Here is a 72,089-nt window from a genome sequence, read left to right as displayed (position 1 = left end):
CTACAGGCAGGTTGGTTAAGGCCAGGCTAGGGGCCACAGGCAGGTTGGTTAGGGCCAGGCTAGGGGCCATGGGCAGGCTGGTTAGGGCCATGCTAGGTGCCACGTGCAGGCTGGTTAGGGACAGGCTAGGGGCAACGGGCAGGCTGGTTAGGGCCAGGCTAGGGGCTACAGGCAGGTTGGTTAAGGCCAGGCTAGGGGCCACAGGCAGGTTGGTTAGGGCCAGGCTAGGGGCCATGGGCAGGCTGGTTAGGGCCAGGCTAGGGGGCACGACAGGCGGGTTAGGGCCAGGCTAGGGCCCATGGGCAGGCTGGTTAGGGCCATGCTAGGTGCCACGTGCAGGCTGGTTAGGGACAGGCTAGGGGCCATGGGCAGGCTGGTTAGGGCCAGGCTAGGGGGCATGGCAGGCTGGTTAGGGCCAGGCTAGGTGCCACAGGCAGGCTGGTTGGGGCCAGGCTAGGGGGCACGGCAGGCTGGTTAGGGCCACACTGGTTAGGGTCACACTGGTTAGGGTCACGGGCAGGCTGGTTAGGGCCACGCTAGTGTCCACGGGCAGGCTGGTTAGGGCCAGGCTAGGGGCCACGGGCAGGTTGGTTAGGGCCAGGCTAGGGCCACTGGGAGGCTGGTTAGGGCCACGCTAGGGGCCACAGGCAGGCTGGATGGGACCAGGCTAGGGGGCATGGGCAGACTGGTTAGCGCCAGGCTAGAGGACCTGTGGCTAGCTGACCCTCTTTGGGCATTACCCAGGAGAGTGGTGGTGTAGTTGGTGAGGCTATTATTGGGCCTGGTGGCAGGTGAAAGGCTGGAAGCTGTGTTTTGAGCACAGCATGGCAGGGGGCCCGGCTTTTTAGGCAGGATGGAGTTCTTGGTACTGAAAGGCATGTGGCTGGTGGCACTATAGGAGGGGAGGTATAGGTGAGCTGCAAGTGCCCAGGCTGATGTGGTTACGGGGAGAGGTAGGCACCGGCGTGCCCATGGAAGATCGACAGAAGAGCCTGTTGGGAGGTGTGGGTGAGTAGCTGGGATGCAGGGAGAGGGCGGCTTGTCTGCGTGGCTGCTGCATGGTGGTTGAGTGCAGGTAAGGACACCTGTGTACGGTTCACTGCTGCTGGCTACAGCATGTGGGATGAGTGTCGGGACCGGACGACGCTGGGCCCAGCAGGAGGGAGGAAATGGGTGGCTGTGATGGTGGAATGAGAGGGCGGATGATTGGGCACGAAGGGGGTCATGAGGTGAATTGAGCACATACCTTCCACTCCGGCCCGGCCAGACCCATACAGGCTTCAATGGCCTTATGTGTTGGCCTTGTTTGTTGGCTGGCTCCACCTGCTGGCGGATGTTGGGCCACTCAGGGAGTTATGTTATGTTAAAGGTACTTATACAGCGCACCGTCACCAACGGAATTGGTCCCCAGGTGCTCTGGCGGATCTGTAAGCAGGAAGGAGGGCGGGTAGGGTTAGTTTGGAGGAGGGGAGTAGGAGAGTGGGAGAGGTGGTGTGCTGTTGACAGCTTCAGCTCGGTATACTCTGAATGCCGAGCTTTGGTGCAAGTATTGGATCGGGCAAGACCTTGTGTGCTGTAGGTGCTATTCATGTGTTGTTGATGCAGTGTGGTAAAGTGCGTGCGGATTGCTGGGAGAGAAATGATTGTGCGAGTTTTGTGTGGGTTGAGCATGCAGACAATTGAGGGTTGGTTAGTGGGGTCTGTATCCTGGGTCAGGTACTTCTGGTTCCGTTTGAGCTGTATCCCTATGGGTGGGATTGTTGCTGGTTCCTTTTAGGTGTCCTTTAGGTGGGGCGCATGTTAGGGAGAATTCTCATAAATGGCTGATTTCCCTTACCTAATGAGTCTCTCAGCAGTTTTGCTGGATTTCTAGGGTTTATTTTTTCACCTAGAAAGAGTGTGAGCCTTTTTCCCACCCTTACATGTGTTTTGCTGTGTGTTCTTTTTACCATTTGTGTGATCTTGGACTCTGGAGCCTCACCTACTCCATGAGAATCATTTTTATGTGTGTTACACAGCACCTTCAGTGCAGTGACACAGGGTTGTCTTTCAGACTTCCCACTGACTCCATTTTTCTGGGACTGATTACTGTCTCCCAGAAACATATAAAGTTGCCATTAACTTTATGTAGTCTCTTTAAACCACAGACCCAGTACACCCCATCTTACATGGAGTATTGGAAAGGGTTCATTCTTATCCCTTTTTGTCTGTTTCTCTTGGAGCACTGTTACGCTCCCTTTTCATCAAGACTTGGCTGGTGGCAGTGGTAACTATCCTATTTTTCATACCGCGGTTATCTTTTATAACCATGGTATTGTTTTAGGCTATTATATTAGCCTCGAACATAAACCTGCTTGACCAAATATATTTTATTTTGGCTCCAGCTGGGTTTAGTTGCCATTTCTTTTTGTTAAAGTCTTTCTCGTGTTTTACTCTGTGCGCCAAGCCAGGTTTGGTCCCTTTGTTCGCCGTGTTTTCGTGGGCTTCTGCACAGAAGCCATCCTTAAGGCGCCTGAAAGTCTGGGTAGGCAGGATGTGAGGGAGGGGTCTTAGGACCCCTGCCATGGGTTCCCTTGGTAACCCAAGTCGCACTCCTGTTTGATTGGCTGGGCGACTGTCCTTGCCAGGACAGCCACCCTGCTGTGTGATTGACAGCCAGGCTGTATGAATGGGGGAAAACTGCATAAAAAGCATGTCTCTGGGACTGGAAAGGCACAGTCACCACTGGTACGAAAGAACCAACGAGGAACTGGCAGAAGACGACCCCTACAACGACTGAACCGCCTGGTGAAGCCCTGCTGCAGGTCCGAATCGCCAGAATCCGACGACAGAGAAGATCCTCCAGGAAACTTCTCCCCTTGAGCTGGTGGGACCAACCAGTTCACCCAAACTGCAAGCCAGGACCCCATCTCTGGTTGAATTCGCTGTACAGAGCTTCAGTGGGCCGGATAGCCAGGAAGGTCGGACCCTGCTAAGGTTTTAAGGAGCGCACCTTTTATTCGTTGCTTTGTTCTGCTGCTGGTTTCTTCCCTGGGTAGTGTAGGACCCTCCAGTCTTCCTACTTCTTGTCAGTCCGACAGTCGCTTCAGGAACCGTGAGCCTGCAGGAACTACCAGGAACGTCCACCTCAGCTACAGCTTCTTCTCCGTTTTAAGGTACCGTGCAAATCCGGTTGTCCGTTTTGTTCAAACGCGGTGAAAGTGCTTGAAATCTTTCTGCAATCCGAGGGCTTGTCTTTCTCTTCTCTTTGAATTAACTATTCAACCAACCAACCTCGCCCGGAATCCATGGCACGAACTTTACCGCAAACTACCCTGAACCATGAGATCTTGAGCAAAAGACTTTTGACCCTTTGACTTTGGCCCTAAGTCTTTTCTACCTGATTCTATCACTGTAGTTCCTCTTGTTCGATTGCCCTGAGTATTTACCTGTTGGTGTGGTTCAATTTCTAGTAACTTAGTCTTTCCCTCCCTTTTAAATTGCTGGAGTGCCATTTTGCTCCCACTTCATTTTGTGAGCTTAAGTTGTCTGGAACTTATTGGGAGTGGTCTGGTGTATTAAGAGTGTGATTTTTAAACTGCTTATAAAGGTGTAATGTTATACAACAGAGGAGTGAAATAAATGTATATTCTTTGACTTGAAAACCTTGAGTCAGTATTTGCCTGAATCGTAGTAATTGCTGTCCTTTGTGTAACTATCTGATGCTGCTCACTTACTCTTGAGATAAGTCTGGCTACTCAGCCATCGCTACCACTTTACTGTGTAGTGCAGGTTTGTACCAAAGGTGAATTTGTACTGTCACTTGTAGTCCTAATTGTGTGTGGTGTTCCCAAAGGGGACTGCATATAATTCTGCCCAACAGCGCACCAGGGAGCTGCGCTTCAGGGACGGCGGGCTCCTTTGTAGTATGGCAGTGCCCTGAGGGGCTTCCCAATTCCTTGCTGGTGGTCAGGGTGTGGAGGTCCTGTGGTATTCCAGTCTCCTTTGATGGGCAGTCTTAGGTGGCCTCTTCACAGTGTAGAAAAAGTGGTGGTCACTTGCTCCCAAATGGGAGCACTCGGGAGGACTGAATTTGTCGGTACATAAGCGATCAGCCAGGCTCAAGTGTCTGTGTTGCCTTATTTTAGTATTGGTAGGAACTTGAATTTTTGAGTAAATGATTTTGTGAAAGTGCTAACCTTTAATATCCATTGTGATTTTCTTATTTAATTATTTTACATACCTTTATCGAAGCCTTTGCAAAAGCACAGTTGACACAAACCGTTGTCCTTTCAGAATGCTACAGCTTTTGCAAAGAATCGAACCTGAGAAGCCCCTTTGAGCAGCCTTACACTAGTGAGCAGATTCCGAGAGGCCCCCCCACCCCCTGTTCTGGTGAACAGTAGAAGACCCTGTCTAGCCAAACTACCACAGTAGTGTGATTGGGCCGTAAGGCTTAGACTTGGGAGAGCGGGGTGGGGTGGTGGGGAGGAGGTATGGGGGGGTGGTGAGGGATTCCATTAAGCACACTGAAACCGCTGACGTACCTCAACACCTCTGCCATTAGTATACAGTGAGAAACGACTAAACATTTGTTTTACCTGGACACAGGTTGATTCTCCAGCACTAGAACTCGAACCAAAACCACCAACAGCACCAACCCACGTGCCTGGGCTGCTTACTGGGGCCTAGCCAGCCCACATAAGTCCTAACCCGGCAAATGTGCACACAAACATCTTTAATTTATACTTGGAACCTCTCACACACGGACTGTGTCACCGAGGGCTTTCCAACCACAAAGTGCATTGAGGCCATACAAATCGGGAACGGGCGCTATATAAATGACCAATACAATACCCGGAGCACTCTTAATTGAAGCTGGACCGAATGTTTAAAGTACCTTAATCCTCTATCAAGTCACCTAGAACAAACGCTTGCATTGGAAATTACTGGTAAGCAAAACTACCAGTATACAACCACCAGGGGGTGCTCTTGGTACAGAGCCACGGGCACTTCTCTTATTTAAAGAGATTCGAGCGAGAGCCTTAGAAACCCCTGACTGCAGTAGAGCACGTGAGGAAGCAGAGGCTAGTGGCAAGAAGAGCCCAACACAGTCCCACTGCCTTCTAAAACAAGGCCCCATCGCTTCCCTGCTACAGGAGATGGGGAGATGGAGAGTGAGGGGGGTAATGCCCCAAGTCACAGGTCCCAAAGGCAGCCAGCCCTTTGCAGAAAGCAGAAGGGGCGTTGCCAAAGGCCACCTGTAGGTGTAAGGCAGCAAAGCAGGCGGTTTAGTGGTCCTCAGCCAATCACAGCATGTCACAGGAAGCCTGGGTCTGCATCACTCCCCACCAGGCGAGGGGGAGGTTGGGGGTTTGCCCCCATGGAAGGCCAAAGGAACCGCTTCCAGGGCTTCTGCCTTTGCTGGGCACCCTCACCTGGCCACCTGGTGCCTTGGCCCCAAATCCAGCCAGTCCTAACATTAGCTTAGCCCCTGATCTTTTCCAGACCTAGAAATACCCCTGGTTCGGAGCCGCACCATTCTGGCAAGGGCTGTCCAATCACAGGCAGCATCTGGCCACTACATCCTCCCAGCAGCGCACGCACCTGCGCCAGGATGTGGAGCGGGACTGGACATTCCCAGCCCCCACATCTGGCCCCACACATGCACCGCTGCTTTGCCTGGGAAGGACTTGCCTTGCATAGATGATCTGGTCCTGAGTGGTCAGGAAGGAGGCCAGAAGAAAAGACAGGATGGCCAAGGGACCGGGTACAACATTGTGTGGCGCTGGCCATGAGGGGATGGGACTCTGAAAGGCTCCATGCAGTAAAATGCAAAAGTGCACACCAGAAAATTAAAGCTATTTGCTGCCACGAGCTGGTCTTGGACACCTCATGCAAGTAGCAGAAATATCACTGAACCAAAAGAAAAAGGGGCACAAGTCCCCGCCCTGCTCTTCACTATAGGGTGGTGTGGGCAGCTGAAGACACGCAGGGAATTTCACAATGGGGACCAGTTGCCCTTCTCTGATGGCCATAAAACCGATCTGTGCTCCCCAATACTACCTTGGAAGGACCTGGCTGGTGGCATTTGTCAGTACAATAGGTAAATAAATCAAATAGACCATGTCACCATTGGCCTAAGATCAATGGTATCGTTTTCCGTCCCCAGCAGAAAGAACAGTCTAAGTGTATCTCTATTCCTACCCCCAAAGCCATTAAAGTGGTTCCGTGCGCAATCGCCCGAGTTGAACTGTTGCATTTCCTTTCGACCTCCAAGGAAAGCCCCATGATAATTAGGAAGGGCCAACCAGTGCGTGATCATACCTGTCCCCAATTCAAACGGGCCACACTACTGTTGCCTGCCCCACACAGAGTCCTTCATTGGTTCCCCATTGGTCGACAAACTACCTTTAAAGCTGTGTGTGCATTACTCACTTTGCAATCCACAAAACTGGCCCTGAATTCCTCCAAGATAAACTCTCACGGTACCGACCCTCCTGGACACTCGGATCCGGCGCAGCACTTCTCATAGCTACCCCCAAATATAACTGCACCAGACTGGTTGGCTCCTCCTCCTCCTCCATCCAACCTCTCACCATCTGGAATGTTCTGCCTCTCCACATCCGCAGCATTGACAATCACCTTGCAGTCAGAAAGGCCCTCAAAACCTAGCTAGCTTGTCTGGGATTCTTTGAACTTTCCGAAGTTGGAACGCTGCTACGTCTAGATAAAGGCAGTTTGCATAGTCCAAGCGGAAGAGAGTGACGGCGAGGTTGGCAGAGAGTCGGTGTGGGTACGTAAGGTAAAGGCAGATTCCCCTGAGGATGCGTAGGTGGACGAAGCAGGTTCTGGACGCGGAGTGGATGTGTTGGGAAAAGGGATAGATTTGTGTCCAGAGTGCATGGAAGGTTTTCTCCCTTAGTGGAGGTTCCTGGGGTGTGGGGCATGGGGGGCGAGAGAAGAGGGCTAGGGCGTGTGGCCAGGGAATACGTTGGGGAAGGAGCGCGTTTTTTCTACAGACTAGGATATATATTCTCCCAGGGTTCAGGATGAGATGGCTTGTCATCCAGTGGTCAATATCCGAGAGGCATGACGACGGATCCTGACGGGTGGAGCCTGGTGATTTTGAGGATGATCTGGGTATCTACGTAATTGTAGCAGGTGAGCTTTTGGGAGCGGATGAATGCAGGTATTGGGCAAGGGCAGGGGGAGGGGGGAAGGAGTGACTGGAGAAACATTCTTAGCAAGCAGTGCCAGCTCAAAGGGCTGCCTATATATGCCTCAGCATGTTACAGAAGGGAATATTGTGTAACAAGCAAAGGTAGTGTCCACTACCATACGCCTCATGCTAGTGAGGCATGCGCCTTCTATATCTGACAAGAAATGCCCACCTATCGCGGCATGGTGCATCACCCCACCCTCCATCCCTTCACACCCTTGGGACTAGCATTGGCGCTCCGCTCGGCCACACAATAAAGTGGCAATGCATATCTCGCAGGCTACATGTTAACCAGATTGAATTCTGCACGTTCTTAACAAGGTGATTGCAAGTAGTCCAGATTGAACCATGGCTGTACTGAGACCCAGGCTTTTTTGCTTTTCTTTCCCTACAGGGGACGGAGCAGCCTGTTCTGTTTTGCCTGATTCCGGGGCTAGCTGGAAGACCTAATTATTTCAGAATCCATAATTACAGTCCTGAAGAAGATGGCGCAAACGACAGAACCCCATCATCATCATCACATCGAAACTGGTCAACCTCTCTGGCCATGGGGGGGGGGGGTCCCATGACCATTTAGAGATCCCTGATAATTAAGAGGGATACTCACTTAATGTGAGCCTTTTAAGGTGCCCCAATACGATGCGCACATGTTTAAGACATCGCTCTTAAGTCAAACACAACCTTTTGCCAATTTGACGCAGCCGGATGAATAAAGTAAATGCCATGGCTAAACAATGCCCATGTCAGCTGATCTCCTGTTCTCACAGGATCTAATAACCAGTCCTGTGTTTTACAGTAGCCAATAGGCTGTGTTTTGTGATTGAACATATTTTATTTAAATCCGCAATAGCCATTCAATTGGTGAGATGAGGGACAGTTTCCTCTTTACCTATCCCTGTTAGATAGGCATTGCATCACCCACCCCCTAGGGCTAGGCACCCCCGTTAGGGTCCGGGTGTTCTTCCTTCAGGGATAGATAGCACTTTGTTTGTCCCAACTTTTGTTGTCTTAATAATTAGTCCACTCAACTTTTCATTTAAGATTCTTCTCCTAAAGAACCGTCCTTGCTGTGTTCCCATACTGTTTCTTTTACGGTCAGGGAATGAGTTGTCTTTCCCATACTGTCTGTGAATGTATCCTGCTGGTTTTCCGCAGCCGTCACACTGACTGTCACAAGGAACGCTTGCCTACAGGCCTCTACTTATAAAAAAGAAGAATGAAATGGATGTTTTTGAAGTTATTAATATCACGGTAAATGCATTTGTAATATTTTCTCCAGCATGCCGTCTGGCATGGATTCACATGCTCGAGAATATTCCCTGTGTCTTCTCTCTAACCAACCACTGTCCTTTGTGTCATAGTGCCACCATCCAATGACAGTCGTCTCTGTAAACTCCACACCTGTTGGCCATCTTCAGATTTTTAACGTACGTTTCATTGTTGGAGGTCTTCTCATTTTCCTCTTCGAGAGGAAACATACAAAAACTGTGACTCTAAAATGTCGACTGTGCTTTTACTGCGCTATTGGCATTTTAGAGCATGCCGAATCCCATTACTGCACCCAAGTGGAGCAGGGGTGTCCCCCACTCTCCTCGGTCACAGTAATAGGAGTAAGAGGTTGCAGAGGTGTCCCCCACTTACCATTACGGTAAGCAGGGGACAGGAAAAATAGATGTATATATTTTTTTTAAAAGGACCCTGCCATGTCAGCACCGCCCCATGTAAGTGGGAGGAACTGACGCCACACGGGTATAAGGGAGTTGGCGGTGTACACAGAAGTGCGCTGCCGTAAAGGTGAGGGTTGGAGTATTGCAGGTGGGGGGGGGAAAGTGATCTATCTGATCACTTCGCCGCAAATGGCATTGGCATTTTCGTCTGCGCAGTTACGGGCGGCGCAGTGATATAGATTCTTTGAGAATTTATATTTTTTCAGTTATTGAATAACTTTCATAGGTTTTTTTTCCAGATTCTTTTAATCGTTGACTGTCGCAGTTAACTACCGGCAGTAGGGATCTGTTGTTGGCAAAGATTTACTTCCATTGCTTGATCTTCTCTACAAGTTTTCAGAAGGCCCAGGCTTGGGCCTACTTTACACCTAGACAATGTCCGAAGAGCAGCACCTCAAGTGCCTGTATTGTCTGCATCTAGACCATGACTAGGATGGATGTGAAATCTGCTGGGAATTCCGGGCAAAGACTAAGTGGGACTACTATTGTAGGTTGGTGCTGTGGCTCAAGGAGGGGAAGGCATCGGATTCAGCCTGCAGGCACAGTCATGCCTTGTCTAGGACTGGTCGGTCCAATGAGCGTGCTCCCTCTGAGTAAAAGAGGTCGAGGTCCTTTGAGAATGCCCCTTCCCACGGGATCCAACAGAAGGCTAAACACCACACCTCTGATCCCACCAAGGTCGCTGTGGGACCCAGTTCGGGAAGACCTGTCTCCATCTCCGTCCCTTGTGAGCCCACCGGTTGGTGGGGTGTCTTCCACAATGAAGTCCCTGACACTGTCAAAGCACAGATCCTCTCCAAGGACAAGGATACGAAGGAGAGGCCTGCAGGAGGTCCATCGAAAGCCCTGTCGACAACCCCATCTTTCACCAGGACCACGACTTTGTCTATGATTACTGGTCTTCCAAGACGTCCAACTTGTCACCTGCTGCCCCATCAATGACCCCAATCATTACTTCCAGAGTCGTTTCTACGGTGACGTCGATGGCAAATCCAAGAGCGGCTCTGCCTCCGTGGCCTCCTCTGCTGCGGCTGTTCCGACCACATCTGCGCGGGCACGCTGCCCATGGTGCAGGTTCTCATCAATCCTGAAGGATTCTAGTAGGTTGAGGGATCTGCTGCCGTCCTGCCTAGGCCCGTGAGGATGTCCTGTCCGGTGCTGGTGGGGTCTCCCACGAAATCCCTGCTCATTTATACTATCTCTGATGACGAGCACTTGCCTGAGAACTACTACTAGGGTCACAAAGAGGTCCTTGGGCCCATATCCCATAAGGGATCTCCATGTGAGGAGCCTGATCAACCATTTGCCCCTCTGAGGCATTTCAGCCCAGATCTGTTACCAGCTGCTCCGTTCGCACCCTAGCCGGCACCCAGGTACATGTCACTAGAAATTCTCACCAACCTTCACACCTTTGTGTCTGAGATCCAACAGAGGCTGCCTGCTGCCCTGGTGCCGGGCCTGGCACAGCCCGTAGCTCTCCCAGACTTAAGCGCCTGCCTATCCCTGCTAGGCCGAAATGTCAGCAGAGCCCTTCAGGGCCACAGCACTTGCCGATACCGCCCGTAAGGCCTTAACCCTGGTGGAGGGGGAGCTTCCAGGTACGGACACCGGTACAGGCACAGGTACCACACCATTCGTACGGATGAGTATGAAATTATGTCCCTGCTGAAGGGGGACCTCTGGGCACAAACGAGCCTGCCATGGCTTTGCCGCTGGACGAGATTGACTCATTCCATGCCATGATCTCGAGAGCATCCAAACTCTTCAGCCTGTTGCCAGAGGAGAAGGAGGAGGGTTTTATGTTTCAGCAGCGTGAGTCCTTGAGGAGGACCATCATGTCAGTTCCTTTATTGGACGATGTCTGGGAGGAAGGTCTGGCCCTGATTAAAGCACCTAGAATTGCACCTTCCAAAAGAGACCATTTGGAGAAGTACAGGGTCCCAGACACGGCCCCTAGGTGCGTACGGTTGCAGCCTTCTCCAGACTCTGTGGTGTCGGCCGCTGCCAGGAAGCACTCCTCCAACCCATTATCTTCTTCCATGGTTCCCCCGGACCAGGAGGGCAAAATATTGGGTGCAATGGGCAAACAGATCATTTATACAGCAGCTTCCAATGTCAAAGCCACCAGTGCTCTAGTCATCCTGTCTCGCTACGACCGGGAGCTTTGGTATAACTGCCGGCCAATTTTGGACTTCCTGCCAGATGACCAGGCCGAAGCCCTGGCACTGTTCCAGGCGAGTAAGGTAGCCTTTGACCATGCCATCATGGTGGTGCTGGACATAGTGGACTCTGCCAGATGGGCAATGGGGTGACCCTCCAATAACCGGGTTGGCTGAAGGCCAGGAACTTCAGGGTGGACGTGCAGTCCAAGGTAGTGGAAATGCCCTTTGATGGGGAAAATATATTTGGCAAGGCGGTGGACGAGACGCTCCAAGCAATTAAAACGGAGACGGCATGCTCTCTGGGGACACTGCAGCAGAGGAGATCGTCATCCTTTCGGTCTTCAAGAGGGAAGGCCAACAGGTCCTTCAAGGGGTATACTACCCCCTATTGTCTGCCCTACCACTCCACAACCCAGGAAGCCTACAGAGGCTGCTCACAGGCCTATGGCAATGGAGGCAAGCATTGTCGCCCACTGGCCAGGACACAGATGGCCAAGCAGGCCTGAACTGGCCGTGTACCCAGCCTCACTTTCGCACCCCAGGGGGAGGCTGGCTAGTGAAGTTTATCGACCATTGGGAGACCATCATCACAGACAAATGGGTGCGGGACGTTCTTCATCAGGGGCACACCTCGGAATTCCAACACAGGTGCCCTCACATCCCTCCTGTAGCGCGTAAAGAACTGCATATGGCCCAACTGCTGCTAGAGGTTCAGGCAATGCTTAGGAAAGGGACGATCGAGCCAGTTCCTCAGCGACTCAGCGGCTCTATAGTGTACTTCAGATACTTTCTGGTAAGGAAAACGACAGGTGGGTGGCAGCCGATCCAAGGCTTGAGATGCCTCAACTAGTACTTTATGTCCCAGAATTTCAGGATGGTCAAATTGCAGCACGTGCTCAACCAGCTATAGGAAGAGGATTTCATGGTGACTTTGGTCCTGGCGGACGCCTTCTTTCACATCCCAATTCACCCAAAACCTCTGAAGTTCCTACGGTTTGTGGTTCAGAGACTTCACGATCAGGTCAAGGCCCCACCCTTCGGCCTGAAATCGGCAGCAAGGATTCTTACGAAATGCATGGCTTCGGTGGAAGGGCATCCACATCTACCCTTATCTTGATGACAGACTCATTCGCTCCTGCGTGCTGGCGAGCCAGCACACAGCGGAGACCATACGCCTGATGACAGAGCTTGGTTTCTCCATCAATTATCTGAAGCACTGCGTGGAGCCATCGCAGAACACTCTGTTCCTGGGTGCGCGTCTCAACAAGGTTGCATGCTTAGCTATCCCCTCGGAGGAGAGCATGGTTACCATCAATGTGGACAGTACTGCGCCTGTCATTGGCGCAATCCGCAACAGTACGAACCATCAAGTCTCTTTTGGGCATGATGTCTTTATGCTACCACCTCTTTACTTTTTGCAGGCTCCAAATGAGGCCTCTTCAATAGTTTTGGAAACCCAGTGGCTGCAGGTCACGGGAGGAACGTGGATGGACAAGATCGCCCTCACACATGAGGTCCGGCAAGATCTACGATGGTGGAGGGTGCGCCCACATCTCGCACAAGGAGCTCCCTTTCAAACCCCATTGTACCAGGTCATGGTCAACAAGGATGCCTCCCTGGAAGGGTGGGGGGCCCACACCGGACAGTCGCACGCCAGAGGCCTCTGGCTCCCAGAGGTAAAAGACCTCCACATCAACATCCTGGAGCTCTGGGCAGTCTTCTGGGCCTGTTAGGAAAGATTTCATAATTGTGTGTAATTTTCCCTCTGTGTGTCCACCCCCAAACTTTTTGCTGCTGTTTAGACACCATTGACTGACTTTGCCAGAGAAGCACAGCCTTCAGCTGCACCCCTCTGGGCTTTCGCTCACTTTTTATGGGGAAACTGAATGCCCTTAAGACAGTCAGTACTGGGAGACTTTGTTTCTCTTAGTCCTTTTCCCATGTTGCAGCTTTTGTGCAACATGTAACAAGTGTTCAATGCATCTTACCAAAAAGTACACTTGGGACTATAGTCATTTCCAAAGGCCCTAGATACTCTTGCTGGACTTTTTTATGAACTGTGCAGATGTGTCATGGACAGGATTGGTGGCAGCTATCGTTTTGCATTATTTTTAACCCTTTCCTGCCATGTAAACTGCGTTAACCGCGTTTGGCACAAATAGGTGGCCTTGTTCCAAAATGGCCATGCCACGAGGTTCTTTGTCCTGTCCTTTGGCCACCTTGCCCCTTCATCTTCCCCAGGTCAAGTCGACACGGGTCAGTCATTATTTGGTCATGCACTTTCCCGCGAAACCCAATGCTTTCGCAGGCTTCTGCATGTCTTGTGTGTGTGCCTCCATGATGTTGGCTGGAATGTCTGGTTCCAATACACATCCTGGGTGCCAGAGAGTCTGGAGTGTCCTGAATGCCTGAGACCACCGTGGTCTGTGATTGGTCCACGTATGGAGTGTGTGTTTGTGAGCAGATCTCCCATTGGGTCCTCTTTGTTTTGGCGCAAAAGGAACTTTGAATAAGAGGAGGCTGGAAACACCACTACCATGTCGATCTCCTGAGTTCTCACTGAAGGATAGGATCCAAGTATCCTGCAACTACGAAGCTGAGTCGAGGAACCGCTGGTGACCCGCTGGAAGGTTTGGCACCCTGAGCCCGCTGTCTTCCCGTGGGACCCCTCTGCCTCTGGTCGTCCTAGAAGGTCTGCGAAGACGCTTCGACCCATTGGAATAGTGTGTCTAACTATTCTCGGCACCTTCAACAAAACCTGCAAGTAAGCCTCTTCGGAAGTGTCCCTGGGCCAACCAGTGTGCTGCAAACAAACACCTATGGGGAGGTAAGAGGATTATGAGACCTCTCCTTGGCACATCCTCTATATTTTTTAGGCGAAGCCTAGAGCAACAAACGAAACGGTGCCAAGGGGCTTGATATGTTCCCTTTTCAATTAGTGTCCCAATGCATGCAGCATTAATCACCAGTTACTGATCAGATTCCAAACAAGTTTACAAAAAATATATATCATTTATAAGTTTTCATCATTATTAAAAACTTTGAGTTTGTTCACGGTCAATATTAAAAGCTTCAATAACCAGACAACTGGTATTAAGTGCAAATAGCATGTACCATTTCACAATTGGAGGTAGTTAGTTTAAAAACCCTGTGTAAAATCACTTGCTCCACATCTCATAATGTTCACCAATACCTCCTTCAATCCCAACACTATTTCCGCAGCTGTAAAACAACCTCTAGGAGTGTTCCTCCACTCACCCTTGTTCAATTGTTAAAACTTTCTGAAAAGACATATAGTTGAGCTGAGAACTTGAGTTCAGCTGTGTATGGACTCAACTCCCGAAGTTAATTGGGTTCATGATTATTGAAAATCATTTTTTTGAAAAATCCAGTTGAGTTAAAATTGAAAAATAGCTGTAATTGAGAAGACTACTCAGTTAACACCTAGGATAGTCTGTACCTAAGTGTAAGCAGATCTTTTTGGGCTTTGGAATACCAATTGGATACAATTTATTGTCTATTCTGTTGAACAACTGTTTAAAAATATTAGGATACTCTTTCTTTAGTACTTTAGGGTATTATTATTTTCATGTATGTAAATTGTTTATAGTATCCTCTATTTTAGTGTCTAAATTGTATATATTGTGTTTTTTGAATTTTTTCTTCTATCTGTATTGTATGCAGCGTTTAACTGCTGTTTCAAATTCATAAACTCTGTGTATTAGTAATAAATAAAGTACGTTTGGAATTACTCAATAGAATTGAGTGTTTTTGGGCCCTTAGGTTCCAAGGGACCGATGCGAGGGCAAAGGGAGATATATAAATAATAAACGCATATATCTAGGAGCTCTCTATTTAATAGGGGGTCCAATTTAGGACACTCCAGCATTTGAGGATCATACAGACTCTGCGTGATGTCCTTCATATTGAGGAGACAACCAATAATCAATATGAATGTTGATTGAGCTATGAGGCCCATGCCTGTCAGGACATAACCCCGTTTTTAAAAAAAAATTCTTACAATCTATTCTGTTGCACTTATCATTGGAGTGCCATTGCTTCTGCTTCACTACCACATTTACTAATGCCACCGGCCCTTTCCTTTCTCTGCAATACTTACAAAACCTGCTCATTCATTTCCCGTATCATTATCAGTGTTAAATTGGATAACTACACTGCCATCCTCGCAGGCATCTTAAAAAAGAAATCACAGGTTCTAAAAGTATAAAAGTATACATTACTCACGCCATGCAAGCTGCTCACTGGCTACCAGTGAAGGAACGGTTAATTTAAGAATCACAAATGTATGTGTCACACTGATGCTGTTAATAGTCAGTTCAGCCTGACCCAAAAGAAGTCACCATGTCACTCAACTACAAGTCCCACTAACCAAAAGAGCTAATGCCAAAGGGCTAAGCTTCCCCGTCTTGTTCCCAAACAATGGAATGCTTCCTCTAGAGAACTTAGAGCAGAACCATCCCTCCTCATTTTTTCGCCAAAAACCCTCAAACCACTTTGTTTAACTACCAATATCAGTTCCCCCAGCGGTGTCTATACGCATCCCCCTGCTGCTTAATTAACCTCTATGCCATGTCTTTACTCAATTTCTACTCTATCCAATGTACGTAAATATGCAACTCATCCTGTCAGTCTATAAAAATAGATACCTCTCACGAGCAATGGCAATGTATCATATTGGCCGACGACCAACCGTCTCATGCACTAAACGTCAGAAACACAGACTTATAAGTTTGACCAATCTGCGGCCATTTTGATGTAGCTAGAATCGCCATTTTGTTCACTAACGTTTGCTCATTGCTTTTTGTTCAAAACTGCTTAGCCAAAAGCTTATTCTGCTTATTCTGCTTCACTGATTACTTTGTTGTTCAAAGCGAAAGAGCAAGGCCGCGATGCTGGGAGTTATTCGTTGAAACCTAACGTGGGCAGCCACAGAGAGGAATGCCCAATCCCCTCCCGCATATAGCCTTGGAGGAGAGCAACACAGCATTTAATCATCTCACTGATGCCAGCCAGTCTCGTTAATATGTTAGAAATGCTAGAAAGAAACAGCTAAAGGCTTGAATTATGCTTTTCTTACGGCCCCCCTTTCCTAATCCCAGCAGAGCGAGTTGACTCCCAGGACACGAATAGCAAATAGGAGATAGCAAGGCCTGGAATGCGACTCTTCCTCGTATGCAGCTTGCCTGAAAGAACAGAAGCACTGTGTTCTGTTCAACAAAGAAATATGTCTCTAGACTCGCAATGTTGCATATTGTTGCTAAAATATATGTTTGAAGGGGTCATATTCGTCGAAATTGTCAATCATCAGATACAGTTCAAAGAAACTGTACAATGGGCGTAATGAACATGTCATGACTGATTGCAGGATGTCCATTTTGTATATATGTAACTGATGTATGTTATTTGCTCTCTTGCGTCCCTCGAGGTCTGGAGACACACATCGCAGGGCGTGAAACTGAGTTGGCCAACTGAGACTCTTTGCTTTGCAATAAACCCTAGCCTTTGGGAATACAACCTCGTGTCTGAGGTGTCAGTTCGTGTGTGGTGATTTGCCTTGTTTCCACTACGCGAGGGTCCCCTAGGGGCCCCTTCAAGATGGCGCCCGAATAGGGAACCTCCCCCACTTGTTCCATCGTATACGTTGTAAGATAAGTAAGGCGGAGAGAACGGCAAGGACGGGATGATCGAGCCGGGATCAAGAGGTGTTTGGGGCACCCATGTGTAAGTGATGAGACTCCTATGCAGATCTGCACACATCTGATCCCTGATCGACGTACCCGGCCAGAGAACAAGGAGGCGAGGGTCCCGCAACGAGGCTGAGCCAAGAGACGCAGACAAAACGTCATTGGTTGCGTCAGTATATGGACGAATTTTGTCTTGGAAGACAAATTGACTTATCAGGTGAGTCGTACCCCGATTCGAAATAGCCCTGATATTGGTTGAGAGTTGACTTTGCAAAATCAAACGCCCAGTGTAAGGTTGATTAGCCGAGGGTAAGGTTAAAACATTCCTGGGGTATTGTCCACCCTAGCAGGGTTTTTCCGCTGCAGTAGACAATGTTTGGAAGATGGCCAAGTTGCGCCACCTGGGGGAACGCCGGCGTACGAGATGTATGTAAAGCATAGTATGGGTGCGATAATGTTCTGTGAGATTTGGCATAAGCAAACCAGAAACCAAGAAGATGTTCAGGCGCCGATTAATGGGAGTTTTGAGATTGAGAGAATAGATAACTTGGAGAAGGTGTTGATAAGAAAGAAAGCACGTCCCGCAGCATTCGATATCCTTAGGGACTGGAGAAGGGAAGCTATGCTTCGTTGGAAAAGTAGAGAGAAACATGCACGCAAGCATAAATCAAAAACTGAGAAAGCGGAAGAAAAGGAGCAGGAGGAGTGGACTGAAAGTCTGAGAAGGACAGGTAGACGCGAACAGTTGAACATAGAAAGAATATACCCACAATGAGAATTGCATGTAGCAGATGATTTAATAGAAAAAATGTTGACCGACACAAAGCGGGGTCCAAGACCAGAAAGTAAAACAAATGCGTCAGGAACCATTGTTCAGCCCCCTCCTGTTGCCCAAACCCCCGCGCCCCTCCCAATTGTTCAAATCCTAGCACAGCCGCAGACTGCACACATAGCACCTCCCATTAGCCAGCCAGTACCACAACAGTCACTTCCCGTTCCTGTTATCCCATCCACACCGCCCACCCTAGAAACAGACACAGTCCCGTTCGTCCCACCCACAGTTGAACTTTAAACTACGGAGGCGGGAGATGGGACTGTACAAAGTGGATGCACAAGAGTGACCCGCAGTGCGATCAGCCAGGAGAGGAAGCAGGAATTACAAGTTCAGGCAGAGATGTATATAGATGGGAACAATGGGATGGCAGCATTGGACTTGATGAATGACTTCCGAAGAAGCAATGAAAGACAGGTAGTGGTGGAATGCATGGGTGAATATTTAGTGAGAAGATGGAAACAGTTAATTGGGAAATTACAGCCACAACGATTGTTAGATTTAAATGCATTAGCACGTTGTAGAGAAAGAGATGAAGAAGTAAGGGAACATGTATATGGACTTTTTGAGCTTAAAAATGAACTTGATAATGAATATGCTGAAATGTTTACCCCACCTGGGTATAGAAGCAAGGACGCTGGGAAAGGGGGGATGCAAAAGGCAATTGTTGAGTTATTGTTAAAACAGGTGGGGGAGGATTTGAGAACATGCTTATTGAAGACGAGTGCTACGTCAGCAAGTAGCGGGACACAACAGAGGGAGGGGAATGCACAAGGAAGGAATAATTCAAATATGCATGGAGGATCATTGGGGCAGAATCAGTGTGCATACTGCAAAGAGGAAGGGCACCGGAGAGCGCAATGCCCACATTTGCAAAATAGAACTGGGGGTGGTCAGAGAAGACAGCACCGGGGGCACCCAGGAGCAAATGGACCGAATAGAAATAATATGCAGCAGCACCAAAGTAACCAAGGAGGTCAGAATCGAGCTCAGCATCAGAACACTACCAACCAGAGTCAGGGCCAGAGTAACCAACAACATGGGAATACCCAGAATGGGGGAGCTAGAGGAAGGGATGGGAACATTTTCGATACGCAACAAAATGCGTATTACAGCAATAGCAGTGATTACACATCGGACGATGTGTTATTCCCACAATAGGACAGCCCAAGACAGGGGTCAGAACCAGTGTCTATTCCCGTGAATCAGAAAGGACCCTATATAGAGATGAGAGTCGGGGATACAGAGCACCGTTTTCTTATAGATACGGGAGCGCAAAAGTGTTCAATAGATCATCACTTGGTTCCAGATATACCACTCTCAGGGCAAAAGAATATTTCTGTAGGGTTCGCAGGTACACCAGTAATTAACCCAGTGTCCCAATCAGTCCCAGTAACGATAGGTCCATTCACTGAGCATTGTCCATTTCTCTTAACAGAAAATTGTGGAGAAAACCTTTTGGGATTGAATTTATTGAAAAAAACTAGGTGCAGTTATTCATTGCACTCCCGATGGTGTGTTTTTAACAATTTGGCCACAAGATGCACAGGTGTCTGAATTTCTGTCTAAACCCTTGCCAGGAGAGTTGAGTAAGGTGCCAATCTGTATATGGGCAATAAATGACAATGATGTGGGATGCTTAAAGACAGAGCCAGTAAAAGTGATTTTGAAAGAAGGGGTCACGCTGCCGCATATTCCACAGTGTAAAATTTCAGCTGACGGAGAGCAAGGATTGAAAAGGATTGTTTCAGATTTGGTGAAATTAGGGGAAATTGAGGAAATTGCAGGTAGTACATGCAACAGCCCCATTCTTCCGGTATACAAGAAAGGAGCTAACGAGATACCCTATCGTTTCATAATTGATCTTCTCGCGTTAAACAAGGTAGTCGACCCTCAATTTCCCTTAGTGCCAGACATCACCACCATTTTGACAATGATACCTGCATCAGAAGAATACTTTAGCGTGATTGACTTAAAGAATGCTTTCTTTAGCATTCCAGTGAGCAAGGACAGTAGATATTTGTTCGTGTTCAATTTAGGAGGACGGTCATTCACATTCACGTGCATTCCACAAGGATACACGGAAAGTCCGAGTATTTACAGCAGGGCATTGAAGGAACAACTAGATATGCTAGAGCTAACAACAGGTTGTGTATTGCTACAATATATAGACGATCTGTTGATCGCTGCAGACACAGAGAAGATTTGTAAAGAAAGTACCATTTTACTATTAACACACTTAGCAGTGCATGACCACAAAGCCAGCTTGAAAAAATGTCAGTATTGTCGAAAGGAAGTGGCGTATTTGGGTTACTTACTTTCGAAAGAAGGGAGAAGACTAACGCCAGAGCGAATAGAGAGCATTTCTGGTATGCCTATTCCAAAAACTCAGAAAGGAGTCAGAGCCATAATAGGCATGACTTCTTATTGCCGGCAGTGGATTGGGAACTTTGCGTTAATTGTGAAACCAATGGTGGCATTGATGAAAAAGGATGCTGTTATGCCTTTGCAGTGGAATGAAGAATGTCAGAGAGCATTTGCGTTGTTGAAAGTTGCATTATGTTCTGCTCCAGTTTTGGGCACACCAAATTATGAGAAGATTTTTAGACTATTTGTGAGTGAGAGTGAAGGATGTGCATTGGCTGTTTTGACACAGGAACAAGGTGGAAGAAATAGGCTGTGCGGCTATTTTTCTTCTGCGCTGGACCCTGTAGCACGCACAGCCACGATGTTTGTGAGCTGTTGCAGCGGCTGCTGCGTCAGTGAAACAAACAGAAGGGATGGTATTGGGGCACACTTTAATTTTGATGGTGCCACATGCCATCGACGTTCTATTAAATAGGACACAGACGCAACACCTCACCTCTGCTAGATTGACAAGATATGAAATCATCTTATTCGCGCCCCACATCCAAATTATGAGGTGTAGCGCTTTGAATCCAGAAGAATTAATGCCACTGCCCACAGAGGAACTTGGTGACAACGAATCACCTCCCCATGATTGTTTAATGGTTACTGAGGAAGAAACAAAGGGGAGAGTTGATTTAAGTGACATCCCACAGAAAGAGCCAGATGGGGAGTTATTTTGTGACGGCTCTTGTTTTAAATTACCTGATGGCATGACAACTGCCGCCTACGCTATCAGTACCCTAGAGAGCATTGTAGAAAGCAAAAGGATTGCCTACAACTCGGCACAAGCTGCAGAAATAATAGCCTTGACCAGAGCCTGTGAGATTTCTGAGAATTTAAACGTAAACATATATACTGATAGCCAGTATGCCTTTGGCGTGGTTCATAACTTTGTCCGACTCTGGGTGGAGAGGGGTTCTTGACATCACATGGGGCCAGAATCCAACATGGCCCTTTGATTGTTTGATTGCTGTCTGCACTCACGTTTCCAAAGCACCTGGCAATAGTGAAATGCGAGGCGCATAAAAGAGTGACATGTAAAGTGGGAGAGGGAAACGCATTTGCAGACAGGATTGCGAAACAAACTGCCACTGATTTAAATACCAAAATGATGACAGTACAGTCTGAGGAAGTGCCTTGCATGATAGAAGATGGGATTGCCACTGTGAAAGAAATGCAGGACGAAGCTACTACTGATGAGATACAAGGGTGGGCTGAGGGCTCTGCTGAATTAAATTTGGAGGGTAGTTGGGTGGACAAGAGAACTAAAAATTGGATGTTGCCTAATCCCTATGTAAATGCAATGGTCACAATGGCCCACAGCCCTACCCATATATGTGCCAAGAAAATAATCCAGCATCTAGCTACGGTATGGTAGAATGCAAACATAAAAAAGAATGCAGAGAGGTTGGTCCAGAACTGCATCACGTGCTTACAGCACAATGTAGGAAAGGGAACAGTGACTCTGACAGGAAGTTTTGGCCCTCCCTCTATGCCTTTTGAGGTAATCTATTTTGATTTCATAGAAATGAAGCGATGCCAAAACTTGAAATATGTTCTAGTGGTAATATGTGCATTCAGCAAATGGGTGGAAGCATATCCTTTAAAGGACTGCACGGCAATGAGCACGGCAAAAGGAATGCTAAAGGAATATTTTTCCCGGTTCGGCCTGCCCCGTGTCATATGGTCAGATAACGGTCCACATTTTGTGGGTGCAGTGATATTACAGATATGTGTAGGTCTCCAGATTGATAAGCGATTCCATAGTTCGAGACATCCGAGTTCGGCCGGTCTTATTGAACGCCACAACGGAATCTTAAAGTCTAAGATCAGTAAGATATGTGCAGGAAGCAAGTTGAGTTGGGTGGACGCATTACCATTAGCGCTATTGTGCATGCGCACGTCAGTACAGGCAAGAACTGGGCTCTCCCCGTACGAAATTGTCATGGGGAAGCCGGCGAATGTTTGGTGTGCACCTCAGCCTAAGCGACTTTGCGAAGTTGAGCATCCTGTGCTTAGTACCTATTGTGGACTTTTAATACAGAAACTGTGTTTGATTCATCAGCAGGTGCAGGAGGCTTTACCAGTGAGGTATACTGGTCCGGGGCACGCGCTGGAGCCAGGAGACTGGGTGCTACTAAAAAATTTCAAACGAAAGACATCGCTAGCACCCAGATGGCTTGGCCCCTATCAAGTACTTCTGGCAACGCAAGCGGCGATTCGTGTGGATGGGAGGAAGGCGTGGATCTATGCCACGCACGCTAAAAAGATCGCACCGATGCTGAAAGACTTGCCTGACCGAGACGACCAGAAAGAAACAGCAGCTCCAGAATTGAAAGAAACTGTTGCCAGTTCCTTACTACAGAATCTGCCTAAACCTGAAGTGAAGCTTGAAGTGAAGCCTGAAATGATTGCTATAAAGGAGAAAGGGCAAAGAGTGCCCCAACGTTGGCCAGCTGAATCTGCATCACTGCGGGCTGACACAAAGCGTGTACCACTGTGGCGCCCACCAGCACCTGCCATTGCGCCACTGCCTGAAACGAAATCTGCATCACCGCTGCGGCGCCCAGAGCCACTTGTTATTGCGCCACAAGACTCCGAGTTTGAGTCTGGGAGTGCACCTTTACAATTCATTAACCACACTGTACCTGGAGCTAAACGGTACAATCTGTGGCTTCGAAAGAAGGAGTGATCGAATTTGCATTTCATTGATCTTTCATCATTGCCTCTCGTTCCCATCACAGATGGAGAGGGAACTGGAGGTCTAGAGGAGAGAAGCGTGAGAGTTGTGCAAATCGGGCAACTCAAGACTCGCGGCTCCTCGGTGCAATCATAAAAATCCATGTGTCCGGAACCCGAGTGAACAAGCGGGGTGCACATGGTACAAAGGCAATTGATAAACTGCTCTGGAGTTCCTTTGAGCAACATGCAAATGCATAATGATCTTGCCTGAACGAGTAAGCAATCCAGGCTGCTAAGAACTGGCAGAATGAACTGTTGACATTTATTGAACTTATTGACATTCGGACGAGTGCCACAAGGAGAGATATTCACGACGACCACTGCGGAAGAAGAAGGACTGTGAGGGAGAGAATGCCAGAACCAGCTTTAGCCTCCTCCTGCACCGCTGCTGATAACAAATTAGGTATAAAGACTGAAAAGTTAGAAAAAACGCACTTTCGAAATAACTGTATGCTGTTCTTAATGATAATCATGTGTGTTATGAGTATGTTAGCACCAATAATGACAGTGTTGATACTATGGTACGTGGAAGCAATGCACCCATTAAATATGCTCTTGCCAGTAATTAATATCTCCACTACTGAAAGCCCGGTTCATGTAATTACTTACACCTTGTCCCCAATGGAAGAGAGGCACAGAGAAGGATATGGGAATAAACACTATTGCTCATAATGAACATGACACATGCAATTTTAAAGAAAAATAATTGCTGGGTATGCGCCCATTTACCGCAGCATGCTGGGAAGGGAATAGGTTGGTATGTGCAGCCATTACCATTAAGTTCTGCATGCAGTGCATCACTGAGTGCATTATTTTATGGGAAATGGAATAAGAGTGATACGGTCAATTAGATAAAACAAACATGAATGAATTTGAGGAAATAATGATGAGACCGTAGGCTGTTCTAAATTTCATAAAGCACGAATGTTAATACAAAAACCTATGCCTAAACCTGTACGACGAGATAGATTGTCTCCACCATCCAAAACATCAGTAATCACGTTTCGTGTTAGAGCAGAAGAAAATAAATATGCAATGCCCCTTCCTATACAGTGAATTATAGCCCACGAACTGTCCCTTTTTGCCTAAAGAAGAAAGGCTCCTATTCAGTAGGAACGTTTATTGGTTGCATGAATACTGCAGTTCTCAAAAAAGAAGTAGAACCAGTGTATGTAGGTGATCCCGTTTATTACATATATGCGGAGAAAAAGCGTATCCCTGGTTACCCAGAAACTGGGGAGGCACATGTTATTTGGGCCTACTGTTCCCAGGAGTGTTCCTCTTGGAGACAGCAGATGTAGCTAGGCTATCCAGATCTAGGGCGCGAAGAAGTACAGAAGGTGCTTTGATTACAGAAGACTTAGCAAAATCATTCGTACCATTTATGGCCCAAGCAATAAATTCCTATAACATAAGGCAACTGTCCAGAATATTAGAGAATACAATAAACATAACAACAGATATACTATACAACATGACGCTAGAAGAAAAGGGGATTAGATAAATGACGTTGCAAAATAGAATGGCTCTTGATGTAATCCTGATTGATCGTGGGGGAGTTTGCAAACTCGTGGGATCAGCGTGCTGCGTATTCGTAAATGACTCCTCCCCTACGATTTTTGAAGCGATAAGAAAGTTACACGTCCTGAATTCTGAACTCCATACCATGAATGGGAACTGGGAAGCAGGGTCCTGGTTCTGGGAAATATTACGTGCGTGGGGATGGAATTTAATTGCAATATTCGTAGTAGTGTTCGGAATATTCATGACTTGCTGTTGTTGTATACACCGTCTGCCCCTAGTTTGCACTGAGATAAGTGAAGAGTGTATGCATATGGTAACCCAAAAACAAACACATGGCCAAGATCATAAAGATACTCATGAAATGAAAACAATAGAAGAATTCATGGCCATAAATATTGGCGAGAATGAAGGACGCATATAGTGACATGCAAGATTCAGGTTCAAATTCAAATTCAGATAATTCAGACACATCATCAGAGGAGGCTGCAATGTATGGATAAGGCGTTTGGCGTCGGCCAAAAGGAGGGGTTTGTCAATCTAGAAAAATAGATACCTCTCACGAGCAATGGAAACGTATCATATAGGCCGACGACCAACCATCTCATGCACTAAACGTCAGAAATACAGACTCATAAATTTGACCAATGTGCAGCCATTTTGATGTAGCTAGAATCACCATTTTGTTCACTAACGTTTGCTCATTGCTTTTTGTTCAAAACTGCTTAGCCGAAAGCTATTCTGTTTATTCTGCCTCATTGATTACTTTGTTGTTCAAAGCGAAAGAGCAAGGCCGCGAGGCCGGGAGTTATTCGTTTGTACATAACGTGGGCAGCCCCAGAGAGGAATGCCCAATCCCCTCCCGCATATAGCCTTGGAGGAGAGCAACACGGAATTTAATCATCTCACTGATGCCAGCCAGTCTCGTTAATATGGTAGAAATGCTAGAAAGAAACAGCTAAAGGCTTGAATTATGCTTTTTTTATAGCCCCCCTTTCCTAAACCCAGCAGAGCGAGCTGACTCCCAGGACACGAATAGCAAATAGGAGATAGCAAGGCCTGGAATGCGACTCTTCCCCCGTAAGCAGCTTGCCTGAAAGAACAAAAGCACTGTGTTCTGTTCAACAAAGAAATATGTCTCTAGACTCGCAATGTTGCATATTGTTGCTAAAATAGATGTTTGAAGGTGTCATATTCGTCGAAATTGTCAATCATCAGACCCAGCTCAAAGAAACTGTACAATGGGCGTAATGAACATGTCATGACTGATTGCAAGATGTCCATTTTGTATATATGTAACTGATGTACGTTATTTGCTCTCTTGCGTCCCTCGAGGTCTGGAGACACACGTCGGGGGGCGTGAGACCGAGTTGGCCAACTGAGACTCTTTGCTTTGCAATAAACCCTAGCCTTTGGGAATACAACCTCGTGTCTGAGGTGTCAGTTCGTGTGTGGTGATTTGCCTTGTTTCCACTACGCGAGGGTCCCCTAGGGGCCCCTTCAAGATGGCGCCCGAATAGGGACCCTCCCCCACTTGTTCCATCGTATACGTTGTAAGATAAGTAAGGCGGAGAGAACGGCAAGGACGGGATGATCGAGCCGGGATCAAGAGGTGTTTGGGGCACCCATGTGTAAGTGATGAGACTCCTATGCAGATCTGCACACATCTGATCCCTGATCGACGTACCCGGCCAGAGAACAAGGAGGCGAGGGTCCCGAAACGAGGCTGAGCCAAGAGACGCAGACAAAACGTCATTGGTTGCGTCAGTATATGGACGAATTTTGTCTTGGAAGACAAATTGACTTATCAGGTGAGTCGTACCCCGATTCGAAATAGCCCTGATATTGGTTGAGAGTTGACTTTGCAAAATCAAACGCCCAGTGTAAGGTTGATTAGCCGAGGGTAAGGTTAAAACATTCCTGGGGTATTGTCCACCCTAGCAGGGTTTTTCCGCTGCAGTAGACAATGTTTGGAAGATGGCCAAGTTGCGCCACCTGGGGGAACGCCGGCGTACGAGATGTATGTAAAGCATAGTATGGGTGCGATAATGTTCTGTGAGATTTGGCATAAGCAAACCAGAAACCAAGAAGATGTTCAGGCGCCGATTAATGGGAGTTTTGAGATTGAGAGAATAGATAACTTGGAGAAGGTGTTGATAAGAAAGAAAGCACGTCCCGCAGCATTCGATATCCTTAGGGACTGGAGAAGGGAAGCTATGCTTCGTTGGAAAAGTAGAGAGAAACATGCACGCAAGCATAAATCAAAAACTGAGAAAGCGGAAGAAAAGGAGGAGGAGGAGTGGACTGAAAGTCTGAGAAGGACAGGTAGACGCGAACAGTTGAACATAGAAAGAATATACCCACAATGAGAATTGCATGTAGCAGATGATTTAATAGAAAAAATGTTGACCGACACAAAGCGGGGTCCAAGACCAGAAAGTAAAACAAATGCGTCAGGAACCATTGTTCAGCCCCCTCCTGTTGCCCAAACCCCCGCGCCCCTCCCAATTGTTCAAATCCTAGCACAGCCGCAGACTGCACACATAGCACCTCCCATTAGCCAGCCAGTACCACAACAGTCACTTCCCGTTCCTGTTATCCCATCCACACCGCCCACCCTAGAAACAGACACAGTCCCGTTCGTCCCACCCACAGTTGAACTTTAAACTACGGAGGCGGGAGATGGGACTGTACAAAGTGGATGCACAAGAGTGACCCGCAGTGCGATCAGCCAGGAGAGGAAGCAGGAATTACAAGTTCAGGCAGAGATGTATATAGATGGGAACAATGGGATGGCAGCATTGGACTTGATGAATGACTTCCGAAGAAGCAATGAAAGACAGGTAGTGGTGGAATGCATGGGTGAATATTTAGTGAGAAGATGGAAACAGTTAATTGGGAAATTACAGCCACAACGATTGTTAGATTTAAATGCATTAGCACGTTGTAGAGAAAGAGATGAAGAAGTAAGGGAACATGTATATGGACTTTTTGAGCTTAAAAATGAACTTGATAATGAATATGCTGAAATGTTTACCCCACCTGGGTATAGAAGCAAGGACGCTGGGAAAGGGGGGATGCAAAAGGCAATTGTTGAGTTATTGTTAAAACAGGTGGGGGAGGATTTGAGAACATGCTTATTGAAGACGAGTGCTACGTCAGCAAGTAGCGGGACACAACAGAGGGAGGGGAATGCACAAGGAAGGAATAATTCAAATATGCATGGAGGATCATTGGGGCAGAATCAGTGTGCATACTGCAAAGAGGAAGGGCACCGGAGAGCGCAATGCCCACATTTGCAAAATAGAACTGGGGGTGGTCAGAGAAGACAGCACCGGGGGAACCCAGGAGCAAATGGACCGAATAGAAATAATATGCAGCAGCACCAAAGTAACCAAGGAGGTCAGAATCGAGCTCAGCATCAGAACACTACCAACCAGAGTCAGGGCCAGAGTAACCAACAACATGGGAATACCCAGAATGGGGGAGCTAGAGGAAGGGATGGGAACATTTTCGATACGCAACAAAATGCGTATTACAGCAATAGCAGTGATTACACATCGGACGATGTGTTATTCCCACAATAGGACAGCCCAAGACAGGGGTCAGAACCAGTGTCTATTCCCGTGAATCAGAAAGGACCCTATATAGAGATGAGAGTCGGGGATACAGAGCACCGTTTTCTTATAGATACGGGAGCGCAAAAGTGTTCAATAGATCATCACTTGGTTCCAGATATACCACTCTCAGGGCAAAAGAATATTTCTGTAGGGTTCGCAGGTACACCAGTAATTAACCCAGTGTCCCAATCAGTCCCAGTAACGATAGGTCCATTCACTGAGCATTGTCCATTTCTCTTAACAGAAAATTGTGGAGAAAACCTTTTGGGATTGAATTTATTGAAAAAAACGAGGTGCAGTTATTCATTGCACTCCCGATGGTGTGTTTTTAACAATTTGGCCACAAGATGCACAGGTGTCTGAATTTCTGTCTAAACCCTTGCCAGGAGAGTTGAGTAAGGTGCCAATCTGTATATGGGCAATAAATGACAATGATGTGGGATGCTTAAAGACAGAGCCAGTAAAAGTGATTTTGAAAGAAGGGGTCACGCTGCCGCATATTCCACAGTGTAAAATTTCAGCTGACGGAGAGCAAGGATTGAAAAGGATTGTTTCAGATTTGGTGAAATTAGGGGAAATTGAGGAAATTGCAGGTAGTACATGCAACAGCCCCATTCTTCCGGTATACAAGAAAGGAGCTAACGAGATACCCTATCGTTTCATAATTGATCTTCTCGCGTTAAACAAGGTAGTCGACCCTCAATTTCCCTTAGTGCCAGACATCACCACCATTTTGACAATGATACCTGCATCAGAAGAATACTTTAGCGTGATTGACTTAAAGAATGCTTTCTTTAGCATTCCAGTGAGCAAGGACAGTAGATATTTGTTCGTGTTCAATTTAGGAGGACGGTCATTCACATTCACGTGCATTCCACAAGGATACACGGAAAGTCCGAGTATTTACAGCAGGGCATTGAAGGAACAACTAGATATGCTAGAGCTAACAACAGGTTGTGTATTGCTACAATATATAGACGATCTGTTGATCGCTGCAGACACAGAGAAGATTTGTAAAGAAAGTACCATTTTACTATTAACACACTTAGCAGTGCATGACCACAAAGCCAGCTTGAAAAAATGTCAGTATTGTCGAAAGGAAGTGGCGTATTTGGGTTACTTACTTTCGAAAGAAGGGAGAAGACTAACGCCAGAGCGAATAGAGAGCATTTCTGGTATGCCTATTCCAAAAACTCAGAAAGGAGTCAGAGCCATAATAGGCATGACTTCTTATTGCCGGCAGTGGATTGGGAACTTTGCGTTAATTGTGAAACCAATGGTGGCATTGATGAAAAAGGATGCTGTTATGCCTTTGCAGTGGAATGAAGAATGTCAGAGAGCATTTGCGTTGTTGAAAGTTGCATTATGTTCTGCTCCAGTTTTGGGCACACCAAATTATGAGAAGATTTTTAGACTATTTGTGAGTGAGAGTGAAGGATGTGCATTGTCTGTTTTGACACAGGAACAAGGTGGAAGAAATAGGCTGTGCGGCTATTTTTCTTCTGCGCTGGACCCTGTAGCACGCACAGCCACGATGTTTGTGAGCTGTTGCAGCGGCTGCTGCGTCAGTGAAACAAACAGAAGGGATGGTATTGGGGCACACTTTAATTTTGATGGTGCCACATGCCATCGACGTTCTATTAAATAGGACACAGACGCAACACCTCACCTCTGCTAGATTGACAAGATATGAAATCATCTTATTCGCGCCCCACATCCAAATTATGAGGTGTAGCGCTTTGAATCCAGAAGAATTAATGCCACTGCCCACAGAGGAACTTGGTGACAACGAATCACCTCCCCATGATTGTTTAATGGTTACTGAGGAAGAAACAAAGGGGAGAGTTGATTTAAGTGACATCCCACAGAAAGAGCCAGATGGGGAGTTATTTTGTGACGGCTCTTGTTTTAAATTACCTGATGGCATGACAACTGCCGCCTACGCTATCAGTACCCTAGAGAGCATTGTAGAAAGCAAAAGGATTGCCTACAACTCGGCACAAGCTGCAGAAATAATAGCCTTGACCAGAGCCTGTGAGATTTCTGAGAATTTAAACGTAAACATATATACTGATAGCCAGTATGCCTTTGGCGTGGTTCATAACTTTGTCCGACTCTGGGTGGAGAGGGGTTCTTGACATCACATGGGGCCAGAATCCAACATGGCCCTTTGATTGTTTGATTGCTGTCTGCACTCACGTTTCCAAAGCACCTGGCAATAGTGAAATGCGAGGCGCATAAAAGAGTGACATGTAAAGTGGGAGAGGGAAACGCATTTGCAGACAGGATTGCGAAACAAACTGCCACTGATTTAAATACCAAAATGATGACAGTACAGTCTGAGGAAGTGCCTTGCATGATAGAAGATGGGATTGCCACTGTGAAAGAAATGCAGGACGAAGCTACTACTGATGAGATACAAGGGTGGGCTGAGGGCTCTGCTGAATTAAATTTGGAGGGTAGTTGGGTGGACAAGAGAACTAAAAATTGGATGTTGCCTAATCCCTATGTAAATGCAATGGTCACAATGGCCCACAGCCCTACCCATATATGTGCCAAGAAAATAATCCAGCATCTAGCTACGGTATGGTAGAATGCAAACATAAAAAAGAATGCAGAGAGGTTGGTCCAGAACTGCATCACGTGCTTACAGCACAATGTAGGAAAGGGAACAGTGACTCTGACAGGAAGTTTTGGCCCTCCCTCTATGCCTTTTGAGGTAATCCATTTTGATTTCATAGAAATGAAGCGATGCCAAAACTTGAAATATGTTCTAGTGGTAATATGTGCATTCAGCAAATGGGTGGAAGCATATCCTTTAAAGGACTGCACGGCAATGAGCACGGCAAAAGGAATGCTAAAGGAATATTTTTCCCGGTTCGGCCTGCCCCGTGTCATATGGTCAGATAACGGTCCACATTTTGTGGGTGCAGTGATATTACAGATATGTGTAGGTCTCCAGATTGATAAGCGATTCCATAGTTCGAGACATCCGAGTTCGGCCGGTCTTATTGAACGCCACAACGGAATCTTAAAGTCTAAGATCAGTAAGATATGTGCAGGAAGCAAGTTGAGTTGGGTGGACGCATTACCATTAGCGCTATTGTGCATGCGCACGTCAGTACAGGCAAGAACTGGGCTCTCCCCGTACGAAATTGTCATGGGGAAGCCGGCGAATGTTTGGTGTGCACCTCAGCCTAAGCGACTTTGCGAAGTTGAGCATCCTGTGCTTAGTACCTATTGTGGACTTTTAATACAGAAACTGTGTTTGATTCATCAGCAGGTGCAGGAGGCTTTACCAGTGAGGTATACTGGTCCGGGGCACGCGCTGGAGCCAGGAGACTGGGTGCTACTAAAAAATTTCAAACGAAAGACATCGCTAGCACCCAGATGGCTTGGCCCCTATCAAGTACTTCTGGCAACGCAAGCGGCGATTCGTGTGGATGGGAGGAAGGCGTGGATCTATGCCACGCACGCTAAAAAGATCGCACCGATGCTGAAAGACTTGCCTGACCGAGACGACCAGAAAGAAACAGCAGCTCCAGAATTGAAAGAAACTGTTGCCAGTTCCTTACTACAGAATCTGCCTAAACCTGAAGTGAAGCTTGAAGTGAAGCCTGAAATGATTGCTATAAAGGAGAAAGGGCAAAGAGTGCCCCAACGTTGGCCAGCTGAATCTGCATCACTGCGGGCTGACACAAAGCGTGTACCACTGTGGCGCCCACCAGCACCTGCCATTGCGCCACTGCCTGAAACGAAATCTGCATCACCGCTGCGGCGCCCAGAGCCACTTGTTATTGCGCCACAAGACTCCGAGTTTGAGTCTGGGAGTGCACCTTTACAATTCATTAACCACACTGTACCTGGAGCTAAACGGTACAATCTGTGGCTTCGAAAGAAGGAGTGATCGAATTTGCATTTCATTGATCTTTCATCATTGCCTCTCGTTCCCATCACAGATGGAGAGGGAACTGGAGGTCTAGAGGAGAGAAGCGTGAGAGTTGTGCAAATCGGGCAACTCAAGACTCGCGGCTCCTCGGTGCAATCATAAAAATCCATGTGTCCGGAACCCGAGTGAACAAGCGGGGTGCACATGGTACAAAGGCAATTGATAAACTGCTCTGGAGTTCCTTTGAGCAACATGCAAATGCATAATGATCTTGCCTGAACGAGTAAGCAATCCAGGCTGCTAAGAACTGGCAGAATGAACTGTTGACATTTATTGAACTTATTGACATTCGGACGAGTGCCACAAGGAGAGATATTCACGACGACCACTGCGGAAGAAGAAGGACTGTGAGGGAGAGAATGCCAGAACCAGCTTTAGCCTCCTCCTGCACCGCTGCTGATAACAAATTAGGTATAAAGACTGAAAAGTTAGAAAAAACGCACTTTCGAAATAACTGTATGCTGTTCTTAATGATAATCATGTGTGTTATGAGTATGTTAGCACCAATAATGACAGTGTTGATACTATGGTACGTGGAAGCAACGCACCCATTAAATATGCTCTTGCCAGTAATTAATATCTCCACTACTGAAAGCCCGGTTCATGTAATTACTTACACCTTGTCCCCAATGGAAGAGAGGCACAGAGAAGGATATGGGAATAAACACTATTGCTCATAATGAACATGACACATGCAATTTTAAAGAAAAATAATTGCTGGGTATGCGCTCATTTACCGCAGCATGCTGGGAAGGGAATAGGTTGGTATGTGCAGCCATTACCATTAAGTTCTGCATGCAGTGCATCACTGAGTGCATTATTTTATGGGAAATGGAATAAGAGTGATACGGTCAATTAGATAAAACAAACATGAATGAATTTGAGGAAATAATGATGAGACCGTAGGCTGTTCTAAATTTCATAAAGCACGAATGTTAATACAAAAACCTATGCCTAAACCTGTACGACGAGATAGATTGTCTCCACCATCCAAAACATCAGTAATCACGTTTCGTGTTAGAGCAGAAGAAAATAAATATGCAATGCCCCTTCCTATACAGTGAATTATAGCCCACGAACTGTCCCTTTTTGCCTAAAGAAGAAAGGCTCCTATTCAGTAGGAACGTTTATTGGTTGCATGAATACTGCAGTTCTCAAAAAAGAAGTAGAACCAGTGTATGTAGGTGATCCCGTTTATTACATATATGCGGAGAAAAAGCGTATCCCTGGTTACCCAGAAACTGGGGAGGCACATGTTATTTGGGCCTACTGTTCCCAGGAGTGTTCCTCTTGGAGACAGCAGATGTAGCTAGGCTATCCAGATCTAGGGCGCGAAGAAGTACAGAAGGTGCTTTGATTACAGAAGACTTAGCAAAATCATTCGTACCATTTATGGCCCAAGCAATAAATTCCTATAACATAAGGCAACTGTCCAGAATATTAGAGAATACAATAAACATAACAACAGATATACTATACAACATGACGCTAGAAGAAAAGGGGATTAGATAAATGACGTTGCAAAATAGAATGGCTCTTGATGTAATCCTGATTGATCGTGGGGGAGTTTGCAAACTTGTGGGATCAGCGTGCTGCGTATTCGTAAATGACTCCTCCCCTACGATTTTTGAAGCGATAAGAAAGTTACACGTCCTGAATTCTGAACTCCATACCATGAATGGGAACTGGGAAGCAGGGTCCTGGTTCTGGGAAATATTACGTGCGTGGGGATGGAATTTAATTGCAATATTCGTAGTAGTGTTCGGAATATTCATGACTTGCTGTTGTTGTATACACCGTCTGCCCCTAGTTTGCACTGAGATAAGTGAAGAGTGTATGCATATGGTAACCCAAAAACAAACACATGGCCAAGATCATAAAGATACTCATGAAATGAAAACAATAGAAGAATTCATGGCCATAAATATTGGCGAGAATGAAGGACGCATATAGTGACATGCAAGATTCAGGTTCAAATTCAAATTCAGATAATTCAGACACATCATCAGAGGAGGCTGCAATGTATGGATAAGGCGTTTGGCGTCGGCCAAAAGGAGGGGTTTGTCAATCTAGAAAAATAGATACCTCTCACGAGCAATGGAAATGTATCATATAGGCCGACGACCAACCATCTCATGCACTAAACGTCAGAAATACAGACTCATAAATTTGACCAATGTGCAGCCATTTTGATGTAGCTAGAATCACCATTTTGTTCACTAACGTTTGCTCATTGCTTTTTGTTCAAAACTGCTTAGCCGAAAGCTATTCTGTTTATTCTGCCTCATTGATTACTTTGTTGTTCAAAGCGAAAGAGCAAGGCCGCGAGGCCGGGAGTTATTCGTTTGTACATAACGTGGGCAGCCCCAGAGAGGAATGCCCAATCCCCTCCCGCATATAGCCTTGGAGGAGAGCAACACGGAATTTAATCATCTCACTGATGCCAGCCAGTCTCGTTAATATGGTAGAAATGCTAGAAAGAAACAGCTAAAGGCTTGAATTATGCTTTTTTTATAGCCCCCCTTTCCTAAACCCAGCAGAGCGAGCTGACTCCCAGGACACGAATAGCAAATAGGAGATAGCAAGGCCTGGAATGCGACTCTTCCCCCGTAAGCAGCTTGCCTGAAAGAACAAAAGCACTGTGTTCTGTTCAACAAAGAAATATGTCTCTAGACTCGCAATGTTGCATATTGTTGCTAAAATAGATGTTTGAAGGTGTCATATTCGTCGAAATTGTCAATCATCAGACCCAGCTCAAAGAAACTGTACAATGGGCGTAATGAACATGTCATGACTGATTGCAAGATGTCCATTTTGTATATATGTAACTGATGTACGTTATTTGCTCTCTTGCGTCCCTCGAGGTCTGGAGACACACGTCGGGGGGCGTGAGACCGAGTTGGCCAACTGAGACTCTTTGCTTTGCAATAAACCCTAGCCTTCGGGAATACAACCTTGTGTCTGACGTGTCAGTTCGTGTGTGGTGATTTGCCTCGTTTCCACATTACCGAGGGTCACCTAGGGGCCCCTTCAATCCATTGTAACTACAATATGTATTTATCTGTATGTATGTAATCTTACATAGCGCCTGCAGCCCACAGGCATCAGGGTGCTTAACATAAAACAATACAACCTATAACTTAACAGCTATCACTAATCCTTGTGCTGGCTCGATAAAACAGATTATCATTTCCTGCGATTTAACCTAAAGAGGTTTGTCTTTAAACTTTTCCTAAACAAAGAATATTTTCTTCTAGTCTCAGCTTAATTGGGAGATTGTTCCACTGCTAAGCAGCCAAAAAGCAAACACCTGTCCTATAACTTCAGGCGAAGCTATGCAGCCACTTGTGTGTGCCATTTTCATTGTAATCTGCAAGCCTCTTCTTTGTAACAGCATCACGATGCCTAAGGGCTTCTGTGTGCTCCATGAATTCTAATAAATAAATGTTTTTTTTCATGCATTCAAACCTTTTCTTTCTACTAGGAATTGCTCATTCTTTGCCAAACTACAATAGGCACTACTATTGGATCAATACAATGCATGCCCCTCTCTGGGCTCTCATGGACAACTCCTCACTAAAATAAAAAATATGTATCACACAGAATAATACCTTTAGGCAATACTGAATATTCCCATACATAAGCCTCTCATAAACCAGGATAAAAGGGCACTGGCTATCAATAAACAAATGCATTCCTTCATTAATCTCATGGGCAACACACAAAAGATGCCTTTTAGTCTACGCCCCTTCATACTTATCAGAGGGAATCACTCTTGTTAGTCCATCAGACCCTCCTGGGCAGTCCAATATATATGCCTGCCTTTAAAAATCCACAACTGGGGGCCCAGCTCTAGCCATCCAGCTCCTAAAAACTGGAATGCCCTCCCACCAGCACTAGGAAATGAAGGAAGCTTGCATTGCTTTCCTCAAAATGCTGAAAGCATTAATGTGCAATCAAGCCCCTTCCTAATCTCATCATGATAAATAGCTAAGCTGGCTACGACAGTGCCATCCATGTGCTAATTCTTCTCTTGTCCAATGTATTCCTGCACCCGCACCATTGACTCTGTACTTGCGCCAAAAAATGCCCCTGGGCTAATGTGCGCCTACACTTTTAATTAACTACCACTGAAAAGGTGCCTATTAAAATCACACAACAGCTGACATAGTTTCCTCAGAAGACTGCTAAACCAATGCCACATCTATAATCCAAAAGCCGTCTTTGCTACATGGATACCCAGTCCCACTGTCTTATCATTAGACCAAAAATTGTTTTTTCTTGCCATATTTCTCCTTGCATTCCAAAACCCTAGTGCCACTTAACTCCCTAAACACATGTGATATTCCTCTGGGTCTGTTCCACTGTGAAACACATTCATTTTTCTGTTTTGCAAAATATTTCCTATTTTCAGGTTGATACCTTTTATTCCCAGGTGCCTCTGTGTATCCTGTGTTTGCGTATTGCTGAGCCTACATATACACTCACTTACTCGTCCTCTGCACCAAATTAATTTTGTATGTAATGCGCTTTATAATAAATGTAACGTATAAACCACACTCACTTGAACATTTTCAAGATCACTTAAGATAGCTTACCAATTACCCCAGCTGTACACGTAGCTGATACGCCCATGCATCATGCAGTGTTGTCTCTCTTTACTTACTTACTCTATGGTTCTCGAGGGTGTTCAATCCGTCAGTGCTTTAAAATAATAACACTGAATATGTAAGGCGCTATATGACTGCCAAATAACCTGACATTTTTGCTCCTTTTAATGTGTCCTTGTTTTCCACCCTGCTATAAACTGACCACCATGAGTCATAATGAAAAAATGTAATGACCCAACCTGATCCAAGCCCTGCGCTCACCAGCCGTCCCACTAAAATATTCAGCTGCTGTCTCTTTTAAAACGTATCCCCTTACCGCTGGGTTACTGAATGGGTAAGCTGCAACTACACTTATGAATGTTTCCAACTTCCAAGTGTGGGCATCTATTCCATAATGCGCAACAATGCTCAGAATGACTTTCCGCATCTGCAATCTGTATTTAAAACATTGTTTCTTAATAAAATAAAGCCTGTTTTTTACTGCACTCGCTCGATTTGTTTTTCTTTCACCATGGAGCGATCGCTAAGCTTGGCAGTGCTTATCTCAAAGAACTCCCATCGCACATTCCTTTCTTGATAGATCACTGCATTCATTCTTGTGGGCCATAATGTAAGTATCTTTCTTTTCTCTGCTTAAACACTGATTTTCAATTACGTGTTTTCAAACAGCTGCTCTGACTTTTTATTTTTTATGCTACACAAAATATATTCATACTTTTGTCATCTCACAAATATAAGCTAATTAAAATATAAAACCCCACTATCTTTTAAACAACGGCATGCAAACCTCAAACAAAAACATTCCAATAAAAACCCATGGCTTGTTTCACTTCAACAAGACATCCTTATCAACACTTTTCCAAATTCAAACACAAACCCTCAGCTAGCATTTTACCAGGCTCCGTTTTTGCCTTAAAATCATTAAATCGTTTTTTGCCTAAAAACCAATTATCTTGCACATCTCACAGGCTCACAGCTCAGAATTATAATTAGACTCTCCTACCCTTTATAATTAAAAGACACTTCTGTACAGTGCATTCCTGGCCAAAAGCCCTTTCATTTGAGCTCTCACCTTGCTTTAAATGAAACGAAAACATAATCGCTATTTGTGTGCCAGTCTGCCCACTTCAATTTGCACATAGCAACGCTGTTTTAAATCTGAGATGATTCTTAACTGTGCGCTTTTAAACACTTTTCTCTGACTTTATATTCAACAATGTTTTTAACACTGCATTTCTCTTTAACAAAACCCATAGCCTAAGCACAACATTCTTTTTCTCTTTGTCTCGTGTTCCCAAAACACATTTTTTTCTTCATTCTTCAAAACAAACGTGCCTGCACCTTCAAATTCATTTTCCAAAGATGTGCTTAGTTTCAAACACACACAGACTGAAATTCCACAATACCGCACTTCTTATCTAAACCTAATTAAATCCTTCCTTCACATCTGCACTGTTTCTTTTCCATCAATCACTGTAAATCCAACATAATTCTCTGTTTGCACAAGGTTTCTAAAAGGTCCTGACCTCTCATTTTGTCTTTCAACTCTGCACAGTTTCAGTGCCCGCATACAACAGCCCCTTTAAATCACTATAACTTTGTCATTTAAATGCGCAACTCTACCGTACTTAGCACGATTCATCAGTTATCTTGTCTAGTACGAGGAAATCACAAATGTAACTACATAGTTGCTGGTTTGAATTTTTGTGATGGCTTACAAGTGCAACAGCTATTTACACATTTCTCAGAACTGTTTGACTTTTTTGAGATGAAATCACCACAAATTTGTGTGCCTCAAATCATAGTATCTAATCATCTACATTATTGTTATTTGTTGGCATTTTCAAAACCTTGGCTGATCACCAATCTTTTTGATTTACTTTGCAAATATCATTTTTATATTATTTCCAATGTTTTTATAGTGCACACAGACAGTTACGCCATAAAATGAAACAAATGAACAACCATGACATATAACAATTAGACGCACAACATAACATGACATGTGACAAAAATCAGACAAGACTTCTGGCCGGCTGCATGCATATCTGCCCCTGAATATGTGCGTTTCTTTACAAAACGCGAGTTCAGCCCTTTCAAGGAATCTTTAAATTCTCTTGGTCTCCTAATCACCCCATTTAATTGGGCTCTGGGTGCAAACTCCATCCAGCCGTCTTTAAACACTAGGCAACTGGGCATATCCTCTCTCTCTCTCAGGTATCTTCCTTGTATCTCTCTCTCTTCAGGTATCCTCCTGGTATCTCTCTCTTCTCAGGTATCCTCCTGGTATCTCTCTCTATTGCTCAGGTATCTTGAGTCAATATTTTTTCCCATATATATATGTATATATGATACATTACTCACCATAATCGTATTTCTGATGCTTGTATCTGTTTAGATTCACATGCTGTGCATAGGCTGACATCTAGTGGAAGCTGCGGAGTATAACAGTTTGTTTTTCGAAATTTGAAAATGGGCGTCGACACAGGGCGTGCCAGTAATACTATCCCTAGTGTGATGTCCACTGTACCCAAGATCCCTCACCCGTCTAGGATCCTCAGATTATATTTTTTCTGACATGAGGTAGCATGAGGAGTAGCGTGAGTACAGATAATCCAAGCAGATAGACAGAAAGGTAAGACTACAAGCAATCATGTGCCTTCTCTCGGAGGGGAGGAAGGGTGGGTTGCATGTGAATCTAAGCAGATACAAGCATCAGAAATACGATTACGGTGAGTAATGTATCCCTTCTGAGGCTTGTGGAATCTGCTTAGATCACATGCTGTGCATAGATTAGCGAGCAGTACCAGAAGAAGGAGGTGGGATGTGAGAAGGGTCATGAGCAAATAAGTGTCTTAGAACCGCTTGTCCCACTTGTGTATCTGTCTTGGAATGGGTGTCAATGCAGTAATGCTGAGTAAAAGTGTGAATAGAGCTCCAAGTAGCTGCTTTGCAAATGGTGTCAAGGGGTACATTTGCAATGAAAGCCAGAGTGGCCCCAATGCCTCTAGTAGAGTGGGCCCTTGGCGTAAAAGGCAGAGTCTTTTCAGAGAGTGAGTAACACAGCTGGATACAGTTAATAATCCACTTAGAGATGGCACCTTTAGAGACGCGATCCCCCTCTCTGCCTGTAGCTATGGAGACAAACAGTTGATCTGTTTTCCTTAGCGGTCTGGTCTTATTTACATAGTAGAGGACCCCCTACGCACATCTAGGGTGTGTAGTTTCACCTCAGCCGAGCTTTGAGGGTCCTGGAAGAAAGCCGGAAGCTCGATGGACTGGTTTACATGGAATTTTGATATAAATTTAGGTGAGAACCTAGGGTGTGTGCGTAAAACCAGTTTATCTTTATGAACTGTAAAGAAAGGATCTTGCACTGACAGAGCCTGAATTTCACTGACCCTTCTTATAGGAGTAATAGCTACTAAGAAGGCCGTTTTATAAGTCAGGTGTTTGAGACTGCTTTTATGCATGGGTTCGAAGGGAGGGGGCATGAGCTTGGCTAGCACCACATTAAGGTCCCACCCTGGTGGTGGGTTTGAAATAGGAGGGTGAAGTCTCTTTACTCCTTCCATGAAGGCTTTAACTACTGGTACTTTCCACCACGACACCTTGCTATGGGAAGTGGTGTAAGCCGAGAGGGCTGCCAGGTGTACTTTCAGTGAGTTAAAAACCAATCCTGCATCTAGCAGGTGGAGCATGTATGTAACAATAGTGGAAGGAGTGCAATCAACCGGGTTGATTTGTCTACTCTGGCACCAGATAACGAACATCTTCCACTTGTCAAAGTAACAGTGCCTTGTGTTTGGTTTCCTAGATTCCTTTAGGATGTCCATACACCTCTGTGGCAAATTGAGATGTCCAAACTCTATGACCTCAGGAGCCATGCTGCCAGGTTCATTGAGTTGGGTTGCTGGTGCACTGTTTGACCTTGGTGCTGGGACAGTAGGTTGTACCAGGCTGGAAGTTTGATGGGCTCGCACACCGCCATCCTGCGTAGGTGTGGGAACCATGGTTGTCTTGCCCACATGGGAGCAACTAGGACGAGCGTCATCGATTCCTTGTTCATCTTGTTCACCACTTTCCTGATGAGAGGAGTTGGTGGAAAAGCGTACTCAAACATCCCTGACCAGTTCATCCACAGGGCGTTCCCCTGGGAGTCTGGTTCGGGGAACCTGGATGCAAATCCTGGGCATTGTCTGTTTTCGCTTGTGGCGAATAAGCCTATAGTGGGGAAACCCCACTGAGAGAAGAGATCTTCTACGACCTCTCTGTGAAGAACCCATTCATGTTCCTCTGGGAGGGAGTCTCTGCTCAGAGCATCCGTTAGGGAATTGAGCTCCCCTGGAACATGTTGCGATGACAGGAAGAGTGCCCATATCCAGATTTTCTGGGCAAGCTTGGACAGATTTGGCGAGCGAGTCCCTCCTTGCTTGTTCAGGTAGAACATGGCTGTAGTGCTGTCCGTCCGGATTTGCACTGACAGGTTTAGTAGATGGGGCTCGAACGCCTGAAGCGCTCTGAATACTGCCAGAAGCTCTAGCAGGTTGATGTGGTTCTTGGCCACTGAGTGAGACCAGAGACCCTGAGCTGTGTGGTGGAGATGGTGAGCTCCCCACCCCGTCAGACATGCATCTGTAGTGACTACTGCCTGTACTTCGGGATCGTAAAAGGGTTTCCCCTTTGCAAGATTTTCTCTTGTCCACCAGTGGAGGCTTTGTACCAGTGTTGGCGAAACGACCACTAGATCGTCCCACTGACCACTTGCCTGAGACCACTGTTTTGCCAACCATTCCTGCATGGAGCGCATGCGCAGGCGCGCGTGGGGGACCAGGTAAATGCATGACGCCATCATGCCCAGTAAACACATTGCTTTGCGTACCTTTATTTGTTGACCGGACTGATAATGCGGAATTTGCAGTAGTATATTCCGAATTCTTTCTTCTGAAGGAAAGGTCAACCCCTCCTGGGTATCCAGGATTGCTCCTAGGAATTGTTTTGAGGTGTTTGGCACCAGGCTTGACTTCTTCTCGTTGAATGAGAAGCCTAATTCGTGGAGGAGGTCGATAGTCCTTTGAATGTTTGTCCTGCAAATTCCTGGGGTTTCCCCCGTTATGAGCCAGTCGTCCAGATAAGGGTACACTGGGATTGCCTCCCTGCGTAGGTGTGCAGCTGCCACCGCCAGTACCTTGGTGAATACCCTTGGTGCTGAAGCTATCCCGTAGGGCAGTACCTTGAATTGGTAGTGGCGACTGTCCACCTTGCAGCGCAAGTACTTTCTTTGCCTTGGGAACATGGAAATATGAAAATAAGCATCTTTCATATCCAAGGTTGCCATGTAATCCCCCTTTTTTAGGAGGGGGATTACCTCTTGTAGCGTGGTCATACGCAATTTTTGGGGCTTGACATACTTGTTGGCAGGCCGTAAGTCCAATACTGGGCGCATTGTCAAGTCTTTCTTTGGCACAAGGAAGTAAGCTGAATAAATACTCTTGTTTACCTGGTGTCCCGGGACGAGTTCTATCGCGTCCCTTTGTAGAGGAATGGCGATCTCCTCGAGGAGAATCTTCTGATGTTCTAAGGAGTGTACTCTTTGTCGTGGAGGATGGTTCCGGGGACGCTGCAGTAGTTCTATACAGTACCCTGTGGATACTGTTGACAGCACCCATCTGTCTGATCTGATCCCTTCCCAAGCCTGGGTGAAGTTTGAAATGCGTCCCCCTACTGGGGTTGCGTGAGAAGGGACCCTAAACTGAGCGTCACTGCTTTGGTGGAGGCGTGCCGCCTCCCTTCCTGGGGCTGCCTCTGCCTTTACCACGACCTCTCCTATTACCTCTGCCGTAACCCTGGGTAGACTGTTGGTTGTTGTTCCACTGTGTACCATGCCCCTTGGAATATTTAGATCCTCTCTGGGAATTTTGGCCACGTGGGCGACGAAAATTACTATTCCCTCTCTGGTTAGGGGGTTTATTGGTTAATTGGCCAAGGGATTTGAGTGTCTCGTATTCGTCCTTGGCATTTTTCAGTGCGTCTTCGACCGCCTTCCCAAACAACAGATCGGCTTCCACCGGTTTGTCTAACAATGATGCCTGAGTTTCTGACTTAAAACCAGACTGCCGTAACCACGCATGTCTCTTGATAACAGTACCTTCTGCTATCAATCTGCCTGCGTTGTCCGCGGCGTCGAAGGTTGCTTTCAAAATGCAACCAGACACGGCTCTACCCTCTGCGGAAATTCCGAGCTAATTGGCCCTTTAATGGTTCAGGAGCAGAGGCTATGAGAGCCGCAACTTCTTCCCACTGATGGCAGTTGTAGCTGGCCAACAGGGTGGTGGAGTTAGCAATCCTTGCTTGATAGGCGGACGTTGAGGCTACCTTCCTGCCAAAACCATATATTTTTGTTCATATCCCACCTCCCTCTGTTACCGTTTGCTGGGATTCCCCATGAATATTTTACAGTTGTTTCTGAAAAGCTGTTAAAACTTTAACTGAAAAAATATTTTTCTAAAAGTGGTCTTCTAATGATTTCTAAAAATGGCCCCCCTTTCATTTCTGGGGGGGTACCCCAACATTTTGCATGGGGTACCCCAATAATTTCTGGGGGGGTACCCCAACATTTTGCATGGGGGTACCCCAATAATGTCTTCCCCTATCCCCAGATGGCAAGGCCCTCTGTCATGTTATCAGGCCTGCAAAAGCCTCAGAGTTTTTGTTCATTTTTGGATTTCTTGGCTTTTTTCCAAATCTGGACTCTGACATTATTTTTCCCTGAAGAGTTGCCATAAATATATAGTCCCCTTCTCCCATACTGTTCTCCCTCCCCGTGTCCCTGTCCCTATCGGCTAGGGCAGCTGCAGTCTGCCCTATCCCTATCTTAATTTTTATCCCCTTTACTCCACTCTTATCTTGGGCAGAACAGTATGGCTCACCTTAGTCTCTTGGTTTTAATCTTCTTGTCCTGGCTCTTTTCGGCTTGAAGAGATGTACTCTGTTCAGTAATCTGATCAGTCTGTAGTCCATCATCCTATCCATCCTGGTTTGGCTCGCCAAGTGAAGAGGAAGTGCCAAGACCCCGATCGTGTTCTTTTTCACCTCTTTCATCCTCTTTTTCTCTTATGGGCTTTCTGGGGCCCTCTGTTGCTGTCCATGGCTCTTTGCTACCCTCTGGCATCTCAGCAAAGCAATTCAAGCAGCAGGCAAGGAGACAGAGTCAGGTTCAATCAGGTTTTATTTCATTCCAGGCCGACACAGAGCACAACAGCATCGTTGTCAAGTACACAATCTCCTACCCCTTCTAAGAACGGACATTCCTTATATATCTGTCAAAGAAAGAGGAGTGCAGCCCCTACCTTTCCTGAACATGTCCGGGCAAGACTCTTCGTTAAACATACTTGTGCAAAAGGCAATTATTTCTCATCTATTTAAACCTTCAAAAATGAGATACGTTCTGGCACACCACCTGCCTTTTCCCGGTGATGTCCCAATTATGGTTGTGCAGCTGTTTCCCTTAGCTAAGTTTCTAGACACAACCCAATTAACTGTCTGGTTTCAGCTCATTTATCTAGTTCCTGAAGGCACGGTGGCCTTGAATGTTTCAACTTCAGGAGTAGCTCACGCTAACACGCTCTGCAGTGGAGGTAGTTGGTCAAGCACCATAACCTGACGAGGAGGTGGTGATGTCTGAAGTAATTGACCCCCATGACCATCCTGAAATAAATGATTTGTTAGTAGAAGGTGTTCCTGTCAGGGAAGAATTTAGTAAGGGCCAACGTGAGTGCCCATCTCTGGAAGGCCTACGGAGACAGGCCTGCTCCCAGCTTGAGGGTGAACCTCCTGAGAAGCACAGGTTTTATTGGGAAGGTGGGCTCCCGTATAGTGAGCCTACAGAGCCTACAGAAGGAGACCATAGGAGGATGGTGGTTCCCCTGTCTGTAAGACCCTTTCTCCTGCAGCTGGTGCATGAGGTGCCCCTTGCTGGTCACCTTGGAATCAAGAGAACCAAGCAAAGGTTATCCATGCACTTCCACCGGCCCAAGATTGGGATGCAAGTAGAAAGTCACTGCAGGAGTTGTGCCTCATGCCGCTTATCTGGTAAAATTGGCTCAACAATCCAACCTCCACTGGTACCACTCCCAGTTGTGGGGGTACCATTTGAGAGGGAAGGGATTGACATTGTTGGTCCCCTTGACCCGGAAACATCCTCAGGCAATAGGTTTATCCTGGTGCTGGTCGACCATGCCACCAGGTATCCTGAGGCCATCCCATTGAAAACTCTGACTGCCAAGTCAGTTGCAAAAGCTTTGCTTGGTATATTTACTAGGGTTGGCTTCCCTAAAGAAGTTGTGTCTGACAGAGGCAGCATATTTATGTCCAAGTATATGCAGGCCATGTGGAAGGAATGTCGTGTCACCTATACGTTTTCATCTGCATATCACCCACAGACAAATGGTCTAGTTGAAAGGTTTAACAGGACCTCGAAGAGCATGATTGGGGTTCTGGAAGAACCTCAAAGAAGAAAATGGGATCTTCTGTTACCCTGCTTACTTACAGATAGGTACCACAAGAGGGTGTTGGCTTAAGCTCCTTTGAACTTCTGTTTGGTTATCCTGTAAGGGGACCCTTAGCCATAGTCAAGGAGGGATGGGAGATGCCCACAGTGATGGGGGGCATCACTACCAACGTAGTGGGCTATGTGCTAGGGCTCAGAAAACGGATGGTACTCCTGATGGGTCTGGCTAGTGAAAGGTCTGGGGAAACATTGGTATGACCAGAAGGCTTCCCACATCAATTTCACACCTGGTCAGCAAGTCCTGATCATGAATCCTATAAGGCCTAGAGCTCTACAGGACAAATGGTCAGGCCCTTACACAGTGGTGGAGTCACTGGGTAAGGTCAACTATTTAGTGGACCTTGGAAGGGCTGGTCAGGCTCCCAAAGTGTTCCATGTAAATAGACTGAAGGCTTTCATTCCAAGACCTCTCCCTGACCCGTTCCAAAGCAGTCTTTCAGACCGCTCCATTGAGGGTGTCCAAGTGGCCCCTCGCCTGACTTCCGATCAACAGGCTGAGGTGAAAAGTTTGCTTAGGCAGTTTTCCCCCTTGTTTTCACAGTCCCCTGGTTTTACACCTTGGTGCAAACATGACATTGACACAGGAGACAGTGTACCTGCCAAAAGTAGGGGATACAGAATGTCAGACAAAGTAAGGTCTTACATTAAGACAGATGTCAACAAAATGTTGGATCTTGGTGTGATTGAACACTCCAGTATTCCTTGGTCCAGCCCTGTGGTTTTGGTTCTAAAGGCAGGTACTTCTGAATTGAGGTTCTATGTGGATTACAGGGCTCTGAATGCTGTCACCAAGACAGATACACACCCCTTGCCTAGAACAGATGAGCTGGTGGATACTTTGGGTGCCTCCAAGTACCTCAGCACGTTTGACCTCACTGCAGGCTATGGGCAAATAGCCCTTGCAGAACATGCCAAGGAGAAGACAGCTTTCTCCACACCAGAGGGTCTTTACCAGTTCAGGGTAATGCCTTTTGGGTTGAAGAATGCCCCAGCCACTTTCCAGAGGCTTGTGAATCATGTGTTGAATGGGTTGGATGAATTCTGTCTTGCATATCTGGATGATATAGCTGTTTTCAGTGCCACTTGGGAAGACCATGTGAAACACCTTGGGATTGCGTTACAGGCTCTTCAGAAGGCCCACTTGACCATAAAGGCCAGTAAGTGCCAGACTGGACAAGGATCGGTGGTCTACCTTGGACATGAAGTAGGTGGAAGGAGGATACAGCCTCTACCCAGTAAAAGTACAAGCAGTACAGGACTGGCCTACCCCCACTACACAGACCCAAGTGAGAGCCTTTTTGGGACTCACTGGGTACTACAGAAATTTCATGGCAGACTATGGTACCATAGCTGCCCCTCAGACTGCTCTCACTACTCCAAAGAAACCCAAGAAGGTAACTTGGTCTGAAGACTGTGAGAAGACCTTCAATGGCTTAAAAGACTCCTTGTGCCAGGCCCCTGTTCTCCAGGCCCCTGATTACCAAATACCTTTTTATTGTGCAGACAGATGCCTCTGACACTGGGATAGGAGCTGTACTATCACAAGTAGATGAGAAGGGTAAGGAACACCCTATTGGCTTCATTAGTCGCCAGTTTAAGGACAGAGAGCTCAGATGGTCCACAGTAGAGAAAGAATGTTTCTCTGTTGTGTGGGCCCTACGGAAGCTGAGGCCCTACCTCTATGGGACCCACTTCACTGTGCAAACTGACCATAAGCCCTTACAGTGGCTGATGAACATGAAGGGAGAAAATCCAAAGTTGCTTAGGTGGTCCATAAGCCTGTAAGGCTTTTACTTCACTATTGAGAATAGGCCAGGTGTCCAACATAGCAATGCTGATGGGTTGTCCAGAATGTTTAATCGACCTGAACAAGAAACTCATCCAGGGGTTGATTAGTTCCCCTTGTCCTTAGTCTGGGAGGGGCGAGTGTTAGGAAAGATTTCATAATTGTGCGTAATTTTCCCTCCATGTATCAACCCCCACACTTTTTGCTGATGTTTAGACACCATTGACTGACTTTGCCAAAGAAGCACAGCATTCAGCTGCACTCCTCTGGGCTTTCGCTCACTTTTTATGGGGAAACTGACATGCCCTTAAGACAGTCAGTAGTGAGAGACTTTGTTTCCCTTAGTCGTTTCCTCATGTTGCAACTTTTGTGCAACATGTAACAAGTGTGCCATGTATCTTACCATACAGTACACTTGGGTCTATAGTCATTTCCAAAGGCCTAGATCCTCTCGCTGGACTTTTTATGAACTGTGCAGATGTGTCATGGACAGGACTGGTGGCAGCTATCGTTTCGCATTATTTTTTTTTTTTTTTTTTTTTTTTTTATGGTTTGTTCAACCTTTAAAAAAAGACAAGAAAACACAAACAACAACAACATATCCTTATCCTTTCTTAGTATCCATATCCCTCGCCACCCTTCTACACACAATTTCCACAAACTACATGAATCTGGGTGTCTAAGCCATATGCACTGCAAAAATTCATTCGGCTCTGGGCACTTGAATTAATTCCTTCATGTCCAGCCTTGTTTTTACGACCTGGAGCAAGGTTATCAGATTAAATAATACTGTTCGGTTTGAGCCTTCGAAGAACATTTCCCACCATTCTTCCGAGCTCCTTGGGCTAATATTATAAATGAGTGGGGAAAAAATCTGTCCTCTTTCTTTCTCAAAACTCGGGCATGACATGATCAAATGCTTTAGAGTTTCTCTAGCAAGATTGCAAAAGCGGCACATTTGGTCAATGTTTGCGTACTTAGGCCAAGAGCTTAAACGTTCTTTTGTACTTAGTGCGTTTAGTCTAAATCTCATGTACAAGGCTCTTGCATGCTGATTTGGCAGATGCGTTAGATAGAAGTGGCGTTGATTAAAAGCTTTCGCCTCGCCTGGGACTTCGTGCATTACTTTACACTTAGCTCTTAGGTCACAGGTCTTAATCCAATCCAGCCGCCAAATCTTCATCTTCGCTGCCTCCGGATTTTCCAATAGCATAGCAGGAGTGATGTCATGCTCGCCTAACAGATCTTGACATAGCTGATTCCACTTGGCGAGTATCGTATAGTCTTTCGCAGTATCAGGCATGTGTACAATTAGGAATTGGGGTGCCGGAGTCTTTAACATCGTTTTACGGTAAAGGCTCAGCAAGTTCCATAGAACTCTTGCATGTATTGAGATTAAGCCAAGCTCATACCGTATACAAACAGTTGCGATACCCCTCGGTAGATGAAGTACACGAGACCAAAAGATGTTTTCTAATGAGTTCCATAGTTCATTTGAGCAGCCGAAGGCATTTTCACCTCCGTAAATTAGACTCGGCACCACTTTCTGTTGAAAAAACAAAATTGTCGGCTTCAGCGAAAATTTGCCATATTTGTTGTTAATTAAGCATGCTTGGCTTGCTAATTGTCGACACTTGCTTTTCACCACTTCTGTCCATGGTGCATCGTTTCTGCTTGCACTGATGGTCATACCTAGATATTTCGTACGTTTTACAATCTGGATGCGTTCGTTGGCAATATACCAATGCTCTTTCGACCCCTTACTGAGGGCTCCTTGAAGATTCCCCAATGTCAAAATTTCTGTTTTTAGTCTGTTGATTTGCAATCCGTTTGATGTTATGTAGGTATCTATAAGATTCATTTTTCGCTGAAGACCTATTGGCGTCTGGTCTATTAAGACGAGATCGTCAGCGTATAGCAGGTAGTTAATGGGTACTCCGTGGATTTTTGGGGGGAACAGACTGTTACCACAAAAGATCTTGTTCACATCCGATATAAACAGGTTGAATATTGTTGCTGCCAAGGGGCAGCCCTGCTTCACACCCTTAAGTGTGTTTATTTTTGCAGACAGAGTGCCCTTCAAGTCCAACCGAACTCTAATAGACGTCTCAGAGTGCAATTCATGAATTGCACTCAATAAACTAGGCAGACAGTCCCATTTAACCAGTTTTCCCCACATCCTCTCTCTGTTGATACTATCAGACGCCTGCGAGAGGTCAATCAGAGCCAAATAGATTTTTGTATTAGTTCTGAGTGCTTCCATCTTTAGGAGATTTAATAGCAACAGGTTGAGGCCACAACCTACTCCTCTTACGAATCCAGCTTGTCTCTGGTCTATATGCTTAGAATCTTTTGCCCACCTCACAAGTTTGCGTTGAAGCAGAGTTGCATAAATCTTCCCCACAACGTCAAGAAGCGCTATCGGGCAATAGTTTTTAGGGTTGCTTCGGTCACCTTTTTTAAAGATGGGAACCGCAATAGCACTTTTCCATGAGTTGGGGGTAGAACCACTCATTGCAATGCGATTAAATAGAGTGACACAAAAGTCTGCCCATAGTTCTGGGTTACGTTTGATTGTGTAATTAGTTAGTCCATCAGGACCTGGCGCTCTGGATTCATCCATTAATTATTGAGAGAATTTCACCTCTTTCAAATTGCAGGTCCCATTTGGGTTCAGGCAAAAAGACACTGGCGCTTGCTGGATCGTCTTTGCTAAATAATGCAGAATAGAATTCAACCCAGGCTTGCTCACTAACAGCGTTAGCCTGTAGAGCGTATTGGGGTGTTACACAGTTGTTTAATAGACTCCGGAATTCAGCTGAATTGCGCCCCTCCATTTTTGCCATCATCTTCTCAGAATCATTTTGTAGCATAATAGCCGCGTGTGACTTAAGCCAATGTTTGTATTTCTGTTTGATCATTCTTCGAATTTGTTTTACATTTATATTGGAGATGTTTTTGATTTTCCTTAATTCCTGTCTCATCAGGCGTTTATACTGCAGCACACAAAGATCAAATTTGTGTTTATGATGTAATTGAACATGGCTCAATTTAGATCTTCTTTCTTCAAATTGAACTAATAGATGTTGATATTCGAGAGCCTCAGTATTTCCTTTGAATTTTGATGTTATAGTCTCTACTTCAGTAGCTAAAAGATTAAGTCGAATCCTGCTTGGGCCTATATTTACCGTAAAAGGCCATACTTGCTGCGGGCAGACACATTTTTGTTAAGAGTCAGTTGCACCATTTCATGATCACTATGAACCATTTTTTGGACATTTAGGTGCAGAACTCTCTTGAGAAGATTTCCGGTTACAAAGATGTAATCAAGTACTGATGTTGATTCCTCTCTTCTCAAAGTTGGCTGCGCCAGGATATCGCCTTTGGTGTTGCCGTTTAGCATGTGTATGGCACGAAGGTCCATTTCATCGCACCATTGGGCTGCTTTAGGTTCAAGTTGGAATTTCTCTTTCACGCAGACCAAGTTCAAATCGCCACAAACAATCAGATCCAACGAAGCTTCTGTCCCAAGGAGGTCATCTATCACAGTTGTCACAGTGTCAAGAAAAGACGATGCATATTTATTTCGATGGTTCCAATATACATTAATAATATATAGGCGGTCAATGTTCCTTTCGTTAGATTGGGATACGCCAATTGTTGAGAATTGAATAAAGGGAGACAGGTTCTGAGAGTCTATAATCCTGAATCCAGCCGCCTTTCTCAGTGCTGTCAACAAGCCCGACATGGGTCTTCCTTTGGCTTGGCGAATCGCCGGATTACAAGCAATTTCAAAGCCTTCTAAAAGAGGACTAGAACTTAGCCAAGTTTCTTGTAGGCACAGCAGATCCACGTTAGTTGCCCATGATGTTTGAAACAAATGGCAAAAACCTCTAGTGTTCCAGGAAGCCAGTCAACAGATATTTTGCGTCTCGGACGCCTGGCGTTATTTATTCCCACTTTTATTTAAAGAGCCTGCAAGCCAAGACCAGTCAGATTCTTCTTGAGTTAAAGCGGTCTCACTTGCACTTTCCGCAGTCGTCATGGAACCGCGTATGGGTCCATTCACAGTGATTCGTATACGTTCCCCTGTCAGCGTGTGTTTAGATGATTTTGCCACAGGGGTAGGCTTCAGAGCTGGGCTTTCAGACAATATAGCAGATGGTCGTGTTTCAGGCTGCTGTGTGCAGGCTCGACTCTTCACATCTACTGTGCCACAGGGATCTCTTTTAGGAGTTAGCAATTGCAAGCAGCCATCTGCTCTTGATATATCAAACCCCAAGGACATTAGGACTGGCCCGACATCAAGCAAAGCTTCAGCGATCAATTTTGATTGAAGATGTAAGATGACAGCGTCATTTTTCTTCTCATCATAGAATTCTACAATTCTGAGGTCATCAGATTCAATTGCTCTTAGACTTGGAATCAGGTGACACAACCAGAGTACGTTGTGCCGATTTAAGATTAGATCATCCGAAGATTCGATACGCTCGAGTAACAGTCGTTGCAGACCATGAGAATCTTGTTTCACTGAATGAGTCTCTCTTTCCTTATTGACGTTTTGTTTCATCTTCGGTAATTTTTGCGTCTCTTGTTGTAACTTAAACTGAGAGCTAAATACCGGTCCCCTAGGAATCCTTCCAGGGTCACAAGATACACCAGTAAGATCAGGAAGCACCGTCTCGCTAGCCTTCGGCATCTTTGCCTGTCCATTACATCCTATGCTGCCAACCTTATTAAGCGGCAAGGCACTAGACGCTCTCGCCCTTGCTTCGAGCATCTTTCTTTTATCCTCAAGCGTTACGAATTTCGAATTCAACGCCTCTTTTTCAGGTGATGAACTGGTTGTTAGTGGAATCAGTTGACATGTTCTGGATAAAGTCTGTAGTTCATCTGAGATTATCATTCCATTGTTATGTACATTAGGTAACATCATAGAGGGCCGCTTACCATCACCTACGACCTGATTGGCCGCCGACTGTTGGTTGTTCTGCAATTGTACCGGGACAGCAGATTGGCCCACTTTTGTGGTCAGGGTAGGCAAATTCTCTTCTGCTTTTAGTTCTTTGAGAACAAACGTTGACCGTTCATGATCTACTTTTATTTCACTGTCGCATAGGTCTTCGTCCTCGCAGGTTGAGACATTTATCAAAGTATCGGATATATCACTGATACGGGTGTAAAAGTCATTCGAATCCTTAGCGGCTTTTGAACTGCTTATTTCAGTTTGATTACGAGCTGGTTGGGCTGATTTTGTGTGCACACCATTCACCGTTATGTCCAAATTTTTAATATTCCTCAGAAACTTAAGCGAGTTGTTGTTGCGTCTCTTAACTTTCTTTTTCGGTTGGTTTTTAGTCTTCATTCCTAGGGCCCCATTTACGGAGCCGATTGAAATACTCGTCTTCTGTAATTCCCCAGCAGGTTTAAATATAGAATATAACCCTGTGGGTTCCGCCTCAACGTTCCTTGCTACCTGAGGTAATACGGAGGAGCGCAGCTCCTGAATGATGACTTCATTCGACGTTGATGGTCTTTGTGGATCTTGTAGTGCCAGGTTTGCCACATCTTGGGCCTCCATTACCACTTTGGTGAAACCAGACTTAGAACTCGTTACTTCACTGCTAATTGGAGTTTGAACCTTTGATGCAACCACACAGCAGTCGTTATTTCCATCCAAGGTGGCAATAGAGTGTTCCACGAGCACATTCGCCTTAGCATACGTCTGTTGGTCAGTGGCAGCCACTGTTGATATCAGCACATCATTTGAAATTCTTGGAGCTTGGCACTTTAGATAAAGAGGATCGCTTGTTTGCACATCACAGCCCTTATTTTTATGGAATATTTTCAAGGCTTCCTTAGCAACCTCTGCCAGTAGTTTTTTGTCAATATTTGCATTTGTGATTTGATTTAGGAGTGCGGCCTCTGTTATATCTGACTTCTTAATCATCTCTTCAACCATGTTCTTATATTCCGACATTTCCTTTCCAAGGTTTACTGAGTTATTAGACAACCTGCAGACCCCTGCAGACAGGTCTTTAATCGTGTCATTTAAACTTTCGTATAATTTAAGAAAGGGAGCAATCGATATGTTTAAAGAGGACATTATCAGGGCCTGCAAATCTTGCGTTGTTGGCATATTTCTTACAGATTCAGGCTCGGTTACTTTACTAGGCACACCTTTCTTTTTGTGATAAACAGGCCGTCTAATCTTAGGATACAGCCGCTCCATCAACTAGGAATCCGAAGACACTTGTCCAGCGAGGACGTTGCTTGGTGCTTCATCCGAATTACAAGAGTCATGCTCTATTTCTGGGGGCAGAGTGCAGTGAGGTGAAATACTGTACACAAGCCTTTTAGCCTTTTTGTTTTGAGAGCATCTCAAACTGGGTGATAGGCTTTCGTCAAGTCTCATACGCTTCATCAGGTAACCAGCTCCATTCAGCTGGTGCTTCTCAATTAGAGGATGTGTCCCGCTGTCGACTTGCAAGCACTCACTTTCCACGTCAGCCGTTGTAGATACATCAATGTTTTTGCCAATTTAGTCCTTGGATGTTCTTTGTTGATTTTTGCGAGTGAGATCAGCCAGCAATTTGTTGACCACCTCCAGCGAGTTTCTTCGCTCTCTACCATGTATTATGTCAGTATCAGTGATGGGATGAGTATTCCCTGAAACTTTAGGCTGGAGGTCTAAAGCGGGGCTCAACCGCCTTATTTCACAGTTTCTCAAAGATCTCCGAAACACAGCATCGTCGCTACCTGTGGAGTGACGTGGAACATCTAATGTATGCACGGCAGTGGACCGTGCAGAGTCTAGAGCCCCCGGATCACAACACTGCATCGACTCTTTGGGAGGCTCTGTTTCACAAATAACGCTCTCGCTGTTACTATTCAGGGAGCCGTCATCAGGCGACTGTCGGCAAAACTCGCTTGGAATCGGGCCAACCGGCTCTGCTATTATATTGGGGTTCATACTAGTCTCTTGAGGGGCAGTAAGTGAAGAGTTAATGGGACTGAGACTTTCGAACAATGTCGTAGACAGATGGCCAGTCGTTGACTTCTTGCCTTTGCAATTTCTCTGGTTTACATCACAAGGGCGAGTCAAGCACATGTCAGACCCATCCAGCACACAGGCCGACCTCGCACCAACAACAAGTTCGGCCACACGCGTTGAGGGCTCGTCGTTCACGTCAGTCTCAGCAGAACATGAACCACAAGGCTTATCCGACAAACCAGACAGGGGGCTTGGCAAGGGGCTTGACAGAATTTGCTGTGTGTCTTGATCGGCAAGTACACGACATGCCACTTTGAGTGCGAATAAAGGTTCATGCGTGGTAAGTTGAGCACAGGCATTCATGTTAGCACTTACTTGTTGAAGAGCAGTGGGAGATAATTCCATGGAGACATTAATTGCGTTGGATGTCAGTTCAGCCGGCCCCTCTAATACAATGCTCACACTTTCAGCACAGACCGCCATGTCAGCCTTGCCTCGTTTTCTCACGGCCGTTACTTCCATTGTGGCAGCTTCAGTGTTCCGCTGCGCCCGAGTTTTGGGAGAGAGGACCACCTTCATGACCTTCCCAAAGGAATACACGGGTCCTCACACCCCTCAGACTCCTAAGACTCCCAAGACTCAGCGCCGACTCCGTGCCCGCTCCGCGGGAGAGTCGGGTCTTTCAGCTGCACGGCTGCACGGCTGCACGGCACGCCCACAGCCGAATCAGGAATCAGGCAGCAGTGTAGACACACTGCGAAGGCACAGCAAACAGGGAGACACTCCGTTCACTCCCAAGACTCAGCGCCGACTCCGCGCCCGCTCCGCGGGAGAGTCGGGTCTTTCAGCTGCACGGCTGCACGGCACGCCCACAGCCGAATCAGGAATCAGGCAGCAGTGTAGACACACTGCGAAGGCACAGCAAACAGGGAGACACTCCTTTCACTCCCAAGACTCAGCGCTGACTCCGCCCCCGCTCCGCGGGAGAGTCGGGTCTTTCAGCTGCACGGCTGCAAGACACGCCCACAGCCGAATCAGGAATCAGGCAGCAGTGTAGACACACTGCGAAGGCACAGCAAACAGGGAGACACTCCGTTCACTCCCAAGACTCAGCGCCGACTCCGCGCCCGCTCCGCGGGAGAGTCGGGTCTTTCAGCTGCACGGCTGCACGGCACGCCCACAGCCGAATCAGGAATCAGGCAGCAGTGTAGACACACTGCGAAGGCACAGCAAACAGGGAGATACTCCGTTCACTCCCAAGACTCAGCGCTGACTCCGCGCCCGCTCCGCGGGAGAGTCGGGTCTTTCAGCTGCACGGCTGCACGGCACGCCCACAGCTGAATCAGGAATCAGGCAGCAGTGTAGGCACACTGCGAAAGCACAGCAAACAGGGAGACACTCCGTTCACTCCCAAGACTCAGCGCCGACTTCAATTTCAATAAAATTAGAGCCTCTTTATCACGTACGAGTTCCACGTTTTCTTCTCCTCTCTCACTTGAGAACATTCTTTGGCCGTTTTTCCATTTTTAACACTTTCCTGCCATGTAAACCGCTTTAACCATGCACCGTATTCTACATCCGGAAGCAGGGCGGGACATACTCCACCGCGCTCTCCCTAGAAGCTCAGTCCTTGTGGCACTGGGCAATTCTTCAGGACATGTTCCTTGCCCCATTTCACCTGGCAGGCACCAGGAAAACCATTGCAGACTTGCTCAACAGGGAGCTGCGGTCCTGCCTCGAATGGGTGCTTCGTCAGGCTCAAGTATCCCTTCTCTTCCGCAAGTGGGGGCCAGCCCCAGTGGACCTCTTCGCAACGGCAGCCAACTCCAAGTGCCAGAGTTTCTCCAGCAGGTTCCCTCAGCTGAGGAGCCTGGTGGATGCCTTCTCATTTCCATGGGACGGGCTATCCCTGTATGCCTTCCCTCCGATCCTGCTCCTGTTACGTTTGATAAATGTACTCAGACATTGTCATTACAGGGTGATACTCATTGCTCTGGCAGATCTGGTACCTGGTCCTGCTCCACACCCGATCTTATCTTCAGAGAAAATGGAACAATACTGCACCACAACCCAGTGTCACTGAGCCTCACGTCCTAGCTCCTGCAGCCCTAGAGTTTGGGCCTTATTCTCAGCTGCTGGAATGCAGGAAGATCCTGGCCAAGGCCAGAGCTTCCTCTACGCTGTTGTGCTATGGCCACAAATGGAAATGCTCCACAGTGTGGTACAGGACTCTGGAGATTACGCCGCTTCGAATCACCGCTCTGCAGCTCCTTCCATATCTGCTTTCCCTGGACAAGGCTGATCTGGCTCACTAAGCTCATGGGGGCCTGTTTGAACTGATGCATCAGGCCCCTCTGAAGTTTCTCTCACAGAAGACTGCTTTCCTAGTGGCCATCACCTTGGCCAGGCAGGTCAGGGAAATCCAGACCCCCTCCTGCAAGCAGCCGTACTTGTTCTTCTACGCTACGAGGGTGGTGCTGCAGACCTACCCACCTTTATGCCGACGGTTCCTTCAGAAGTCCACCTCAATGAGCCTTTGGTTCTGCCAGTCTTCTTCCTGAATCCTTCTACACCAGCAGAAAGGACACTGAATTCGCTGGACATTGCGCATGCCTTGAAGTTTTATGTGGCATGCACGCACAAACGATTTTCGGAACACATCTCAACTCTTAGTACATTTTAGCCCAGTCGGGCATGGGAAGGCCCTGTCTATGACTTCCAGTTCCAGGTGGCTCTCTGGGATGTACGTTAAAAGAACGTAGACAAAAAGCTTGAATTGCAAAATACTAAAGCCCACTCTGCTGAATTTTGCAATTTGAGCTTTCCTTTTATTTTGTCCCCCGCATTGTTTCTTGTATGTGGGGGGATACCCCTGCAGTCCCCGAACCTGAAAATACTGAGGTAGGAGTGCAGGCTACACCGCTGCTCAACTACCTAGATGTTTTCGGATTTAGTATTTTATACCTATGCCAAATGCGGCTAAACTGTGTCTACGACCCTCTAAATACGATCATTTGTGGCGATACAGCTCTCCGGCCGCCTCATGCTGTCGTCTGACCAACAGTCTGCTTCCAGGCCGGCCGAGTGCCCATTCCACCAGAGCCATTGCAACAACGACAGCGTTTCAATCTGGTATTCCCCTGCTCGACATCTGCAGGGCTATTACGTGGAGGTCCACCCACACCTTCACAAGAGACTACTGGGATTCCAGGGAAGGAGTACTGGGTCATCCAGGCAGTGCTACGCAACCTGTTTGTTTGAGGTGAGTCTGTTCCAGGGGTAATTGTATTGCTTCTGTTGAGCCTTGCCATCTCCTGCGGCTGTGTACATGTACTGCTATGTAATTGTATTCATGAGCATGTGAATCCATGCCTGACCCCATGCTGTAACTCATGTTCTACAGCATGTGTCTGGCATGGATTCACATGCGAACCCTCACTCCTTCCCCTCTGTGGCTCTTCTTAGTTCTCTACCAAATCTGAAGATGGTCACCAGGGGTGGAGCTTAGGGAGACTGTTAGCTATAGAAGAGACTAGTGGATTAAGGCCAAAGCAAAACTTACTTTTTTACCGAGGATTCCCAGCCTGACGACGGTGAATATTCATGAGCATGTGAATCCATGCCAGACCCATGTCGGAGAACAGAAGTTACAGGTAAGTAACGTGTTCCTTATATGAAGTGCAAATAAAACACTCAAATAATGATGGTACAAATGGTCACCATCATAGTAGCTCCCGCCTATTGCCCATTAACTACAAGTAGCTCTTGGCGATGTAAAGGTTGGAGACCCCTGGTCCAGGGGAAAACAACTGCCTAGTAGACACTCTGAGCAGAAGCACAGGTTAACCCTCAGAACATGAGTGGGAGTTGCATGCAGACATTCTAGAAGACAACCAGACATAGATCTATTCGCCACATGCCTAGATTACGCCTCCAGGTACCCACAGAATGGGTCCAAGGGGACCGCTCTCTGGATCAGTTGGTCGGGGATATTTGCTTATGCTTTTCCTCCAACCCCACTGTTGAACAGATTTAAAAAAGATTCCCGGAAACCCAACATTAGACACTGCCACTTTAATAAGTGGAAAAGGTTTGTGGTTTGATGTACACCATCAAATATCAACCATATGCGGCTGCTACTGGAAGGGAAGTTCTGGAAGCGCACCCTTGGTCTGCCAAAATCAATTCTGATACAAATTGTGAGAAGAGAGCTAGACCTTATATCACTTAGGCATCTGTGGACTGGAAATCATTTTGCTTCTTCTGGAAAATCATACTGCCTGATCCACGATGAACTAGTCAAGGGAGACAACGTATTAAGCTCACGCTGGGAAAGGTTGTGTAGAAAGCTCTTTGAATCAATAGAAACCTCACAAGAAGAGCTGATGACTAACCCGGATCAAACTAAGTTGTGGTAAAAAGACTGGATAGTTACTGGGGAAGAAGCAAATAAGTACAAACTCCATAAACAGCTGGAGCATAAAGTCAGAGCGTATGGTGAGATGCTGGACTACTTAAGAGATTCCTGGACCCGGTGTACAGAAACCTTCTGATGCGAATCAGATTTAACCTCCTGCCGACTATGGAGATCATTGAAAGGGCAACTCTATCGCCCAACCTGTAGGTTCTGCAAGGCGGCATCATCGTCGGAAACCCTAGAACATCGTGCCACAGCATGCCATGTTCGAACGGAGCTGAGATCAAAACACCTGGCCAAGCACATCACACACGTGCAGTCCTTATCTGCAGCAGAATGGTGGTCAATATCACTGAGAGGTGACCACGTGGGTCTCACTGTCGATATGGTTGACTTTATAAGAGTGCCTATATCTGAAGGGTCATGGATGCTAAAGCTTTATCAATCTGGAGGAGGCAAGGTTGGTTGGAATGCAAAGCCTACCAGTAGTTGAACGAGGGATGGTGTCGTATCTGTTCCTCCTTTGACTGGTATAAGAGTTGAAAGAAATGTTTTAGTGTAAGGAAAGGTGTTTCGTTAAAAGCGCTGGATCTGAAAGTATTTACTAAAAGTTTTGTAATAAACTACACTTGCAATAATAAAAAATAAATATCAACCACTACTTTTTTACATTTGCTAGACCCGGGACTTGTTTTCAATTTATTGAAGGTACATCTCGCAGCACAGTCTGCTTATACCGCCTCTCAAAGCTAAATCTGCTGGGGGGCAGAGAACCAGTCGTCAAAGCCTTCATGTAAGGAGTTAAACGGCTGCACCCACCAATGATACACCCACCACCAAGACCGGATTTAAACAGTGTCTTAAGCAAGCTCATGGGTCACCCCTTTGAGCCAATGCTTAAACAAGCCTAAAAGATCTTACTCAAAAAGTCTCCTTTGTCGTAACGATTACTTCTATTTGAAGAGTGAGTGAACTTCGGCGTTGTCTGTGGCAGAACCCCTTTATCAGAATACACAGGAACAAAGTCATTTTATGACCACATCCGTGGTTTTCACTTAAATTCATTTCTAAATGTCATGTTAACCAGTCAATTGAACTTCCTGCTTTCTTTCAAAACCCAGGTGTAAGGGCTCTTCACATGCTGGTTGTCCCACGGGCAGTCATGTACTACCTAAATGAAACTAAACCACTCAGGAAAACCGAACAATTCTTTTGTTAGCAGCCGGAAGAGAGGGGAACCTTGTCTCCAAAAGCTGCTATTTCTAAATGGATTGTAAAGTGCATCCAACGCTTTTACACACACGTGGCACAGGGACTACACTAGCCTTCATTGCTAATGTCTCACTAGAAGCTATCTGCAAAGCCAGCACATGGAGTTCTGTACACACGTTCACACAACAATATTGTGTTGATACGCAAGCTAGGAATGACTTGCAGGTGGGGCATGCGTGTTAAAACATTTGTTTGTCTCAGTTCTGTAAGGAAGGCACGGTATCACACAATGAAGACAGACACAAGTGATCACAGTTCAAGGGTGTTTATTGAACTTCAAATGGGTTGGTCGAACGCCTATCTAAAGTTAAGGATGGGAGCAAGCTACGACCATCAAATAATAGCGCAGTCCTAGTCAAGTCTCTGTTAAATAAAAGGGCCTATACTAATAAACCTATTGCCAATCCTTACCTCTAAATACAAGAGAGTGTGGGACAATGATGTATGCAAAAGAAAAGTGTTCAATAAATAATATGCCAGGACAGTTGAGCGGTTGGCTTCCCTTTCCCAGGTTTTCAGCACGGGGCAAGGTGGCATGTTTGAACTTGACACACATTCTGGCTTCTTGGCCATGAGAAGACAGTTCGAAGTACAGACATCGGGCCTTCTGCCAAACCCTCTTCAATAACAATCTCTTACTGCAGAGGGTCCGTTGTAACAAACTCCCAAAATTCCATTCCTATCAGGATTTTCACATTCACAAATTCTCGCTTTCAATGTTCATTATGGGTCTCACTCTTCAGCCTGAGACCCCCTCTTTATCACAACATTCACACTTGGCCCCCCATCCTTTGGCCTCGGACCATGGATCTCCCTCATTTGGGCTCGGATCCTGTTGATATGTAAATCAAAGACTTTTGAATGTGTAATGGGGTTTGCTTAAACCATTGCAGGAACACTTCGATTAACTTCACACAATTATTCTCATCAATCTTTTACTTTCGTTACTCTTAGCGGGATACCTTGCAGAGTCTTTTGATTGAGCACATCCACCGTGCCGGACTACTCTGTCAGCAGTATCGTATTTTTCTTTCTCCAATTCAAACATTCATCAGCAGTTTAGCTTTACTGGTGTCTCTCATCAAACGCATTTACCAATGTTCGTTACAGCGTACATTATACAATGTTGCCACTTCCAACCTTGAATTCAACACAAACCGGTCTTGCATCAGTCTCCCCAACTCACTGGCTGTACTGCTTTTTCTGGCACTTCTTTGTTCTTTGAACCAAGAATGATACAAGAACAGCGGCGGCAGCTGCTGCTGCTCCTCCCTGTCTTAGTCAGCTACGCGGGGGGGGCCTTCGCTATCACCAACACACAATGCAGGATTATTTCATCTGATTTCCTGGCCTTAGGCTTTCTGCTTTGAAGGTTTCTTGAAAGTAACGGCAAGGGGGTTTGCAAATTCTTCTGGGTTTGCCGTCTTTATCCCCTCTTTCAGCTGCTGACTTCAAATTGCTGTACGTTTCTGTGTTTTGCCTCGCTCAGAGTGTGCTTTTGTGCTCTGCCTTTTATCCATGTGGGGAAGTCTAATGGAAGTCAGGTGTGAGTGATCGTCCATAATTGCCTGACCACAGTAGTGGGACATGTAAGATACACTGTTCATATATGAGTCTGGTTTCTCCCAGAGTGGGCTGTCTATGTGAAAGTGCTGGGAAAGGAAAAGGGTGGGGGGTAAGGTTCCCATGTATCCTACCTGGTAGGATGGGGGTAAAGGTGTTGCCTGGGGAGGGATACCACGTCTTGCTATCTGGTGTCCCACTCCCTGAAGACCCTCACCCAGGTGATCATCAGGCACTGGTCCACCCCCAGGGTCTGGATCCAAAGGTGATAGCTGTGCCCTGGCCAGCTGAGGGGAGAGATCTGCAGGGACTAGTGGGGGAGACACCTTCCGGTTTCTCACAGTTCCCTCCATCAACTCACCACCTTCTCCTGGCACTAATTACTAGTCTACGTAAATCATGTGAGTCTTAGCAGATTGACAAGTCTCAGAAGACAAATATTACATACCTGTAATGGTCTTTCTGATGCTTGTATCTGCTTAGTCACATGTACCCACCCAGCCTCCTCGCGTTAAGAGTAGAGGTACAAATTATTTAATTCTTCACAATGTACTCCATGAAACATCAGGTCAGGGAGAATGGGGGAAGCAATCTGAAAACCTCAGCATATGAGGGATCATTGGTACAGCACATGTCATGGTAGGCATTGTATTATAGTCATGCCCAGTCAAAAACCCCTTTTCAAAATCCAGACATTCTATCTTGTAATACGCCATACCAACCACAAGATATTGGCCTGTGAAATCATGTGAATCTAAGAAGACACAAGCGGTACACCCCATTTTGGCACAACTAGTCCGGTGAGGAATAGTTTGGTGCCAACATGTTTTGGCGCAGCAGTACACCTTTTTACATGAAACAAAAAAATAATCAATGCTTCCTCGAAACCTGCCCTGCAGGGCTGTGAGACCGAAGAACTAACCACTAGGCTATCGAGATCGTATCACTTCTGCAATGCACCAGCTACTTACATGAATGTAGGTCATGATCCATTACTTGCACCGATCACAATACATATATAGGTGACTGGTGCAGATAAAATCGGTGTCCTTGTGGTTACCTGTTCGGTCACGCAGCCCTGCATACCAGTGTTCGCGGCGGCCCTAATTGCAATGTGAATGGAAATTGCGCTGATATGGCCGTGCCAATGTGGCTCCTGCGGTCAAATGTTTGGCAAATCAGCCCGCACCGAAATAGTGGTACCAAAATGTCCTGCTCCGGACAGAAGCATCGGAAAGACAGTTCCAGTGATGTCATATTTGTCATCTTTAATGTGCACGAGTAACTAGGAACAAGAAATCTTTTTTTCAAAACATCTTTTTTATTTGCGTATTAACATTCTCCCATTGGGGATGAGACTTCATGTTTGTACTCCCATTTAAAAATAATAGGGGGTGTAATATTCCCACTTCAACACTAACGATGCTATGTTTTGCTAATAGAATACGATACTGCCCTGTAAACCGGCTAATGTTAAACGTTCACCGCCTCCTTTACCCAGGAGCTGGCTCTTGGGTTCATCTTTATGGTTCAGAAGTTTGCCCACTCATTAAAAACTACCCAATTGGTGTTTGGTTTGTTTGTGCCCTTTAGGGGGTCACCCGTCTGGTTTACCCAATTGGTGTTCGGTTTGTTTGTGCCCTTTAGGGGGTCACCCGTCTGGTTTAATATTCCATGTTTAATTTTGAGCGCTTGCCTTTTATGTAGTTTTTGTTACAAATAATTTCTACTCTGCCAATCGCGGCTCATCTGAAGTGGAGCGTGTTATGCCCTCCCCCAGGAGTAAACCACAGAGAGGCTGGAACGGCAGACATTTTGGGTATGATTGGGGGGCAGTATGGTTGTGGTAGGAATGCAGCTCTGAAATACCGACTAGTCTCTAGGAGACCGACTCCTAGAGACGAGGCCATTCTGTGATGGCAAATTCCAGTGCCGCGGTCGAGTAACACCAGTGCTTGGAGCCAACACAGTAAAAGGACACCTTCATCAGGGCCACTTGGGGTGGAACAGCGTGCTACTATGTGTCGTCGAGCTGAATTGATACAGAAAGGAAACATCAGCACTGATTAGGCGAATGGATTGAGCTAGGGATGGATGGATTGATTATGTGAAAACATGATGGGTAACTTGTGTTTGTAGTTCTAATTGAGTGATATAACCTGTTCTATTTGTTTTTGTTTTGCGTCTTAAAACCCTGAAGATGGTTCTTGGAGCTGAAACAGCAGTGCTTCTTCAGGTTACATTTGGCTGATTGATACTTATATGTACAATAATGAACTAATATTTTGAGGTCTAATTGATTACCACAAGATAATGATTTGAAAAAGAATGAGCGCACGGCTTTGTCAGCATGGGCTTGACGGACATTCTCCAGATTGTGATTAAAAACTAGTGCTTGTTTTCTTCTCCGCTGCACCTAAGAGCTATTTCCTTATACAGATATTTTTTGCCTGAAGTATCACATTCTCAAAATTCCAGTGCAGTGCAATTTGGTATGAGAGGTAGTCCTTGCCTGGCTTCCTGAGGGATGTGCTCGAGTGTGCCCGTGAGTGTGGCAGCAGCTTACCAAGATATAACGTTTATACAACTGAGAATCCATGTTTGAAGGCTCGGGTATGTAAAGAAGTGTGGTGTGCACGAAAGGTAGGACGCTAAGAGGATGGAGGGAAGGCTGTGCCCATAGGACCAGAATTGTGTGGCTCCTCGGTGAAGGAGAGGTGACAAGCAGACTTTATATCTGCAGAGGGTGGCAACCGGCATGAGTCCACCTTCTCTCCACATCATCCTCGGTGTGGGACGAGGCCCTGTTAGGAAAGATTTCGTTATTGTAGGGAACTTTCCTTCCATGTGGCAACCCCTAAACTTTTTGCTATTGTTTTCAACCTGTTTTCTTGACTTTGCCAGAGAAGTGCAGCCTTCTGCCGTACTCCTCTGGGCTTTCGCTCCTTTCTTACGGGGAAACTGACATGCCCTTAAGACAGTCAGTACCGGGGAACACTGTTTCCCGTAGTTTCTTTTATCGTGTCGCCATTTTAGTGCAACACGACACAAGAGGGCACTGTAAGCTAAGTTACAGCTCTCTTGGGTCTCTAGCCTTCTACAGACCCTAGACACTCTTATAGGATGGTTTTTGGATCGGTGCAAGTCATTCAGGGACTGGGCTGGTGGCAGCGATCATTTGGTTTATTTTGAGCTCCTTTTGCCGTTCTGAGCACCTTTTTGCCGCGAACACAAAAGGGTGGCCCGGCTACCCAAAATGGCCGGACCACGAGGCTCCTTTGTCTCGTCCACTGTCCGTCTTGCTCCCTTTACCTTCCCCCGGGTCAGGCGACCCGGGGCCTTCCTTATTTGGGCATGTAGTTTCCCGCGAAACACGGTTGCTTTCGCGGGCTTCTACATGTCGTTTGAGTGCCCCCAGGATGTGGGCTGGGCTGTCTGGTCCCAATACACATCCTGGGTGCCAGAGAGTCTAGGGTGGTGTGAATGCCTGGGACCACTGTGGTCCGTGATTGGTCCACGTATGGTATGTGTGTTGATGAGCGGATCTCCCATTGGCTCCCCTCCGTTTTGGCGCGAAGGGAACCGTGGATAAGAGGGAGCTGGAAACACCACTGCCATGTCGATCTCCTGAGTTCTTACGAACCCAGGGATACAGGAGCCAAGTATCCTGCGAACACGAGGCTGGACCGAGGAATTGCTGGTGACCCCCTGAAGAACTTCTGCTCCTCATTGCTGTCGTCCGGTGAAGCCCTTTCCACCTAAGATCGAACAAGAAGGCCTGTACTGGCGCTTCGACCTATTGGAATAGCAGGACCAGCTATTCCCGGCACCTTCATCAACTCCTGCCGTAAGCCTTCGGAAGTGTCTCTGGGCCATCCAGTTGACTGACCAGCTTACTAAGGAGTCCTGCTCTGTAATCGCCGACAGGTTGGGTGGTATTCTGAGTCCGGGGCACGCTCACACGCTTCGTTTGCTTAGCAACCCTAAGCTAGAGGTGAGCAGTGCTCGTTTGGCTTGAATACACCCGGCCGTTCCGTTGCCCTGCTGTGGCGACAAAACTGTGCTTGTTTCTTCGATCGGGACGTCTTTTTACTCTGCACGACGACGAGACGTTCCCTGCTCTTCAGAACCTGCCAGAAGCTGCATCTATCGAGGAGAAGCTCGGGCCTGCTTGCTTCGGGGACCGGTGAGTAGATTAGCTAGGATCTGGTCGCCCTCCTGCAGTGCCCCTTGCTTTTCCCCGCTGTAAATACAGCACCCCTTGTCCGTACTCGCGCCCTGCTTCTGCCTCACAGTGGAGGCTGCGCTAGAGTCGCGGACCGTGTTCTCCTTCATTAGGGCACCCTACAGAGCTGTCCAACGTCCTCCGAAGAGCTTCACCTTCTGCCCATTGGCACCGGCGTGTGCAGGTACTTTTGAGCGCTAGGCTCCACTCTTCGTAGGGATTGGACTACCATCTAGTTAGGGGCCTCAGAAGGCGGACATATCACACGCATTGGTTCGCACTGCCTGTTTTCCTTCCCCTGCAGGTGGATAACATATTTCGTGCTGTTAATGCTGTGAAACTGTGTATTCTGTATATATATTGGGTGGATAGTGTATGTGTTGGTTTAATATCGTTGTATATTGCTGCTTTTACTGTGGTTATTAGTTTCAAGGCCTTATAATAAATGTGTATCTATTTTTGATATAAACAACTGTTTGGAGTAGTTTGTAAGCGCTCTTGCTTTGTGTGCTCATTGCGGGCTTTCAGTCACCCTCACCCCTCTTGAGACCTAGTCTTGACCGCCGCGATCGCTACCTTGATTGGTCTGGCTTGTCCAGAGGTTACCCTGTTCCAAGTAATTAGGTTGGCCTTCTGAACTTCTGCGCCACCAGGACAGAGTTCAGAAATCCGTCTTAACAAATTGGTGTACAGCGGTGGGATACGACTGAAGGTATCCAGTGTTGCGCACGAGCTAAGGCGTTTTCAGGTTATTCCAACCAGGACACGCAGTAAAGTATTGAATATAACGTTAAAAAGGCCATAGTCCTATCAACAGTATGGAAACGAATACTTTATTAACCTTAAATGCTTCGAAATCTGAAACATTGAAGAAGATGTGTGCGGAGAGAGGGGTTTCCTCTCAAGGCACTAAATTGGAAATGATCCAGAGAATCGTGGCGTGGCAAGAAGCGCAGCTTGACGCTATAACTTCCGAGGACAGTGCAGAAGGTGGTGGGGCTGCTCTCACTGGCAGAACCGACGGTTCTGCCGCTGCACTGATCCATCACGACCACGAGGACAGGGAGGATGTAATGTCTAACGTTTCCTCTGCCAGTGTTGATGGGGAGGCTATGCTTGAATTCAAGAAGCAAGAGCTGCGGTTTAGGCAGCAGGAGCTTGAATTCAGCATAGCCAAACTGAAAATCGACCAGGCAGAAAAACAAAAAGACAGGGATCACCAGTTGGAACTGGCCAAGCTTCAGTTCGCAAATGGGTCCAAGGGTCCTGGACATGGTTCTGGGGCTTCCTCTCATCCACGGTTTCCAAAAGATCTGCTCAGTGTGTATGAGGAACGAAATGACATTATGGACTGGTTAAATGCGTTTGAGTATGCATGCGAGGTTCAAGAGGTTGATAATGCGGATAAGATTGCATGGTTACTCAGCAGACTGCCCCATTCTGGTTGCAGTGCCATTATGGAAATGTCGAAGGCTGAGCGCGCTGATTTTGCAATGTTGAAGCAGACTCTCATTTTAAAGTTTGGGAAGACTCCGACCCAATATTTGAAAAGGTTTAGAGAGTATAAGAAAAAGGAAGGTGGTACTTGGGTGTCGTATGTAGCTGAGTCCCTGAAAAACTTGACTGGCTGGGTTGAAGGTTATAAGGTTTCTACCTTCGAAGGCATGATCAATCTGGTCATGCTGGAACACATTTTTGCTTCTTCTTCCCCGGAGCTTAAGCAGCATTTGGCCGATTCAAAGGAGATAGATCCTAAGAAGCTGGCCATTGCAGCAGACTTATGGGTGTCACATCGAGTGTCCCATAAGGACAAAACTCATCCTGGTAAGCAGGAGGAAGGGAAAAAGTCCAAAGATATGGAGGGTGGGGAATCTGCTAAATCTTCTTCCCATAAGGGCCACAAAAAGAAAAATAAGGGTAAGCCATACGAGAACTCACAGGGTAGTGGAGGTTCGCCTCCGAAACAGAACTCTGGTTATAATAAGCCTCCCTACGTAAACAGACCCAATGGGGCTTGTTTTTCTTGTGGAGCAACTGACCATGTGAAGGGGGATCCCCGTTGTAAGGTTAGACCTTTGGGGGTCCACTCCGCTAATCTGGCCTTCTCCTCCTACGAGGAAGAAGAGATTACAGGAGCATCCTTCTCCTCAGACTCATTTCCCAGCGGAATAGAGGCTGAGGTAGTTTTAGTGTCCCTGGGTTCCTGGGAGCCTAAAGTCGCAGAGGCGTATGCTAGGATTCCGGATAATACCAAGCACTACTTTAAAGACAGTGTGCTGATCAATGGAGTGGATACTCCAGCTCTTAGGGATAGTGGGTGCAGTCGAACTGTAGTGGATTCTACCTTGGTAGACTCAGAGGAAGTTGCCAGAGCTCCTCTGATGCCCACTAAGTTGGCTGACGGCCCCCTCCGTATGTTTCCCGTGATCCCTGTTAATCTAACTTTAAATGGTACAGCAGTTAGGATTCCAGTGAGCATTCAGAGAAACGTCCCGGGAAAGGTCTTGTTGGGCAATGATCTCAGAGCTCTAGGGCTCGTAGGAGACACTGCCGAAAGACCCTACACACGGTCTCAAGCACGGGCAGCATTGGCCAAGTCCAATACGCCGCCCCAGCCGAAGGGGAAACCCAAGGCGAAAGGAGTCAACAAGTCCCGACGGGGGAAAGAGAATATTCCCCCGAGCTCGCCTACCACTGCGGTGGAGGGAGTTGGTCAATCGCCCGAGCCTGACGAGGAGGTGGCGATGCCTGAAGTGTTCGACCCCAACGACCATCCTGAACTAAAAGACTTGTTAGTTGAAGGAGGTCCTGATAGGGACGACTTCAGTAAGGGCCAACGTGAGTGCCCATCTCTGGAAGGCCTAAGGAGACAGGCCTGCTCCCAGCTTGAGGGTGAACCTCCTGGGAAGCATCGGATTTATTGGGAAGGTGGACTCCTGTACAGTGAGCCCACAGAGTCTACAGAAGGAGACCATAGGAGGTTGGTGGTTCCCCTTGCTGTTAGACCCTTCCTCCTGCAGTTGGCGCATGAAGTTCCCCTTGCTGGTCACCTTGGAATGAAGAGGACCAAGCAAAGGTTATCTATGCACTTCTACTGGCCCAAGATGGGGGTGCAAGTAGAAAGTCACTGCAGGAGTTGTGCCTCCTGCCAGTTGTCTGGTAAGGTTGGCGCGACAATCCAAGCTCCGTTGGTACCGCTCCCAGTTGTGGGGGTACCATTTGAAAGGGTAGGGATCGACATCGTTGGTCCCCTTGACCCGCAAACATCCTCAGGCAATAGGTTTATCCTGGTGCTGGTCGACCATGCAACCAGGTATCCTGAGGCCATCCCATTAAAGACTGTAACTGCCAAGTCAGTTGCAAAAGCTTTACTCGGCATATTTACTAGGGTTGGCTTCCCTAAAGAAGTTGTGTCAGATCGTGGCAGCAACTTTATGTCGAAGTATATGCAGGCTATGTGGAAAGAATGTGGGGTCACCTACAAGTTCTCTTCTGCATATCACCCCCAGACCAATGGTCTGGTGGAACGTTTCAACAGAACGTTAAAAAGCATGATTGGGGCTCTGGAGGAGCCCCAGAGAAGAAAATGGGATCTTCTCTTACCATGCTTGCTGTTTGCCTACCGAGAGGTACCACAGGAGGGTGTTGGCTTCAGCCCCTTCGAACTTCTGTTCGGTCATCCCGTACGGGGTCCCTTAGCCATCATCAAAGAGGGATGGGAGATGCCCACTCCCCCTGTTACTACCAACGTAGTTGATTATGTGCTAGGGCTCAGAAAACAGATGGTACTTCTGATGGGCTTGGCCAGTGATAAATTGAAGGCAGGGCAAGCGCTGGTGAAACATTGGTACGACCAGAAAGCTTCCCTCATCAACTTTACACTTGGTCAGCAAGTCCTGATCATGAATCTCATAAGGCCTCGAGCTTTACAGGACAAATGGTCAGGCCCTTACCCAGTGGTGGAGCCCCTGGGTGAGGTTAACTATTCAGTGGACCTTGGAAGGCCTGGACAGGCTCCAAAAGTGCTTCCCGTGAATAGGCTGAAGGCTTTCGGCCCAAGCGTCGAAATCGCAGCACTGCTACTGGCTTCAGACGTTGTGGGAGAGGAGTCTGAACCTCTCCCCGACCTGTTCCCAAGCAGTCCTTCAGTTAGCTCTTTTGAGGGTGTCCGAGTGGCCCCTCACCAAAATGGACAAGGCTCAGTGGTTTACCTTGGACATGAAGTAGGTGGAGGGAGGAGACAGCCTCTACTCAGTCAGGTACAAGTAGTACAAGACTGGCCTACCCCCACTACGCAAACCCAAGTGAGAGCCTTTTTAGGACTCACGGGTTATTACCGCAATTTTATGGCAGACTATGGCACCATAGCTGCTCCTCTGACTGCCCTCACAACTCCGAAGAAACCCAAGAAGGTAACTTGGACTGACGAGTGTGAGAAGGCCTTCAATGGCTTGAAAGACTCCTTGTGCCAGGCCCCTGTGCTCAGGGCCCCTGATTATCAAAGACCTTTTATCGTGCAGACGGATGCCTCTGACACTGGGATAGGAGCTGTACTATCACAAGTAGATGAGAAGGGTAAGGAACACCCTATCGGTTTTATTAGTCGCCAGCTTAAGGACAGAGAGCTCAGATGGTCCACGGTAGAGAAAGAATGTTTCTCTGTTGTGTGGGCCCTAAGGAAGCTGCGGCCCTACCTCTATGGGACCCACTTCACTGTGCAGACTGACCATAAGCCGTTAAAGTGGCTAATGAACATGAAGGGGGAGAATCCAAAGTTGCTTAGGTGGTCCATAAGCCTACAAGGCTTCGACTTCACTATTGAGCATAGGCCAGCTGTCCAACATAGCAATGCTGATGGGTTGTCCAGAATGTTTTACCGACCTGAACAAGAGACTCATCCAGGGGTGGATTAGTTCCCCCTGTCCATAGTCTGGGAGGGGCGAGTGTTAGGAAAGATTTCGTTATTGTAGGGAACTTTCCTTCCATGTGGCAACCCCTAAACTTTTTGCTATTGTTTTCAACCTGTTTTCTTGACTTTGCCAGAGAAGTGCAGCCTTCTGCCGTACTCCTCTGGGCTTTCGCTCCTTTCTTACGGGGAAACTGACATGCCCTTAAGACAGTCAGTACCGGGGAACACTGTTTCCCGTAGTTTCTTTTATCGTGTCGCCATTTTAGTGCAACACGACACAAGAGGGCACTGTAAGCTAAGTTACAGCTCTCTTGGGTCTCTAGCCTTCTACAGACCCTAGACACTCTTATAGGATGGTTTTTGGATCGGTGCAAGTCATTCAGGGACTGGGCTGGTGGCAGCGATCATTTGGTTTATTTTGAGCTCCTTTTGCCGTTCTGAGCACCTTTTTGCCGCGAACACAAAAGGGTGGCCCGGCTACCCAAAATGGCCGGACCACGAGGCTCCTTTGTCTCGTCCACTGTCCGTCTTGCTCCCTTTACCTTCCCCCGGGTCAGGCGACCCGGGGCCTTCCTTATTTGGGCATGTAGTTTCCCGCGAAACACGGTTGCTTTCGCGGGCTTCTACATGTCGTTTGAGTGCCCCCAGGATGTGGGCTGGGCTGTCTGGTCCCAATACACATCCTGGGTGCCAGAGAGTCTAGGGTGGTGTGAATGCCTGGGACCACTGTGGTCCGTGATTGGTCCACGTATGGTATGTGTGTTGATGAGCGGATCTCCCATTGGCTCCCCTCCGTTTTGGCGCGAAGGGAACCGTGGATAAGAGGGAGCTGGAAACACCACTGCCATGTCGATCTCCTGAGTTCTTACGAACCCAGGGATACAGGAGCCAAGTATCCTGCGAACACGAGGCTGGACCGAGGAATTGCTGGTGACCCCCTGAAGAACTTCTGCTCCTCATTGCTGTCGTCCGGTGAAGCCCTTTCCACCTAAGATCGAACAAGAAGGCCTGTACTGGCGCTTCGACCTATTGGAATAGCAGGACCAGCTATTCCCGGCACCTTCATCAACTCCTGCCGTAAGCCTTCGGAAGTGTCTCTGGGCCATCCAGTTGACTGACCAGCTTACTAAGGAGTCCTGCTCTGTAATCGCCGACAGGTTGGGTGGTATTCTGAGTCCGGGGCACGCTCACACGCTTCGTTTGCTTAGCAACCCTAAGCTAGAGGTGAGCAGTGCTCGTTTGGCTTGAATACACCCGGCCGTTCCGTTGCCCTGCTGTGGCGACAAAACTGTGCTTGTTTCTTCGATCGGGACGTCTTTTTACTCTGCACGACGACGAGACGTTCCCTGCTCTTCAGAACCTGCCAGAAGCTGCATCTATCGAGGAGAAGCTCGGGCCTGCTTGCTTCGGGGACCGGTGAGTAGATTAGCTAGGATCTGGTCGCCCTCCTGCAGTGCCCCTTGCTTTTCCCCGCTGTAAATACAGCACCCCTTGTCCGTACTCGCGCCCTGCTTCTGCCTCACAGTGGAGGCTGCGCTAGAGTCGCGGACCGTGTTCTCCTTCATTAGGGCACCCTACAGAGCTGTCCAACGTCCTCCGAAGAGCTTCACCTTCTGCCCATTGGCACCGGCGTGTGCAGGTACTTTTGAGCGCTAGGCTCCACTCTTCGTAGGGATTGGACTACCATCTAGTTAGGGGCCTCAGAAGGCGGACATATCACACGCATTGGTTCGCACTGCCTGTTTTCCTTCCCCTGCAGGTGGATAACATATTTCGTGCTGTTAATGCTGTGAAACTGTGTATTCTGTATATATATTGGGTGGATAGTGTATGTGTTGGTTTAATATCGTTGTATATTGCTGCTTTTACTGTGGTT

This window comes from Ambystoma mexicanum, chromosome 8 (assembly GCF_040938575.1).
Source record: "Ambystoma mexicanum isolate Mex_15411 chromosome 8, UKY_AmexF1_1, whole genome shotgun sequence".
NCBI classification, from domain to species: Eukaryota; Metazoa; Chordata; class Amphibia; order Caudata; family Ambystomatidae; genus Ambystoma; species Ambystoma mexicanum.
This window is presented reverse-complemented; position numbering follows the sequence as displayed.